Source organism: Somniosus microcephalus, chromosome 9 (genome assembly GCF_052327205.1).
Source record: "Somniosus microcephalus isolate GS21.2 chromosome 9, FLI_Smic_1.0, whole genome shotgun sequence".
Taxonomy (NCBI): domain Eukaryota; kingdom Metazoa; phylum Chordata; class Chondrichthyes; order Squaliformes; family Somniosidae; genus Somniosus; species Somniosus microcephalus.
The window spans coordinates 122,310,544-122,382,632 of NC_140995.1; the positions used below are offsets into that span (position 1 = coordinate 122,310,544).

The 72,089-nt window shown below is 43.6% G+C and overlaps 1 protein-coding gene across 2 annotated transcripts; it reads left to right on the forward strand.

The window, feature by feature from the left end:
• The first annotated feature begins 25,710 nt into the window (after positions 1-25,710).
• Positions 25,711-56,538, forward strand: LOC147112641 (tumor necrosis factor receptor superfamily member 21-like). 2 transcript variants are annotated; one of them, XM_085997108.1, is made up of 3 exons: positions 25,711-26,289; positions 51,912-52,554; positions 56,357-56,538. In XM_085997108.1, the coding sequence occupies exons 1-3, from the start codon at positions 26,206-26,208 to the stop codon at positions 56,404-56,406; spliced, it is 777 nt and encodes a 258-aa protein (XP_085853234.1). In that variant the 5' UTR covers positions 25,711-26,205; the 3' UTR covers positions 56,407-56,538. The 2 variants fall into 2 exon arrangements, with proteins under 2 accessions (XP_085853234.1, XP_085853235.1); XM_085997109.1 differs by having other exon boundaries at positions 56,363-56,538.
• The last annotated feature ends 15,551 nt before the right edge of the window (positions 56,539-72,089 follow it).

The window sequence follows — 72,089 nt, forward strand, 5'->3', positions numbered from 1 at the left end:
GGTCCGCCTTATGGGTCCTCACGTGCTTCCGCAGTAGGACGGGACCTGGAGAAGTCAGCCATGTTGGTAGCGAAATCCCCGACGTGGACTTCCTGGGGAAGGAGAACATTCTCTCGTGAGGAGTGGCATTGGTGGGTGTACAGAGCAGCGACCGAATGGAATGGAGCGCCGCAGGGAGGACCTCCTGCCAGCGGGAGGTCGGAAGGCCCTTAGATTTTAAGTTTAAAAGGACTGCCTTCCAGACTGTCGCATTCTCCCTTTCCACCTGGCCGTTACCCCGGGGGTTGTAGCTGGTGGTCCTGCTTGTAGCAATGCCTCTCGCGAGCAGGTACTGCCGAAGTTCGTCGCTCATAAAAGATGAGCCCCTGTCGCTATGGATATAGCTAGGGAAACCGAACAAGGCGAAGAGGTCATTCAGACATTTAATGACCGTGGTACTGGTCATGTCCGAGCAAGGGATGGCAAACGGGAAACGGGAGTACTCATCAATTATATTGAGGAAGTACACATTGCGGTCAGAGGAGGGGAGGGGCCCTTTAAAATCGATGCTCAGCCGCTCGAAGGGGCGCGTGGCTTTGATCAGGCTCGCTCTGTCTGGCCTATAAAAATGCGGCTTGCACTCGGCACAGATCTGGCAGTTCCTGGTCATGGTCCTGACCTCCTCGATGGAGTAGGGCAGGTTACGGGATTTGATAAAATGGAAGAACCTGGTGACCCCCGGGTGGCAGAGGTCATTGTGGAGGGTCTGTAGCCTATCAACCTGCGCGTTGGCGCACGTACCACGTGATAGGGCATCTGGGGGCTCATTGAGTTTCCCGGGCCGGTACAAGATATCGTAATTGTAGGTGGAGAGTTCGATTCTCCACCTTAAGATCTTGTCATTCTTGATTTTGCCCCGCTGCTTATTATGAAACATAAAAGCCACTGAACGCTGGTCAGTGAGCAGGGTAAATCGTTTTCCGGCCAGGTAATGCCGCCAATGTCGCACGGCTTCCACAATGGCCTGGGCCTCCTTTTCGACAGAGGAGTGTCGAATCTCGGGGCCCTGGAGGGTCCTTGAGAAAAAGGCCACGGGTCTCCCCGCCTGGTTAAGGGTTGCAGCTAGGGCAAAGTCGGATGCGTCGCTCTCCACTTGAAAAGGAAGGGACTCATCCACAGCGTGCATTGTGGCCTTCGCAATGTCTCCTTTTATGAGAGTGAAGGCTGCACAGGCCTCTGCTGTCAGGGGGAAGGAGGCGGACTTGATGAGGGGTCGGGCTTTATCCGCATAGTTGGGCACCCACTGAGCATAGTAAGAGAAAAACCCCAGGCATCTCTTCAGTGCTTTCTGGCAGTGGGGGAGGGGGAGCTCCATAAGGGGGCGCATTCTATCGGGGTCTGGGCCGATGACTCCGTTCTCCACTACGCAGCCAAGAATAGCGAGGCGCGTAGTACGAAACATACATTTGTCTTTGTTGTATGTGAGATTCAGCCGCTGGGCCGTCCGGAGGAATTTCTCTAGATTAACGTCGTGGTCCTGCTGGTCGTGGCCGCAGATGGTGACGTTGTCTAGATATGGGAAAGTGGCCTGGAGCGCGTTCTGGTCAACCATCCGGTCCATCTCCCGTTGGAAGACAGAAACTCCGTTGGTGACGCCGAAGGGAACTCTGAGAAAGTGATAGAGCCGACCGTCAGCTTCAAAAGCTGTGTACTGGCGGTCCTCAGCCCTGATGGGGAGCTGGTGGTATGCCGACTTCAGATCAATCGTCGAGAACACCCGGTATTGTGCTATCTGATTGACCATGTCAGATATGCGGGGGAGTGGGTATGCATCTAGTTGGGTGTAGCGATTGATCGTCTGGCTGTAGTCAATAACTAGGCGCTGTTTTTCGCCAGTCTTCACTACCACCACTTGTGCTCGCCATGGGCTGGTGCTACTTTCAATAATCCCTTCCTTCAGGAGTCTCGCTACCTCGGATTTAATGAAGCTCCTATCCCCAACACTGTAACGCCTGCTTTTGGTAGCGATGGGCTTACAGTCGCGGGTGAGGTTAGCGAACAAGGAGGGGGGGGGAACTTTAAGGGTGGAGAGGCTGCAAATGGTGCACGGCGGGCAATTTAAAAGCTGCTGGCTGCAGACTGTGAGTGGGGGGAGGGGTCCGTCATACGCTAATGTGACACTCTTAAGGTGGCACTGAAAATCCAACCCCAGTAGAACGGCAGCGCAGAGATGGGGCAGGACCAGAAGTTTAAAATTTTTGTATTCTGTGCCCCTTACTGAAAGGGTCACTACACAGTAGCCACCGACGTCCGCTGACTGGGCTTTGGAAGCCAAAGAGATCCGATGGCGCGTCGGCAGGACCGGGAGAGAGTAACTGCGCACCGTGTCGGGGTGGATAAAGCTCTCCGTGCTCCCGCTGTCAAAAAGGCAGGTAGTGGCGCGGCCGTTTACCGTAATATCCATCATGGACCTGGACAGTTGATGAGGGAGAGATTGGTCCAGCGTCACGGAGGCCAGCGTATGGTCGAGCGAGTCGATGTGGTCGTCAGATGAGGCGGTGGTTGAGTCCGGCTCCCCCGTGGTTGAAGTCGGAGGCGTCCAAGATGGCGGACAAAATGGCGGCGCCCACGGTCCCGATCCCCACGCGGCTGGGGGAGCCCAAGATGGCGGACAAGATGGCTGCGCCCACGGTTCGCACGCAGCGCTGCTGGCGTTAGCGGTCTTCCCTTTGCAGGCGCTAACGTAGTGACCTTTCTTCCCGCAGCCGGAGCAGGTAGCATTCTTCGCGGGGCAGCGTGCTCTAGGGTGTTTAGCTTGGCCACAAAAATAGCATTTTTGTGCCTTGGACATCGCTGCAGCAGTCGGAGGTGGCGGTCCCATGGCCCAAGATTGCGGCGTCCACGGCGCGGGGCGATGAGGGGAGAAAGCGTCCATATTTCTGTGGGCCGCGTCGAGCGAGAGCGCGAGGGACACTGCCTTTGTCAGGTCTATTTCACCCTTCTCCAGCAGCCTCTGCCGGGAGTAGTCGGACCTTAGACCCGCAACGAAAGCGTCTCGTATCAATCCCTCCGCATGTGCCGCGGCCGATACTTCCTTGCAGTCGCAGCCGCGTCCGAGTACCCGCAGTGCCCGTAGGAAGGCTTCCACCGATTCCCCGGGCTGCTGTCTGCGAGATCTTAAAAGGTGCCTGGCATAGACCGTGTTAACCGGGCGTGCATACTGCCCTTTCAGTAGGTCGATAGCCGCCGCGTAGGTCGTCGCATCTTGGATTAAAGTATAGACTTGGTGGCTCACCTTCGAGGCCAGGATTTTCAGTTTATTTTCATCAAGAGTCACGGTCGAGGCTTCCAGATACGCCTCAAAGCAACGCAGCCATTGTGCGAATTTAGTCGACAAACCCGCTTCTTGGGGGTCTAGGTCCAGGCATGTTGGTCTGAGGGCTCGCAGCAGCGCCTGCTGCTCAGCGTTTTGCGCCATCGGTTGATCAGCATCCGCAGCCAACATTTAACTTTGGTAATAAAATTGATGCACTATCAATTGCTACAAAAGACTGGAGATTGAGAAAGTAATAAACAGGCTTTTATTACCAAAGAACAGAGCATGCCTCTTGTGGTTGCCTGGTATCCAAAAGGGCTGGAGGCTTCTGAGCAGCGACCTTTATACCCAGCCATGAGGGTGGAGCCAGGGGCGGAGTCAGCTGAGGCATGCACAGACAAGTACAACAATATGCAAGAGTGAACAACAGTACTAACAGTGAACAACAATACTAACAACAGTGGTTTACCACACCCTCTCCATGGTCGTAGGCGTTACAATGTCGCAGCAGGTCTGTCCAGGCCGAGAATCAGGGCTCCAATGTGCAGGGCGTGGCTGCAAGCCAAATCGACGCTCCCCCTTTAAGAGGTGACCGGTGCCAGCGTGTCTGCCTGCAATCGCTAACTGGCCGCACCTGCGCTGCACCCGCCCTCGGTGGTAGCGCCTCGCCTCTCCAGCTTAGCGCCTTAGGATAGTCGTGCAGTGCCTGATTTAGCGCAACAACAACCTCTTGGGGCGAAGCAACTCAATTTCGCTGAAGGTGGCGATAATTTGTGTCGGGCGCTAAATTTAGCGCACGCTCGACTATAGCGCCCCAAATGTGGCGATACTGAATATCTAGGCCTATGACTCTCCAGCCAGGAGAAACAACCTCTCAGCATCTATCCTGTCAATCCCCCTTAGAATCTTATATGTTTCAACGAGATCACCTCTCATTCTTCTAAACTTCAGAGAGTCTAGTCTAGTCTACTCAATCTCTCCTCATAGGAAAATCCCCCATCCCAGGAATCAGCCTGGCGAACCTTTGCTGCACTGCTTCTAAGGCAAGTATATCCTTCCTTAGATAAGGAGACCAAAACTGTGCACAGTACTCCAGGTGTGGTCTCACCAAAGCCCTGTACAATTGTAGTAAGACTTCCTTACTCTTGTACTCCACCTGCCTTGCAATAAAGGCCAACATGCCATTTGCCTTCCTAATTGCTTGCTGTACCTGCATGCTAACTCTCTGTGATTTTTGTACTAGGACATCTAAATCTCTCTGAACACCAACATTTAATAGATTCTCACCAATTAAAAAATTTTCACCTAGAAATTTGTGAATGCCACAAAAGCTGTGCTTATTAATGGCCGCCGAAAATGGTGGCGCTGGCAGGACCGAAAAATTGGCGCTGGGGACAAATTATTAATAGCCCAGTGCTAAACTCACTGTGTAACGCTGTTCTGGTGGTGCTAATCCCGGCAGGAGGACCCAATGTAGTGTGGCTGAAGTGTCATTGCAGCTAGAACAGCCTGCTCTGAAAGCGAGGCTGTCATTTCAAAAAGTACTGTTGGTCTCTTAAAGGGACAATGCCTTCTGAAACAAAAAAATAAAAATCATGTAAAAATAGACAGTTTTTAGCCCTTACAGCTCAACTCCCATTCTGAAAAAAATTAACAATAAAAAGAATTCCCAAATAGGTGTCTTCAGCTCTTAAAGTTGAATTCCCTTCCATGCCTAAAAAAATGGGAGAAGTGTTTCTACACTAATACAACTGGCTCAGCAAACCAGGGAAGGGACACCTAAAGTCTTGCACGCAACACTCCAGCTTTGTGCAGGGGGTCAACACTGCAAGAGATGTCCTCTATCCACAGGGGCCAAGAGGCCCTCCAGAAAGAAAGACGTAGGACACATCACTGAGGCCGTCACTGCCAGCAGTATTGTCCCCACCAGCTAGCTCCAGTGCCCAAAGAAGCTTCATTTTCAGGTTGGCAGGCTGTAACTAATGGGGTACCGCAAGGATCAGTGCTTGGGCCTCAGCTATTCACAATCTACATCAATGATTTGGATGAGGGGACCAAATGTAATATATCCAAATTTGCTGATGACACAAAGCTGGGTGGGAATGTAGGTTGTGAGGAGGATGCAAGGAGACTTCAAGGGGATATAGACAGACTAAGTGAATGGGCAAGAACATGGCAAATGGAATATAATGTGGAGAATGTAGGAAAAATACAAAAGCAGAGTATTTTTTAAATGGTGAGAAATTGAGAAATGTTGGTGTTCAGAGAGACTTGGGTGTCCTTGTACACGAATCACTGAAAGTTAACATGCAGGTACAGCAAGCAATTAGGAAAGCAAATGGTATGTTGGCCTTTACTCGAAGAGGATTTGAGTATAAGAGTAAAGACATCTTACTGCAATTATATAGGGCCCTGGTGAGATCACACCTGGAGTATTATGTACAGTTTTGATCTCCCTACCTAAGGAAGGATATACTTGCCATAGAGGGAGTGCAACAAAGGTTCGCCAGACTGGTTCCTGGGATGGGGGGATTGTCCTATGAGGAAAGATTGAGTAGACTAGGCCTATATTCTCTGGAGTTTAGAAGAATGAGAGGTGATCTCATTGAAACATACAAAATTCTTACAGGACTTGACAGGGTAGATGCAGGGAGGATTTTTTCCCTGGCTGGGGAGTCTAGAACCAGGGGTCACAGTCTCAGAATAAGGGGTCAGCCATTTAGGACCGAGATGAGGAGAAATTTCTTCACTCAGAGCATGGTGAATCTTTGGAATTCTCTACCCCAGAGGGCTGTGGAGGCTCAGTCATTGAGTATATTCAAGACAGAGATCGATAGATTTTTGAATATTAAGGGAATCAAGAGATATGGGGATAGTGCAGGAAAGTGGAGATGAGGTAGAAGATCAGCCATGATCTTATTGAATGGTGGAGCAGGCTCGAATGGCCAAATGGCCAACTCCTGCTCCTATGTCTTATGTTCTTAAGCTTCATGACCTCAGACCAGTGGTGAAGGCCAGTGAATGCATTTTCAAAAGCCGTCTCCTACCAACTGCACTACGAGCTTCACACAGTTCTCATTGCATGACTACCCCTCCCCCAATCACTCACCTACCAACAATCTGCACTAAACACGAGGCACACCTTCCATTCCTAGCTTCACCTCAACCCCTTGGAGGAGACGATGCTGGCCTTTCTTTGCAGGGCATGGCTGAGCCCTTGGCCAGCAGCGGGGCTGAACAGATAAAAGATGCTGGTGTCCTCATATGTTATCCTCTTTCTCGTATGCACCCCTTGCTTTCCCGCCCTCCCCTCACCACAACTCCACTCTTGTGCCTTCCTCATTTCACGCACCTAAGTAATACACCCTGCCCAACTAGTGGTTGACCAAGAAGAAGAAGAACAAGAAGAAGATTGATTTGATACTCACAGCCACCAGCTCCTCAAGGTTGACCAGCAAGGCCATTTGCAGTGTCCCCCACTGAAAATCAGCAGCCTTCCACCAGCCATGCTGCAGCCACTGGGGTAGCACTTTATGACATCAGTAGGATAGGCAAAGGCACACACAAGACAGTCACTAAGGGAATGCACAAGTGTGATTAGTTGATTTTTTTATGTCATATTGGATGGATAGATGTATAAACTTGAATTGGAAAGTTTACTTTGTGGTGGCTTTTATTTCAACATTGTGGCCAAGAGGATGCTGTGATGGTCAATAACAGAGGGAAAGTAAGGTGTGGGACAAATGTTGAAAGGGGAATTGGGGTTGTAGTCACTGGTATCGCAGGTGAATGATTCCATCCTGGATATCCCGGCCAGAAAGGGGCTGTTTGGATTGCATCCTTCCTTCTGCTTCCTCCTCTTCTGCTTCCTCCTCTTCTGCATCTTCCTCCTTTGCATTTTCCTCTACTGCATCTTCCTCTTCTGTGTATTCTTCCCTCTGCGAGCAGATGCTGTAAATTTGAAATAAAAGCAGGAAATGCTGGAAATACTCAGCAGGTCAGGCAGTATCTCGACCTGAGACATGAACGCTGTTTCTCTCTCCACAGATGCTGCCTGACCTGCTGAGTATTTCCAGCATTTTCTGTCTTCTCAGAGGCCTTCCTTTACCATCTGAGGCCTTGCAAGCATCCAGCAGCACTCCCTGCACACTTACAAACTTTTAACATGTATTGCACCAAGCCAGTACTCTAATAAAATTTTAAAAATCCAGGCCAAAAGCTGAAATACAAACTTACCTGAAAGATGTGTGTGTCCCTTTACGAGGTGCTTACAGCATCTCTGTCAGTCTGGTGAACATTTGGTTTTCAGAGCAAGCTAAGGACCCAGCGCTGAACTCAGCTCTCATGTCGAATTTCGCTGAGGTGACGTTACGTTGGCGTGCGTCACCCTCTCTTAATTTACATCTCCAGGGCCAGCGCTGCTACTGGCAGCACTAATGTCCTCACCAAAATGACGGCCGCCAAGTCCCATGCCAGAATAGGGTGCTAGAGTCGCGGCTGCCATTTTTTGCCACGATTCCAGCGCTAATGGGTGGCGCTCAGGTAAGGAATTTCTAGGCCATTCTGTTTTCCTATTCTTCCGACCAAAGTGAATAACCTCACATTTCCTCACATTATACTCCATCTGCCACCTTATTGTCCATTCACTTAATCTGTCTATATCCCTTTGCAGGCTCTGCTCCTCACAGCTTACTTTCCCACCTAGCTTTGTATCATCAGCAAACTTGGATACATTGCACTCAGTCCCTTCATCTAAGTCATTAATATAGATTGTAAATAGCTGAGGCCCAAGCCCTGATCCTTGCGGCACCACACTACTTACAGCTTGCCAACCCGAAAATGATCCGTTTATCCCTACTCTCTGTTTTCTGTCCATTAACCAATCCTCTATCCATGCTAATACATATCTCCAACCCCATGAGTCCTTACCTTGCATAACAACCTCTTATTAACAACCTCCCACATTACAACAGTGACTCTACTTCAAAAGTACTTCGTTGGCTGTAAAGCACTTTGAGACGTCCGGCGGTCATGAAAGGCGCTATATAAATGCAAGTCTTTCTTTCTTTTATGTGGTGTTTTATGGCATGCCTTTTGGAAATCCAAATATATTACATCCACTGGTTTCCCTTTATCTACCCTGCTAGTTACATCCTCAAAAAACTCTAATAAATTGTCAAACACAATTTCCCTTACAAAATACCATGTTGACTCTGCCTAATCATATTATGATTTTCTAAGTGTCCTGTTACCCAGGTACTGGAGTTTCCAGCAGCATGGGCAGGCAGGCATCCCAGGTGCACCAGTAATGGTTCAGTTTACTGCTGGCCCCTTGGAAGTGAACTGCTTTCTCACTGACCTCATAAGCTCTGGCGAGAGCAGCAGTGGAAGGCACTAGTAGGTGCGATCACAGTGTAACTGCTGAGTTTGTGACGTTTAGATTTTAAGGGCAATTGTCTTTAGCGTCTGAGGACATGCAAAAATACAATTTAATTGCATGCTTGGTGTTGTCACAAAGGCGCGAAAACAATTGATACACAAAAACAATTGTCTCTTCCTATAATGGACTGTGATGCAATTGCACCAAAAAATGCCCAATACCATTCTTTTATAATTAGTCACACTGTCATCCAAGGCAAGTGAGTGACAAATATGTAACCATAATTCTGTACAATTTTTTTACCATGCCCAAAGATCAAGTACTGACAGAAGATGCCATGTGACAGCCATAGAATCACCAAGCAACCAGTTGAACCAGAGCTAGTACACGACCACCTGGGCCTTCTCATTGTGACCCTCTCCCTGAACCTGAACATGGGTTGCTCCGGAGTTTCTTCTGACACTTTTGGGATTCCTCCTAATTGGAACACATTTGTGTATCAAACTGAGGAACACCCCGCCCCCTCCCCCTCAAACCTGGTCACCGTGGACCAAGGCATGATAGATGATAGCCCAGTTTTAGAGAAACATATATTCCCTGAACAAGAAAAATTCTTCAAAATCTGATCCCTTTACCTGGCCCAATGCTAGCTGCTGGCATACATGACCTAAGCCAAACACCATGGGCTTGATTTTCATTGGGCCGTTGAGGCTGGTTTGGAGGCGTGTGGGGGGTTAAAATCATGAAATCGGGGGGCACGAACCCATCCCGCCCCCAACCCGCCTCCGTGCCAGTTTCAAAGGAGGCGGATACCCAACCTGTGCTGGGAGTCGCCTCCCCGAGGTGGGAAGGGGATTAGTGCCAATTAACTGCCTGTTAACAGGTAGTTAACAGGCAGTTTTTAGCCTAATCCCTATTTTTATTCCTGAAGTGTGGGATTCCCGATGGCTCCAAACCACGCCAAGTTAGCGAGGCGGACCGTCGGGCTGAAGGACTTGGAGGGTTCGAGATGTCAGTGTTCAGGTGAGTCATGAATGCAGAGGTAAGTGTGTTTGGTGTGTGTAAAGTGTTTAAATAAGTTTTACTTACCTTTACAGCCTTCCTTCCTTCAGGTCTCGGAAGTCCCTCATCTCGCCGGCACAGAAAGCAGAATGGCCGCAAGCTGTCAAAAGTTGCAGCATTCAGCTTTCTGTTCTGGAGAGATCTCTAAATCAGCCTGAGAGGAAGGAATTAACTTAGTGTACAGATTGTCAGTGTTTGACAGCTTCAAAGAGCTGTCAAATGCTGATATTTCATCTGTCAAAAGCTCTTGACAGATGAAATGTCAATCTGTGACGTCACCTGTTGCCGGGTAGCCCTTAATTGGTCTGCTGAGCCCACTGGGCGGACTCAACAAGGTCAATCAAGTGAAAATCGCGTGGGTTGGCCACAACTCGATGGAGGCGGGACTACAACCCCATAAGTTGTAGTCCCGCCTCCAACACACCTCCAGTATCAAAATCCAGCCCCATGCATCTGGAGCACCTCCATCCCACACAAACAAGCTAACTATCAAATCATTAGTGGTATATGCTATCATCATTGCCAGTATCTGGAATCTGTCCTCTCAATCATACACAACTCCAGCCCCTCAGTAGAGCTCACTAACTGCCATAATCTACCATGTTTACTATGCTAGTTACATTGAAATGAAATTACATTCCCAGTGATGAGCCAAGAGTTCATCTGCCAAGTCTGCATATCAGGAGATTGTGGTTGCAGTTCCACGATTTTCTGTCCATTAAAATTAATGGATGGCAAACTTTGGGAAGTGTGTCGCTGATTTCCTGATATGTTCCCCCCATGAATATGATTTTGTGAAATCAGCCTTTGTGTATTTTTATTATTCAATCAGGGAATGTGGACATTGCTGACAAGGCCAGCATTTATTGCCCATCCCTAATTGTCCTTGAGAAGGTGGTGGTGAGCCGCCTTCTTGAACTGCTGCAGTCCGTGTGGTAAAGGTATTCCCACAGTGCTGTTAGGTAGGGAGTTCCAGGAGTTTGAGCCAGCGACAATGAAGGAACGGCGATATACTTCTAAGTCAGGATGGTGTGTGACTTGGAGGGGAACTTGGAAGTGGTGTTGTTCCCATGCGCCGAGGTGGTTGAGGTTGCAGGTTTGTGAGGTACTGTTGAAGAAGCCTTGGCGAGTTGCTGCAGTACATCTTGTAGATAGTACACACTGCAGCCAAAGTGGTGGAGGGAGTGACTGTTTTAAGGTGGTGGATGGGATGCCAATCAAGCGGGCTGCTTTGTCCTGGATGGTGTCGAACTTCTTGAGTGTTGTTGGAGCTGCACTCATCCAGGCACGTATTCCATTGCACTCCTGACTTGTGCCTTGTAGATGGTGGAAAGGCTTTGGGGAGTTAGGAGGTAAGTCACTCTCTGAGCTGCCCTTGTAACCAAAGTATTTATGTGGCTGGTCCAGTTAAGTTTCTGTTCAATGGTGACCACCAGGATGTTGATGGTGGGGGATTCGACAATGGTAATGCCATTGAATGTCAATAATTTCTCTTGTTGGAGATGGTCATTGCCTGGCACTTCTGTGGCATTTGCCACTTATCAGCCCAAGCCTGAATGTGGTCCAGGTCTTGCTGCATGTGAACATGGACTGCTTCATTATCTGAGGAGTTGCGAATGGAACTGAACACTGTGCAATCATCAGTAAACATCCCCACCATTGGTCATCGCTGAAGCAGCTGAAGAAGGTTGGGCCTAGTACACTGTCTAGAAAGTAGGGCTCCTTTTGTAGTCACCATTTCTAGCATTTTATTTGAACTTAATATTCCCCAGCTGCCGTGGTGGGATTTGAACTTATCCAGGCCTCTAGATTACTAGTCCAGTAACATAACCACTATGCTACCATACCCCTACATTAAGAATTTATAGTTTTAATATACATCAATATAACCAAATATAATTGCAATAAAAAACATAATTTTGAAGTCATTATGGAAATAGGAGGAAATTTTCTGAGTATGTGTTAGCAGCAGGCAAAGTTGCTGGTAATACCTGGAAAATGTACCACATTGTTTGTGATAAACTTGTTTTGAAATCTCCAGTCATTCCAAAAAAGAAAGGCCAATGTCTGATGACAATAATTTCCATTTACATGGTGCCTTTAATGTAGAAAAACATACAAGGCGCTTCATAGACATGTAAAGAAAAATGGACTCCGAGCCAAGGCAAGAGAGGAGGGGTGACCAAAACTTGGTCAAAGAGCAGGTTTTAAGGAGGGTCTTAAAAGAGGAGACCAAAGTGGAAAGACTGAAGAGTTTAGGGAGGAAATTCCAGAGCATGGGACCTAGGTGGCTGAATATTAGTGGGGAGGGGAGGGGTTATAGCACCAATGCAGGTTGCAGCGATAGGGAGGGGCAAGGTCACGAAGGGATTTAAAATGAAGGCTGAGAATTTTAAATTTGAAGCACGGGGGGACTTGGAGCCAATGTAGGTCAGCTGGACAATGAAGATGAGGCATTAGGGGTGGATGGTGTGGACAACCATGTCAAAGGTTGCAGTGAGGAGGATGTGGATAATCCACATCCTGGGGGTTACCACTGATCAGAAACTGAACTGGACCAGCCATATAAATACTGTGGCTACAAGAGCAGGCCAGAGGCTGGGAATTCTGCAGCGAGTGTCTCACCTCCTGACTCCCCAAAGCCTTTCCACCATCTACAAGGCACAAGTCAGGAGTGTGATGGAATACTCTCCACTTGCCTGGATGAGTGCAGCTCCAACAACACTCAAGAAGCTCGACACCATTCAGGATAAAGCAGCCCGCTTGATTGGCACTCCATCCACCACCTTCAACATTCACTCCCTCCACCACTGGCGCACTGTGGCTGCAGTGTGTACCATCTGCAAGATGCACTGCAGCAACTCGCCAAAGCTCCTTCAACAGCACCTTCCAAACCCGCGACCTCTACCACTTAGAAGGACAAGGGCAGCAGACGCATGGGAACATCACCACCTACAAGTTCCCCTCCAAGCCACACACCATCCTGGCTTGGACCTGTATTGCCGTTCCTTCACTGTCGCTGGGCCAAAATCCTGGAACTCCCTTCCTAACAGCATTGTGGGTGTACCTACACCATATGGACTGCAGCGGTTCAAGAAGGCGGCTCACCACCATCTTCTCAAGGGCAATTAGGGATGGGCACTAAATGCAGGCCTAGCCAGCCAGTGACGCCCACATCCCATCAATGAATAAAAAATATATATATATATACCAAGGTCATAGTTGCAGAGAATGTCATTCATGATTTACAAAAAGAGGGATGCCGGTACTCAGGGTTTCAATTACACTTAGTGGATTGGCAATGTGAATTACGGTGTTCAGTAGTGAGTCATTGGCACAGTGGTTACATTACATTTAGATATACAATAGCAATAGCCTAATTTGCTCTCATGAGCTGAAGTACAGAATGTACATTATTTCCTTGAAAATGAAGGTGTTAGCTAAGCCGGTACCTGGCAAATAGAAATCATCACAAATAAAATAAGAGGAAAACAAAACATATCATGTAGTTGCAAGATGATTTGTATTTCTGTTCCAGAAATCAGAGCCTCAAACTTCTGATTTGTTAACCTTGGAACAGTGAAAGCCCAAATTAACATGCTTTTGTCTGATAGAGCTTGACAGCAGTTCAGAAAGGTAATTGACTTATTTCACAAAGTCTTTAAGGTTCCACTTGTAAAAAATCTATTTAAAGTCGTGACACTGAAAATGCATAAATTTCACTAAAAATCAGTAGATTCAAGCTCTGAAAAGCATATTGAAGACTATAATTTTATTGACTGTAAGATTCCTTAAAAGTATTTCAAGGAATGGGCAACATCTAATTTCTAAAGTGTTTTTTATTTATGCTATCATTTTGCAGCTCTAGCACTTGAGCTGTCGGAGTGGCGTGATACAAGCTTTGTTGGTTGGCCCTAATTAGAGATGTAGAGCAAGCTCCTCACTTGGATTGGCTTACCGCTGGAGATTTATCAAGCCAGGAAAGGGGGTGGAGAATAAAATATCTGACAATGCTGCAGCTCTTATAGAGTGATCCATCCTAAGTGGATAGGAAATTGCACCAGAGGCTATTAACATCCATTATCGTATTAGAGTCAAACTCTGGCACATTGTGGAATATATAACCCTTTAAGTAAAACGATAGGGCTGATTCCATGCTGCTATGGAGTGCAGGGTGGGAAATTGCAAGCACACAGCCTGTGATTTTCAATCAATTAATTTTACTGGGAAGAAAGTACCACTGGAAGTGTGGAATTGGCCCTTATAACAAGTGTATTTCTTAAACGCTGGGGCAGGGTCAAGCTTCTATTACAGAATAATAGGCCAGTTTTCCAAGTTCATGCTGCTGGCAGGGAGCCTTGCCTGATGGTCACACATATTGGGGCACCATGGGCAGTGCGTTTATCATTTCCCAATACATGCATGCAACCTGCTGGCAAGTCTCCCTGCCGACAGCACAAACTTCAAAGATGTTGTTGATGTCTCAATTTTTAATTAATATAGGAAATTACATGAGGGTATCATTAGGGCATGCAGTTTTTCCATATGCGGATGAATGAGTCTGTTTTGACTGAATTGTAAATGTAATGATTGCACCTAAATTTGTAAGATTGTTCTTTTGATTTTTCACAGATGTTTTTAAAAAATATATCTGTAATAGTTTGGCATTATTCTTGACTTGTTGCTCATCACTGTTTCTAAAATTTTAATTTTGCTTTTTTAAAACAAGTTAAACATATCTATTTTATTGATAACGATTTTATATAAAATTATGTATATGCTACAAAAATAAAAGGCTTAATTCCATGAAAAATAAGCTTTGATTTTGGGCTTGTTTTGTGTACCACAATAGCATTATTAATCTCATAATATTAACATGCTGGAAATATTGAGATCAACACTTGGAATTGTTGTGTTAGGTTTTGATTGATGCCCTGTTGAAATAAAAAGAATTCTAATGCAATTCACTTATGAATACAGACAACAACATCACTGCAGGGAAACAGCGTATCTATGAAAATGTGGATATTTCTAGATAGTTTCTGAAATTGTTTTCCTCCCATGATGCTTATCCTCATTCCTCTGCACATATACCAAGATAAATGGAAAAACAAGATTATGATGAAATAGCCCTAATCTATCTATCTATATAATTAAAAGTCTTAGGCTAAAAATTCTATTCTGGGGCGGGAGGAACTGTGTGCAAGCCTAGCAGAGGAGGGGGCGCAATTTTTATCACAACCTTGGTCTCCTGGCTTTTTTACCTATTACATCTTCCCCTCAGAGGGTTTGGGGCTTCTTAAGCCTTCTGCCCTTTAAATTGAAGGACAACTTTGGGGTGTATCTGATGCTCCTGGTCTGCCCAGTTTGGCTTCGGTCTTGTGTTTCTTTTTACAAGTTGTTTTATTGATAAATGTTTGATACTACTGATTCTTGATTGATCGTTTTCATACCTGCTTGGTTCTTGTTTATTGATTGGTTCACTATCCATTAAATTATGACTTGTGGCTTTTATATGACTGACTGATGAGTCATTAGGGTGCAAGTGTGATGTAACTTTCCATGTGTCACTCTTTCAAATGTGATGCTTTTAATGTGAACAATGCGCAATAGATACAAGAGCCTAACATTTCCACAGACCCCACTGAGGGGGCAGAGGTATGGTGGGCAGGACTTCCTGTAGGATCGCTAAGAAAGGTTCTGATAAAAATTGCTTGATGAGGTGGTGGAACTTGGACTGACACTTGGGCCTCGATTTTCATTGACCTGTGGAGTCGGGATTGGAGGCATGCGGGGGGTTAAAGTCCTGAATTCGGGGGTCCCGACACCATCCCACCCCCAACCCGCCTCCATGTAAGTTTCAAAGGAGGCGGGTACCCGCCCCGCACTGGGACCTGCCTACCCGAGGCGGGAAGGGATTAGTGCCAATTAACTGCCTGTTAACAGGAAGTTAACAGGCAGTTTTTAGCCTAATCCCTATTTTAAAGCTTGAAGTGTGGGATTCCCGATGGCTCCAAACCACGCCAGGTTAGAGGAGTCGGGCCGTCGGGTTTAAGGACTTGGAGGGGTCGAGATGTCGGTGTTCAGGTGAGTGATGGGTGCATGAGTGCAAAGGTAAGTGTGTTTGGTGTGTCTAAAGTGTGTAAAGATGTTTAAATTACCTGTACTTACCTTTTCAGCCTTCCTTCCTCTAGGTTTCGGGAGTCCATTAGCTAACTGGCACTGAAAGCAGAATGGCTGCGAACTGTCAAAAGTGACAGCCTGCAGCTTTCTGTGCTGGTGAGATTTCTAACTGAGTCTGTGTAGAAGGACTCAGGTTAGAAGTAAGACTGTCAGTGTTTGACAGCTTCAAACAGCTGTGAAACACTGATATTTCATCTGTCAAAACGTCTTAACAGATGAAATTTCAGTCTGTGACGTCACCTGTTGCCGGGTGGCCCTTAATTGGCCTGCTGAGCCTGCTGGGCAGGCTCAACAAGGTCAATCAAGTTAAAATCGCGTGGATTGGCCACATCTCGATGGAGGCGGGACTACAACCCTGAAAGTTGTAGTCCCGCCTCCTTCCCGACTTCTGAATGAAAATCACCCCCATGAAGCCTGACTGGAGACAAAGGAAGAGTAAAATAAAAAGTTCTAAATCTTCTTGACAAACCTTCTAGCCATCTCGTCAATGGTAATCAATCCCTTTGGGTTTTATTGTAGGCTGCAGGGTTTTCACTAATCCCAGAATGGGACCTACACGTGCTCTCAGCAGGCGAAAGTCCCACTGTGTCTATCAAGGTATAGGCCTTGGTCAGACCGCATCTGGAGTACTGTGCTCAATTTTAGGCACCACACCTCAGGAAAGATATGTTGGCCTTGGAAGGGGTACAGTGCAGATTCACCAGAATGATAATCGGGCTCAGTGGGTTAAATTAAGAGAACAGGTTGCAAAATCTTGGCTTGTACTCCCTTGAGTATAGAAGATTTGGGTGGTTTGATAGAGATGTTTAAAATGTTAAAGGGATTTGACAGGGTAGGAAACTATTTCCTCTGGTGGGAGAATCAAGAACGAGGAGACAAATCTTAAAATTTAGGTAGAACATTCAGGAGCAAAATCAGAAAACCTTTTTTCACACACTGGCCGAGATTTTCCTTACCTCGACGGGTCCAGGGTGGGCAATGTCAGTGGCGGGTCACGGGTCACGGGTCACGGCCCTGCTGCTGGCTCCATCCTGCTTTGGAAAATGAATTTACTTTGATGGGGCTTGTTAAGTCCGCCCAGCGCGTTTCCCGTCCCAATTAGAGGAAGTGGGTCTGGTGACGTCATACATGACGCATCATCAGCCGAGAAATTCCAGGATGATTTGGACAGGTTGGGTGATTGGGCAGAAGCATGGCAGATGCAATATAACGTGGATAAATGTGAGGTTATCCACTTTGGTGGCAAAAACAGGAAGGAAGATTATTATCTGAATTGCAATAGATTGGGAGAAGGGGAAGTGCAACAAGACCTGGGTGTCCTTGTGCACCAGTCGCTGAAGGTAAGCATGCAGGTGCAGCAGGCGGTTAAGAAGGCAAATGGTATGTTGGCCTTCGTAGCGAGAGGGTTTGATTACAGGAACAAGGATGTCTTGCTGCAGTTGTACAGGGCCTTGGTGAGACCACATCTTGAGTATTGTGTGCAGCTTTGGTCGCCTTATCTGAGGAAGGATGTTCTAGCCATGGAAGGAGTTCAGCGAAGATTCACCAGGCTGATACCTGGGATGGCAGGAATGACGTATGAGGAGCGATTGGGTCAATTGGGCTTGTACTCGCTGGAGTTTAGAAGAATGAGAGGGGATCTCATTGAAACTTATAAAATTCTGACAGGACTGGACAGACTAGATGCAGGAAGGATGTTCCCGATGGTCGGGGAGTCCAGAACCAGGGGTCACAGTCTAAGGATAAGGGGTAGGCCATTTAGGACAGAAATGAGGAAGAATTTCTTCACCCAGAGAGTGGTGAACCTGTGGAATTCTCTCCCACAGAAGGCAGTAGAGGCCAATTCGTTAAATATATTCAAGAAGGAGTTGGATATATTTCTTAAGGCTAAAGGGATCAAGAGGTATGGGGAGAAAGCAGGGACCGGGTACTGAATTTGGATGATCAGCCATGATCGCATTGAATGGCGGAGCAGGCTCGAGGGGCCAAATGGCCTACTCCTGCTCCTATCTTCTATGTTTCTATGTTTCCTTAAAGGGACCATGGCCAACTTTATTTTGACATTTGTGCTGTCAGTGTTCTACAGCATTGAAGAGCTGCAAACACTGACAATGACTGCACAGATGCACATGGCTGCACCCAGGTTCTCCCATGACTCCCTCCATATGCTTATGGAGGGAGTCAGAGCACGCAGGGAGGTTCTCTTCCCTTCCGATGGGCAGAAGAGACCTCCCCAGGAGATCAAAACTCCTGCACATCCTTACTCACACCCACTTGCCTTGCACCTCCACCCATCCCTCTCTATCTACATTATCACATCCCCATCTCACTAGCCACCCCTAACACTCACCCTCAACCTAGTGCAGCCATACCAACTAACAACACACAAGGGTAGGCACTTGGGTGGTTTAGCCAATTGTAGTGTATGTACCTTTAAGAGGAACTATGTTTTTGAAGCCCCTGTATACTGTAGTACCAGTAGTGACCACTCGGGTATATAAGCCTGTGTAGCGTCTTGTGTTGTTAGTTCACCTCCAGACTTTGTTCAATAAACACTTGTTAAATCAACTCCTGCATTCCGTGTCTCCATTAACACACGGATCTAACAGTGGCGATGAGTTAGAACCGAACTTACCAGCAATTCGGCAGCACCTCAAGGGGATCGATTCCTCAGACGAAGGTCGAAGCCAGAAGCAAGAAAAAAAAAATAACTCAAAGAAACTCGAAAATGAGGGCCAGGCTTGGTCTCCAGTCTGTGGTTTCCCCAGCTAAACGGGCTGGTGGCAGGTAGTGCACTGATCCTTCCTGGGCTGCGGCGGGCTACAGCTCGATTGGGTGGCTCTGCAACGGGGCCGGGCAGCGAGTCGGGAAGCAGAAGCAAAGAGAGAGAGAGGGTGGAGCACTCAGGGCACGGCCGGTGTTCGGACCAAGCAGAGGGAGGAGAAAGTCCCAGAGGGTCCGCTCCACGACGGGAATGGTTCTTCAATTACGGAGAGAATATTGAAGCGATATATAAAAAAAAATAGAAATACTGCGAAAAGCTGCAGGTCGCAACGGAAACCGCGGAGAACAGCATTGGCAGCAGCGGCAGCGGCGGGAAAGTGCGGGAGGTGCCATCTTAACTCGGCGGGGAAGAAAGAAAAGCGCGGAAGCGCCATTTTAGATTTTCAAGATGCCGAAGACTGGCAATATTACTGCTTTCGATAGTGATATAGAAGATTGGACCACATATGTGGAAAGAGTGGAGGTATTTTGCAAGGCGAATGAGGTAGCGGATGATAAAAAGGCATCGGTACTTCTAAATCTGATGGGCGCAAGGACATACGGGCTGTTACGAAACTTGATCACTCCAGCCAAACCGATGGACAAGAATTTTAATGAGATTGTTGATACCTTACAGGAGCACTTAAACCCAACACCGCTGCTGATAGCGGAACGATTCAAATTCTTCAGGAGGAATCAGCACAAGAATGAAAGTAACGCTGATTACCTCACCAAATTACGAAAGCTGTCAAAGCACTGCCAATTCGGGGCAGGACTGGCAGATTCTCTACGAGACAAATTCGTCTGCGGTCTCCTAAGTGAAGGAACACAGAAAAGACTACTTTCTGAGAAAGATTTGACACTGGACAAGGCTTTCAGTGTGGTTGTATCGTACGAAGCAGCAGCAAGAGGAGCTGCAGAGATACAGCAAAAGCCACAGGACTTCGGCACCCATGAAATGACACGGGGTTTCGAGAGATGTTATCGCTGCGGCAGATCCACCCATGACCAGAAGGACTGCTGGTTCAAGGATAAAGCATGCAGGCAATGCGGAAAGATGGGACACATTGCACGTGTATGCAGATCTGGAAAGAATTCCGCTGACAGTAAAAAGGCCAATAAGGAAAAGTACAGGAAGGTACAAATGATGACGGACAGTAGCTCCGAAGACCAGAAGAGCGATAGCGACTCCGGAAACAAGAGACTAAGCTGTCTCAAATTACATAATGTAATTGCCAAAGAAGATTACCAGACCATTTGGGTTACCCTCATGATAGCGGGGTCCCCAGTCAAAATGGAGCTAGATACAGGATCAGCTCTGACCGTCATGAGTCGACGGGATTACAAGCGGCTATTTCCGCATATACCTTTGAAAGACACATCCATTGTCTTGAAGACATATACGGGGCAGAAAGTATACCCCAGAGGGAAAATAAGGGTGCCTGTTGTATACAACGGCAAGGAAATACAGAAGTTGTATTTATATGTTCTGCAAGATGGTGGTCCACCGTTGTTGGGACATGAATGGATCAGAAAGATAAGTTTAGACTGGCACTCCATTCAGGCACTGACGGTGACCAGTAAGAAAAAAAACGATGATGACGTCATACCTGGACGATTAAAAGAAATCTTGGCTAATGCCAAAGAAGTGTTTCAACAGGAACTAGGAACCCTGAAAGGCGCCACCGCCTCAATAAAAGTGGAAGATGCGGCAATTCCCAAGTTTTTTAAGGCAAGGCCGGTGCCATACGCAATTCGTCCAGCCGTCGAGGCAGAGCTGGAGAATTTGGAAAAAGCAGGCATGTTATCCAAGGTAGATTGGAGCGAGTGGGCAACACCCATCGTCCCGGTCATGAAGAAAACATTGAATAATGATAAATATGAAGAACAGAGAAAAGTTCGCATCTGTGGGGACTTCAAGGTGACTGTAAACCCGGTTCTTCACACGGTACAGTATCCTCTTCCGAGGATAGAAGATATTTTCGCCTCACTATCCGGAGGGAAACGTTTCACCAAAATTGACTTAGCACAGGCATATCTACAGATGGAGGTTGAGGAGGCCTCTAAAAAGTATCTCACGATAAACACACACAAAGGCCTGTACCAGTACAATCGACTGGTTTTCGGAGTGGCATCAGCTCCGGCTATCTGGCAAAGAGCTATGGAGCAAGTCCTGCAAGGGATTCCGGGGACTCAATGCTACCTAGACGACATCCTTGTAACAGGAGAAAACGACAACGAGCACCTTGCCAACTTGGAGCAGGTGCTCACGAGGCTGAGAGAACGGGGCCTACGAGCAAATCGCCCCAAGTGCGAATTTTTCCAGAAACAAATATCATATTGTGGCCATGTCATTAACGAAGAAGGGTTGCATAAGTCACCTGAAAAAATTGAAGCGGTCGTAAAGGCCCCAGCGCCTGAAAATATCTCACAATTAAGGTCGTTCCTGGGATTAGTAAATTACTATCATAAATTTTTACCAAACTTGTCGACGGTTCTGCACCCGCTTAACGCACTGCTACAAACGGGAGTAGTTTGGAAATGGAGCGAAGACTGTAAACGTGCCTTCCATAAATGCAACGGCTTGATCACGTCCAGGGAAGTGTTGGCTCATTACAAACCATCACTGCCAATCAGACTGGCGTGCGATGCATCCCCTTACGGCGTGGGAGCGGTATTATCGCATAGATTCCCTGATGGCTCGGAGCAGCCGATAGCTTTTGCGTCACGCTCATTAAACTCAGCTGAGCGTAACTATGCCCAGATCGAAAGGGAGGCACTCAGCCTGGTGTGGGGGGTGAAGAAATTCAACCATTACCTACACGGACAAAAATTTACCTTGTTGACTGACCATCAACCCCTCGTCTCCATATTCAGCCCTAAAAAGGGCGTTCCCATTATGACAGCGCAAAGGCTACAGAGGTGGTCCCTTTTCCTAGGAGCACACCAATATGACATAGAGTACAAAGGAACAAAACAGCATGGGAATGCTGACGGGTTATCGCGCCTACCGTTGCCAATGGTGGAAGAGGTGCCTACAGTGGACCCAGTGGAGATATTCCACTCGACCATAGTGGAATGTCTACCAGTGACAAATTCTACCATTGAAAAGGAAACGCAAAATGACCCGACTCTCTCACGAGTCTACGATTTAACGGTGAAGGGATGGCCAGCACATGGCGAACCACTGTTGCCAGCATTCTTGCAAAGAAGAGAACAGCTGTCAGTGTGCTGAGGAACCTTGATGTGTGGATCCAGAGTGGTGATTCCACCCAAACTCAAGGATAGAGTGCTAAAGGAGCTTCACGAGGGGCATCTGGGCGGAGTGAAAATGAAGAGCTTAGCCAGAGCGTTTGTGTGGTGGCCAGGTATCGATGGAGACATCGAAGAAATGACCAAGAGCTGTCTAGGATGCCAGAAGGTCCAAAACGCCCCACCACAAGCCCCTCTACATCCATGGGAGTGGCCCTCATCTCCATGACAAAGGGTACATATCGACTTTGCTGGTCCATTTATGGACTCAATGTTCTTAATCGCGGTGGATGCACACTCCAAGTGGCCAGAGGTAATAAAGATGTCATCCACCACCATGGAAAAAACCATCACAGTATTAAGGACCATATTCGCCAGGAATGGGCTGCCTGAACAGATCTGTTCTGATAATGGACCGCAATTTGTGTCCGAAGAATTCAGGAAGTTCTTAAAAAACAATGGGGTTAAGCACTACACGTCCGCCCCATACCATCGCGCCACCAATGGATTGGCTGAAAGGTTTGTCCAGACCTTCAAGAAGGCCATAAAGGCCATGGGTAATGAAGACATAAATCTACAACATAAGGTCGATAACTTCTTGTTTGTGTACAGGAATGCAACACATGTGGTTACAAACCAAACCCCCGCCATGATGTTTTTCAATAGAAGACTAAGATGCCGGCTGGATTTGGTCAAGCCAAACGGCAGAAGGGACGTAGAGAACCGGCAATTTCAAAGCATGAATGAAAGGCCAACTAGAACCTTCCAGATAGGTCAACCAGTTTTGGCCCGGGACTACCGTACCGAGAAATGGCAGCCTGGAACTATTTGCACACGACTAGGACAGCTGATGTATACCGTGGACATTGGAGAAAGCATAATAAAGCGCCATGCTGACCAGATCATAGAGTCATCCGAAAAAGGACAACCTACACCACAACGCTATACGCCTAGTGATGAAGCAGAGATACCCATAGTATCTACCTCCGATCCGGTGATACTGGAACCAGATGAACCCGACACTGGCATTGAAGCCGAATCGACCTTGCCAAAAGAACCTACTACACCACCGAGGCGTTATCCGGACCGAGTCAGGAAGCCTCCAGAGAGACTGAATTTGTAATTGATTAACTTCAGCAAATGTGTATATTATTGTTCTTGTAAAAATGTTATTTAATGATTACTTAAAATGTTATGTACTATTTATCTAAAAGGGGAGGAATTGTAGTGTATGTACCCTTAAGAGGAACTATGTTTTTGAAGCCCCTGTATACTGTAGTACCAGTAGTGACCACTCGGGTATATAAGCTTGTGTAGCGTCTTGTGTTGTTAGTTCACCTCCAGACTTTGTTCAGTAAACACTTGTTAAATCAACTCCTGCATTCCGTGTCTCCATTAACACATGGATCTGACACCAATTTCCATGTGAAACATAGAAACATAGAAGATAGGAGCAGGAGTAGGCCATTCGGCCCCTCGAGCCTGTTCTGCCATTTAATGAGATCATGGCTGATCATCCAAATTCAGTACCCTGTCCCTGCTTTCTCCCCATATCCCTTGATCTCTTTAGCCTTAAGAAATATATCTAACTCCTTCTTGAATATATTTAATAAGTTGGCCTCAACTGCCTTCTGTGGTAGAGAATTCCACAGGTTCACCACTCTCTGGGTGAAGAAATTCCTCTTCATCTCAGTCCTAAATGGCTTACCCCTTATCCTTAGACTGTGACCCCTGGTTCTGGACTCCCCCGCCATCGGGAACATCCTTCCTGCATCTAGTCTGTCTGGTCCTGATAGAATTTTATAAGTTTCAATGAGATCCCCTCTCATTCTTTTAAACTCGAGCGAATATAAGCCTAATCGACTCAATCTCTCTTCATACGTCATTCCTGCCATCCCAGGTATCAGTCTGGTGAATCTTTGCTGCACTCCCTCCATGGCAAGAGCATCCTTCCTCAGATAAGGCGAACAAAATTGCACACAATACTCAAGATGTGGTCTCACCAAGGCCCTGTACAACTGCAGCAAGACACCCTTGCTCCTGTATTCGAATCCTCTCGCTATGAAAGCCAACATACCATTTGCCTTCTTAACTGCCTGCTGCACCTGCATGCTTACCTTTAGCGACTGGTGCACAAGGACACCCAGGTCTCGTTGCACTTCCCCTTTTCCCAATCTATTGCCGTTCAGATAATAACTGTCTTCCTGTTTTTGCCACCAAAGTGGATAACCTCGCATTTATCCACATTATACTGCATCTGCCATGCATCTGCCCAATCACCCAACCTGTCCAAATCATACTGGAGTTTCTGGTAATGTGCTGTCAAACATTGAAATCTTTATTTTCAACGCTTTGCATTCTTGGACAGATTTGTGTGCACCTTTGGAAGTGGCTTAGTGAGTTTCAGTGAATGGTGAGACATAACGGTACCCCCTGCAATACTGGTGATTGTGAAAGGAATGGCTTGGACAATGTCGGGATGCTGTATGGTGTTGGTGTGTGGTGGTGCCAACCTGGCGCATCTTGTGGCAGCCAGGGTGTACAGCATCAAATGAAGTAAATCTGGCCATGGTGAGGACATCCCTGGCCTCCCGGGCAACAATGTGCTCAGGTGCTGATACCGTCTGTCCTGTACAGCATCAGATGATTGTGGAGAAGGTTGGTGTTGTTGTTGGCACTGCTGGTGTTGGGGCTGCTCGTGGTCGGATTCTGAGGACTAAGGTGAGACAGTATAAAAGGCACCCATGTTGATGGAATAGATGGCAGGTAAAGTCGAGATGACAGAAGCATTCTGTCAATGGTGAGAGAGTTCTTCCAAAGAGGTAAGAGTGGATGGAGAGTGGAAAGTGGAAAGCCTGCAGAATCGGTGCTGGAAATAGACTGAGAAATAACTTGTGGCTGAAGAAACTGATGATCTATCAGGTGGGAGCTTTTAATGCACATTTGGAGCTGTCAAGTAATCAGCTGGAGCAATGGCTATTCAACTCCCGCCTCAGGTTCACAGACTTGGTCCCCGAGCAATGTGGACCCTGTGGGCGAGCAGTTAAAGTTAAAAGGTAAGGTTAAAAGCAATTATTAAGGGTCTGTCAACAACCCAATAATTGGTTCAATTGGGTCGCCCGCCTCTGTGGGTCGGATCGGAGATCACACATGCAACTGTGGGAAAGGTGCATTGTGGCGGGACCCGCTGTCAAAAAAATTTAATTTCCCACCCAACCCGCCACCGTCCACTGACCCCCTGGAAAATTCTGTCCAAAGTGTAGTAGAAATCTGGAAATATCCCCCTCAGACGGCTGTGGATTCTGGGCCAATTGGGGCTTTCAAGATTGGGATAGATTTTTGTTAGTTCAGGGTGGGTATCAAGGGATTTGGAGCAAAGGCGGGAAAATGGATTTGAGATATAGATTACCCATGATCTAATTGAATGATGGAATAGGTGTGGAATCTCTGTCCTGCCCCTGCCTTAAGGTTATACTCCTACTTTCAAAGTTGCAACCCCAAATTAAATTTCACTCCCATACGAACAGAGTAATACATTATGCAGTAGATTATAAAACTATCCCGTCCTAACTGAACAGGCTTTCAAATGTGAGCAACGCCACACGACATCGACGAGTGTAGAACAGAAACAATCTGAAATCGAATGAAACGGCACTTCCTTAGTTTCGTCTGCATATTTTAAAATCTTTCTCCTCCAGCCGGTACAAAACGGTTTCAATGTTACAGGGAAGTTCAGGCAGTGTCAGTTTGAAGCGGCTTGGGCCAGTTGTGAGCGCAGGCTGCAGCCTCTCATTGGGAGCCGAATGTTGCCCGGAAGGTTCCGAGGATGCGATGACGCGGCGCGCTCCGCCTCCTCCCCCTTCACTGCGACAGCGGAGCGCTTGTTGACTTCATCTCAGTATCAGCCGGACCCCGCCGTGCTAGTAACAAAGCAGTATCGCTGGAGCTATGGGAATAAATGCAGCCGACATTGACGACCAGTCGCTTCTTCCTTATTACTTGAAGCCTGTCGACTTGGTGAAAGTGGCCGCACGGTTTCTGCAGTGGTGGAACCGCTGGTGCCAGTAAAAAAAATCGGCGGCCGTCCGTATGGGGGGGTCGGTGCCAATTCTAGCGCAGTAGAAGTGCGTCGAGCGGGGCAGTGGCACAATGCAGAGTGGGGCGGCTCGCCACAATAACACGGTAAAATGAACCAGTGTGCGAGCAATGGACGCCTGGCAGCTCCAGCAGTGGCCACCAGCAAACTCTTTACCGCCTAGCCCTGCTAGTAATGGGAGCTTTTAGCTTGTTGTGGTGCTTTCTTCCCTCGCTGGTAGCTTGGTCCGCAGCGACGATGAATTGGAGCATTCTGACGGTAAGAGCACACGGGTGTTAGCGCTGGGTTGAAGAGAGACCGGTTGTTTACCAGAAGCCCTGTTATTGTCTGGCGATGAGAGAGACGAAGATAAATATTTCAGATTTTCAGCGTTGATTTTCTTAGATGGTAAATACAAATTGTAATAGCTTGAGGTGTTGAATGCTTCATGGTTTTCCTATTGAGTATCGGTGTTGGAATGCGTCTGGGCAGGGCATTAGGTGCATGTTAATTTTTCTTTACAAAGGATGGAACAGACATCCGTGTTGTATCTATGCACTGATACCAGTGTACTGCATAAGGTAATATTTTATATTGACAGACTTGTATTTTTGTTAATATTGGTAACTGATATTTTTGGCACCATTTTTTCTTTATTGGGGAAAAAAAACACAAATGAATGCCGATTTGAAATGTAAACCAGTATTGTAAACTTGCTGAGGGGGTAAGTCTGTAGATTAAACAAACTGTAAAAATACTCTCTTTCATATAAAGTAATATCATTAAAAATTGACCCATAAATCTATCTAGTAAGGATGCAAGTTGTTGCATCAGGTTACTGATGTTGCAAGTAACAGTATGCCCTTGTTGGTCACAATCAATATTATGTGGAATTTTGCTACTGTACATTGGACAGAATTTTGAATAATTTTATTTAAGATAATTTGAAATCTTTTTAACTCTGCTTCTGGTAGCTATTCTCTTTCAGTGTCATTTATTCAGAATGTAGAGATATATTTATTTTAAACTTCTTCAAAATACACAAACTTTGCTCTGCACAGGTTTTTCCATTCATGCTGACATGAACACTTTACAGCCAAATTTGTTAAGATTTAATGCTTTTTTTTGAACAAGACTAAACCTAGTTCATTGGGAAACCTCTAGTTTAAGCAGGAGCGCTGGGTGCACAGAATTGTGCTATATTTCAACAATGTTTTCCCCTGTTTCAACTTTTTAAAACAATATCTGGGGGCAGTAAACTAAGGCCAATTCTTTTGTTTCCTATTGTTTGGTTAAACCAACTGTTTTAAAATGGCATCACAGCAAAATTCAGGGAACCATCGGGTATCTAACAAGTTTTTATTTTTTTTGTGATTTAATTCCCTTTATTCATTTTATATTTCACACAAATTACAACACAGAAACAGGCCAATCAGTTTGTGTTGGTGTTTATTGTCCACAATCGGTCATCTTAAACGCATGTGCCTGCCCTGTTCCCGTATCACTTTATGCCCCTTTCTACCACCTATTATTTTTAACTGGTCTCTGCTTCTATCACTAACTCCAATAGTGAATTTCTCAACATCCACCTCCTGTGTAGACAATTTGTTTCCTGCTCTCTCTCCTAAGTTTCATTCTCTGTTCCTCAATCACTAGAAACAGTCTTTTTCAATCTGCCTTGTTCTATCCCTTCTTAATTTTAAACACCTCAATCAAATCATTCTGTCACCCGCTCAGTTCTAACAAAAACGCATCCAATTTTTCAAGTCTTTGTATTTGTTTTTCCTCATGCCAGGCAGCATCCTAATGATCCTGTATGCACTGCACCCTCTCTGTTGTCGTATTATCCTTCCTATAGTGGGAGGGGACAAAACTGCACACAGTGATCAAACTGGAGTCTTATTAAGGTTTTATGTAGATTCACCATTACATTTTGACTTTTATATCCTATGCCTCTTGCCATAATGCCCATTAGTGTTTTTTATGGCCTTATATACACTGGAGATGCTGCTTTTAATGCAATATGAACCTAAACCCCCAAATTTCACTTCTTTCTTATCACTCAACCGTCCCCTGTTCAAAGTAAAATTACTTTTTTTTAACCAATGGATGTACCACTTCACAATTACAGACATTGAATTCCATCTGCCATTTTCTTGCCTATTCCTCCATCTTCTCAATATCCCCCTGCAGTTTCCTTTAGCCCTCAGTAATTTACTATGTTTCCTGCTTTAGTATCATTGGCAAATTTGGACCCCACGTCCTCTAGCCCTACCGCTACCCAGTTCCAAACACTGCAAAACTGGCCTTAACTTTTTTTAGCAGGTTTTTGATCCAATTTGTTCTTTTAATTCCATGCCCCTTAATCATCATCAGTAGTCACCTGTGTGGTACCTTGTCAAAGGATTTCTGACAGTCCATGTACACTAAATCCACTGCATTTCTTCCTTTCACCATACCTGTTAAGTTTGCCAAATATGATCTTTGAATTTTCTCCTGTTCTAGATATTTAGTAACTTCATGCAGTCTAATTAACCACAATTTGAAATTAAAATATCTGTATTTTCAGTGAGTAACTTCAGGCATGGTTTATTGCAAGGGTGCCCTCGCAGTAACAATGTAAGGTATACTGAGCTTTCAACTTGTCTTCGATGGTGTCTGAGCTCCAGCTTTTCCTGGTGGGGGTGTTTATCATTTATTATTTGGGTCTTCTAGGTCAAATGATGACACATTTTTGGCCAAGGAAAAGCTCTTCCAGACACTGATCAAGTCCCTGTGCAGACACGATGGGCTGAATGGCGGCCTCCTGTGCTGTAAATTTCTATGATTCTATGAGCCACTTTGTTGGCCAGTTAGGGAAGAGACACTGATCCTGCCTGTGGATGTGTTGTGTGTTGTCTCCTGCCCCAATCCCAGACAATAGTGCTCATGAGCAAGGTAGAGTGAGAGGAAGAAAATGTACATGTGAAATTCATATTTATTTTCTCTGATCTTTAAAAAGAATCAACTGGAAATGAACAAATCACCTGTAAGATGTGAGCTTCAATATAATAACCAGTTATTCTTGGATCTGACTGTAGTTCAAAATTACAGTAATTATCTGGCTTGGTGTATATTTAAGATAAAATGCATTTACGGTTGCAGTGCCTTCAGTACTACAACAACTTGTGTATTTATATAGCGTCTTGAACATGGTAAAACGTCCCAAGGCGCTTCACAGGAGTATTTAAAGACAAAAAAAAATTTGACACCAAGCCACATACGGAGAAATTAGGGCAGGTGCCCAAAAGCTTGGTCAAAGAGGTAGGTTTTAAGGAGCGTCTTAAAGGAGAAAAGAGAGGTAGCGAGGCGGAGAGGTTTAGGCAGGAAATTCCAGAGCTACACCAAGAACATGATACAGTAAACCTTTTACAACAATGTTCAGGGGATAGCCAGATTTTGCATTATGGCTAAGATGTGTTCAATTATAGTTATTCTCTGACCAATGCTTGGTGTGTGAAACCACTAAACTCGCAGAAGTACCAATGCTATTGTCAATTATTGTGGTTTATGAGTACTGTTGATTGTTACTTTTGTTCATTAATCCTTGTGAAAGGACTCATTTGCTGTCTTTCCCACATCCACCCATATAAATTTCATAGGTTTACAAACTACTGAAATTCAATTTCTGAATTGTGTAGAAATTCTGCTGCTGTTCTCAAAAGGTTTCAGGTTCCATTTACTACATCTTGCTACTCTATCCTTGTTTCTTTATATTTGGCTAAAATCTAAACCACTGGAGTCTTTTTGTTAATTTAGGAAACTGAGATCACACCGAACAGGTGCTTTGTTTTTGTTTTAAAGTTTCACTTATTAACCAGTCCAACAAAAATTTTGAAGTATCGGTGTTGGGATTGTTCTCAGCTGAGGGCGTGTTTTTAAAGTTTGAAATTGATGGGTTTGATACTGAAATATTAGTATTAACTTTTCATCCAGTAAATATTCCAATTGTGCAGCCAAAATAGTTTCTAGCTTTTTTAACCAATATAGGTCAGAGCACCTATATTGTAATAAAGCAGTTGATATGATCCAATTTTATATCTTAATAGTAACAATAATTATGTAGTTTTCCATTTAATAAAAATTTTTTTTAAAAATCCCATTGCATTTATATAGCCTCTTTAATTTCCTCAGTATGTCCCAAAGTGCTTTGCAGCCAGTGAATTACTTTTGAAGTGTAGTCACTGCTATGTAGGCAAATGTGGCATGCAAATTTGTGCAGAGCAGGATAAGTAGATTCCACACCTCCAGTTATTAGGAGTTTACCCAAAGGGTCATAATCATGAAACCCCTTTTTATAAGAATTAGCAGGAGTAGGCCATACAGCCGTTCGTGGTTCCCCTAGAGTCCAAAAATCTATCTATCCCGGCCTTGAATGTACTCAATGACGCAGCAGCTACAGCCCTCTGGGGTAGAGAATTCCAAAGATTCACAACCCTCTGAGTGAAGAAATTCCTCCTCATCTCAGTCTTGAATGGCTGACCTCTTAGCCTGAGACCTAAATCTCTCTGAACAGCAACATTTAATAGTTTCTCACCATTTCAAAAATATTCTGTTATTCTATTCTTCCTACCAAAGTAAATAACCTCACATTTCCTCACATTATACTCCATCGCCACCTTACTGCCCACTTACTGAACCTGTCTATATCCCTTTGCAGGCTCTTTGTCCTCCTCACAGCTTACTTTCCCACCTGACCTTGTATTGTCAACAACTTTGGATGCATTGCACTCGATCCCTTTAATCCAAGTCACTATGACAACAACAACTTTTATTTATATAGCGGCTTTAACATAGTAAAACGCCCCAAGGCGCTGCATAGGAGTATTTTAAGACAAAAAATTTGACACCGAGCCACATAAGGATAAAGGGCTGGTGACCAAAAGCTAGGTCAAAGAGGTAGGTTTTAAGGAGCGTCTTAAAGGAGGAAAGCGAGGTAGCGAGGCGGAGAGGTTTAGGCCGGGAATTCCAGTGCTTGGGGCCGAGGCAACAGAAGGCATGGCCACCAAAGGTTGAGCGATTTATAATCCGGGATGCTCAAGAGGGTAGAATTAGAGGAGCTCGTATCTCGGGTGGGGGTTGCGGTGTGGGTTGTGGGGCTGAAGGAGATTAGAGATAGGAAGGGGCGAGGCCATGGAGGGATTTGAAAACAAGGATGAGAATTTTGAATGAGGCGTTGCTTAACCGGGAGCCAACGTAAGTCAGCGCGCACAGGGGAGATGGGCGAACGGGACCAATAGATTGTAAATAGCTGAGGCCTAAGCATTGATCCTTGCGGCATCCCACTAGTTACAACCTGCCAAATGGAAAATGACCCATTATCCCATCTCTGTTTTCTGTCTGTTAACCAATCCTCTCCATGCTAATATATTATCCCCAACCCTATGAACCCTTATCTTGCGTAGCAACCTTTTATGTGGCACCTTTATCGAATGCCTTTTGGAAATCCAAATATACTACATTCACTGGTTTCCCCCCCCTTTATCTACCCTGCTAGTTACATCCTCAAAAACCTCTAATAAATTTGTTAAACATGATTTCCCTTTCTTACAACCATATTGAATCTGCCTAATCATAGTTTGATTTTCTAAGTGACCTGTTACCACTTCCTTAATAAGGGATTCCAGCATTTTCCCGATGACTGATGCTAGGCTAACTGGCCTGTAGTTCCCTGTTTTCACTCTCCCTCCTTTTATGTGAACTAGAGACTGTAATCTTCCATATGCACTTTTTCCAATCTCCTGGAAGGCTGACTGATGAACTCTTCAGTGAGACAAAGCCAATAATAAAACATCCAGACTGATGCATTTTACATATACTTTAATAAACATAGTGCTCTTTGCAGTGAACTTGGCCTGTTGAACTTGATTCCTTGGATAAGCCAGAACTCCAGCTCAAAGTTACAACAGAAAATGCTGGAAAAACTCAGCAGGCCAGGCAACATCCGTGGAGAGAAATTAGAGTTGACGTTTCGGGTATAACCCTTTTTCAAAAAGAGTTATACCCGAAACGTCAACTCTAATTTCTCTCCACGGATGTTGCCTGGCCTGCTGAGTTTTTCCAGCATTTTCTGTTGTTATTTCGGATTTCCAGCATCTGCAGTATTTTGCTATCGTTCAAGCTCAAAGTTATCTTGTTGAGCATCTGTCAGGAGCTTTCTGCCTCGGGCATCCATTCCAGTGCTTGTCTGGCTGCTCTTTTGTGTTGAACCCAACAAATGTGTGATCACCATGCTCTGCTTTGAGCTTCAAACACCACATCTGCACATCACCAAAAATGCCACCATCTGCCATAATATCGCTTACCTCTACTCCAACCTCGCCCTCATCATTACAGAAACCTTTATTACTGCTAATGTCACCTCACTGCTTCATCTCTCAAATTTTTTCTTACTGACCTTTTGTCACAGTTCAGTTTGAACTTCTGAGTTTACCTCTTCTGTGCCATTTAATTGTATTGTATTGCCTCCCGCCCCTGTCACATTTCTAGGCTGAAAAATTCTCCAATCTTCAAAATTCAGCTTTCTGATGCTCGGGTACAATCTTGTGGTTCTTTGCACCTCCAGGAATTCTTTGTCTCAGTGGTCATGACTGGATATGGTGTTTTCTGATCTTTGCCTTTCAAGCATGACACCTTACAACTTGTACTCTACAGTTTTGAGTAGTTGTGTTTTTTTTTATGGCTGTTCTCAGTGATTAGATGCATTCAGCATTGAATGTATTAAAATCCACAGATCTCTCGATTTTACCCATAGCTATTTTGACACCACTCATGGAGTGCTTGTGTTGCCCATTTATTCTTTTCACAGGTGGTACTGCACTGTTTTACATTCTTAGTTGCCATTATTTCTGCCCACTTACATATTTTACCTAACTTGTTTTGTGGTCCCCAAGCTGCTTTTTTCAGATTCAACTGCCCCATGGTTATCGGTGGCCAATATCTCAACAGGTGGCCAGGACATCACTGCAGGAGTTGCTCAGAGCAGCATCCTAGGCCCAACTATCTTCAGCTGCTTCATCAATGATGTTCCCTTCAGCATAAGTGGGGACATTTGCTGATGATTGTAGTGTTCCTCTCCATTCACAATTCCTCAGATAATGAACCAGGCCATATGCAGTAAGACCTGGACAGCATCCAGGCTTGGGCTGTCAAGTGGCAGGTAACATTCGCACCACACGAGCTCGGCAATGACCAACTCCCATGACATTTTAGTGGCATTACCTTCATCGAATCCCCAGCATCAACATCCTGGGCTTGCCACTGAACAGAAACACAACTGGACCAGCCACATAAATGATGTGGCTATTAGGGCAGGTTGGAGGCTGGGTATTCTGTGGTGAGTGGCTCGCCTCATGACTCCCCAAAGCCTCTTCACCGCCTATAAGGCACAAGTCATGGGTGAGATGGAATACTCTCCACTTGGGTACATGACATTTAGGAAGGACAGGAAGGTGGGAAAAGTTGGAGGGGTGGCTCTGTTAATTAATGATGGTATTAGCACAATAGAGAAGGATGACCTAAGTTCAGGAAACCAGGATGTTGAAGCGGTTTGGGTAGAGAGGAGAAATAATAAAGGCAAGAAGTCACTTGTGGGAGTGGTGTACAGGCCCCCTAATAGTAACCACGTGGTAGGATGGAGTATAAAGGAAGAAATAATGGGAGCTTGTCAGAAGGGTATGGCAATAATCATGGGGAATTTTAATCTGCATATAGACTGGAAAAATCAGATGGGCAAAGGTAGCATAGATGAGGAGTTCATGGAATGTTTTTGAGATTGTTTCTTACAACAGCACGTTCTGGAGCCAACCAAAGAGCAGGTATTGTGCAACGAGATGGGATTAATTAATGAGCTCATAGTGAAGGCGCCCCTAGGTAGCAGCGATCATAATATGATTGAATTTTACATTCAGTTTGAGAGAGAGAAGAGTGGATCCAAGACTAGTATTTTAAACTTAAATAAGGGCAATTATGAGGGCATGAAAGCAGAGCTAGCTAAAGTAAACTGGCAAATTAGGTTAAGGGATAGGTCAATAGAGTTGTAGTGGCAGACATTTAAGGGATATTTCAAAATACACAATATATACATTCCAACAAGAAAGAAAAATTCCAAGGGGAGGACCCACCATCCGTGGTTAACTAAAAAAGTTAAAGATAGTATTAAACTTAAAGAAAAAGCATATAATTGCGCAAAGATGGGTGGCAGGTCAGAAGATTGGACAGAATATAAAAAACAGCAAAGAATTACCAAGATTAATAAGGAGAGAAAAATTAGAGTATGAGAGAAAGCTAGCTAGAAATATAAAAACAGATAGTAAGAGTTTCTATAGATATAAAAAAAAAGTTAACAAAGTGAGCGTTGGTCCTATAAAAAGTGAGTATGGGGAGTTAATAACGGAAAATAAGGAGATGGTAGTTGAATTGCACAGGTATTTTGCATCGGTCTTCACTATAGAGGATACAAATAACATCCCAGAAATAGCTGTAAATCAGGAAATGGAAGGGAGGGAGGAACTCAAAATTATAATCACCAGGGAAGTGGTACTGAGCAAGTTGTTGGAGCTGCGGGCTGACAAGTCCCCGGGTCCTGATGGACTTCACCCTAGGGTCTTAAAAGAAGTGGCTAGTGAGAAATTGATGCGAAGGTTCCACTAGATTGGAAAATAGTGAATGTAACTCCTTTATTCAAAAAGGGAGGGAGACAGAAAGCAGGAAACTACAGGCCAGTTAGCTTAACACCTGTCATAGGCAAGATGTTAGAAGCTATTATTAAAGACATTATAGCAGGGCATTTAGAAAAGTTCAAAGTTATCAGGCAGAGTCAACATGGTTTTGTGCAAGGGAAATCATGTTTAACCAATTTATTGGAATTCTTTGCGGAAGTAACGTACTGTGGATAAAGGGGAACCGGTGGATGTACTGTACTTAGATTTTCAGAAGGCATTTGATAAGGTGCTACATCAAAGGTTATTGCAGAAAATAAAAGCTCATGGTGTAGGGGGTAACATATCGGCATGGATAGAAGATTGGCTAGCTAACAGGAAACAGAGTAGGCATAAATGGGTCATTTTCTGGTTGGCAAGATGTAACGAGTGGTGTGCCACAGGGATCAGTGCTGGGGCCTCAACTTGTTACAATTTATATAAATGACTTGGATGAAGGGACCGAAGGTATGGTTGCTAAATTTTCTGGTGACACAAAGATAGGTAGGAAAGTAAGTTGTGAAGAGGACATAAGGAGGCTACAAAGGGCTATAGATAGGTTAAGTGAGTGGACAAAGATCTGGCAAATGGAGTATAATGTGGGAAAATGTGAAGTTGTCCATTTTGGCAGGAAAAATAAAAAAGAAGCATATTATCTAAATGGTGAGAGGATGCAGAGGGATCTGGGTGTCCTAGTGCATGAATTGCAAAAGGTTAGTATGCAAGTAATTAGGAAAGCTAATAGAATGTTACCGTTTATTGCGAGGGGAATTGAATACAAAAGTAGGGAGGTTATGCTTCAGTTATACAGGGCATTGGTGAGACCACATCTGGAGTACTGTGTACAATATTGGTCTCCTTATTAAAGGAAGGATGTAAATGCGTTGGAAGCAATTCAGAGAAGGTTTACTAGACTAATACCTGGAATGGGCGGGTTGTCTTATGAGGAAAGGTTGGACAGGCTAGGCTTGTATCTGCTGGAGTTTAGAAGAGTAAGAGGTGACTTGATTGAAACATATAAGATCCTGAGGGGTCTGGACAGGGTGGGTGTGGAGAGGATGTTTCCTCTTGTGGGAGAATCTAGAACTAGGGGTCACTGTTTAAAAATAAGGGGTCGCCCATTTAAGACAGACGAGGAGAAATTTTTTCTCAGAGGGTCGTGAGTCTTTGGAACTCTTCCTCAGAGGGCGGTGGAAGCAGAGTCTTTGAATATTTTTAAGGCAGAGGTAGATAGATTCTTGGTGAGCAAGGGGGTGAAAAGTTATCGGGGGTAGGCAGGAATGTGGAGTAATCGGATCAGCCATGATCTTATTGAATGGCAGAGCAAGCTCGAGTGGCCTACTCCTGCTTCTTATGTTTGTATGCTCCAATGGGTATAGCTGCAACAACGCTCAAGAAGCTTGACACTAGGACACCGCTTCCAGCACCTTAAGCATCCACTACTGATGCACATGGCTGCAGTGTACTATCTACAAGATGCACTACAGCAACTCGCCAAGGCTCCTTCAACAGCACCTCCCAAACACGCAACATCCATCTCTTTGAAGGACAAGGGCAGCAGGTGCATGGGAACGCCATTACCTCCAAGATCCCCTCTACCTTATCCAGGGCACGAGGGGATGATAAATAAATGCTGGCCTTGTTAGCGATGCCATATCCTGAGAACAAATTTTCAAAATTAGCAAATTTGACCATTTTGCATTCAGCTGTTAATGTAAATTAGTAGATCCCTCAGATTCTTTTGGCACTTGATTCCTCTTTCTTCACTCCTCCTCCAACCCCACAATTTTTATAACTACTACTTGCTGTTTTTTTTTACTCCTGTGATTTTATTTCCAAGTTTTATCTTGAATCCTGCCCCCCTCCTACTGCTTTAAGTTTAAATATTAGCCTATCCTGTGGAGCTTTGCTAAATGCATTTTAGAACCCAGTGTGCCCAAGGACAACTGAGGATTTTTCGTGGACTACTTGGGATGTCATTTACTCAATAAATAAATAAATAAATTACGGAGCTTAGTCAGACAGGGACTTCCTCTTCTGAACATACAACTTTTAATTGGTTATTGTAGAATTAATCCTCATTGTGTGTGAAAAGCATGATATAAGTTGTAAATGCAATCTCAAAAATTCAAAGCCGACCCAAATTTGTGGACGAGGAGTCATGTCATTGGAGTGATTTGAGGCTGTAACATAGCTGGCTTTTGATGCTGAGTCATTTGATCATTTTCCTCGCGATCTATGGCTTGAGGAAAGCTCTTGGGATAAGGAATCTATTTTTTCAACTGGTGTCTGGCTGCAACCACAAGAGAACTCCAGAATTCTCTGCTGTTCATAATATTAAAATGATTTTGGGAAGAGGAATTACCTGTCATGCTATGTTGGGTTACTCATGCTGTTTAATTTAATGTAAAGGACTTTGTCATGTCTTGACCTGTGAGGAGTGCTATATAAGTTTTTGTGCACAGTAACCCCATCTAACTTGATGTATTAAAACTGGTTCAGATTGATATTTTTCTGAGCCATATTTTAATTGACAGCCAACATGTTGGAAAAGATAACATTTGAAGGGGCTTAAATTTGGGTGGGCAAGTTGCCTGTTAAAAGAAGCTTAAAGTTGCCATCAACATTTGCCTACATAATAGCCACTGCATTTCAACTCTTCTGAAACATGATACAGTGCAATGTAAATTCAAGTCTTTATTTGTACTACCACTCCTTCCAGATCAGACACATGAGGATTGGGTGGCAGTTATCACCATTCTGCACTTTTCCCTAAATTTGTTTACTGTAGGCTGAGCCACTATTGTGGTGCCAGCTCCAGATAGTACAGCTGCCTTCACACTGCAAGTACACTTGCTGGGATTTGCTGTGCCTGGCAGCTGAGAAGATCCGGTGAAAGAGGACCTTTTTTGGGAGCCAACCACAGCAGCTCCTGGCGAGCATACTCTCTCTGAGGTGCAGCCAGCTGCAAATGATCTGCACATCGGGAGTTGGCACCAAGCAGGGTGTCTCACAGTTGAGCAACAGCTACTGTGAATGGTAAGTTGTGTTATCATACTTGAAAACAGCATACAGAGTTTAGACCCAACAGTTAAACTGCCCACTTGATAATTTCCTTCAAATACCTGCCAGATGAATTTCAGGTTGATTTTAATATTGAGCTGAGACATATATTAATACCAAGGATAAATTATTGGAAAATGAAGGGTATATAATGTGTTGGAAACAAGATCTTGTTATTACTGTTGACTAAACACAAGTGTTTTTGGTGTATAAACCAAATAATGGAAAGTGTTCAGAGAAGGCCCACAGATTATTCCAAGTTTTGAACTATTTTGGTTCTGAAAAGAATAGTGGACAAACAAATTCCTGTTTGGAGATTTTTTTGGGGAGGGGTGGGGTGGGGAACGAGAGGGGAGGCAGGCATGATTCAAGAATTTTCAATTTATGGGAAGCCGTGTATAGAATAGCATGTGTCTACTTGGAGGAGGTGGGGGTCTAAAGACCAGTGGTAGTATCACAACTGCTGTCCTGCCTGAGAATCAAAACTGCAACCTCGTCAGCCTGGCTTTGTGCTATGCTGGGCATTGCCTATAGCCATGAAGTAGGCTTGTTTGTTACTCTTGAGGATCATCAGACTTGCTTAATTATTGACTGGAGTACCATTGCATTTGTACTTATTACAACAATAAAATTTGGTACCATAAACTCCCCATCAAGTAAACTTAACAAACTACCACAAATCCATGTTTGCATGGAGCTGTTCAATTGTTCCTTGTGAGCATATCAAAATGTAGTTCTGGGCACCACTGGAGGGCTCAAGGTACAGTTTATAAAAAAAAAAAAAAAAATGCATGTCTTTTTGTCTGAGCATTATTTTGAGTCATAGTTTCAAGTGCATACAGAACTTCAGCAAAAGTGGTTCCAACAAGGCCAGGTTTACGTAGGAATTGGTATTTGAAACCATTCAATTTTTTAAAGTACAGGAAACTTTGTGTTATCCGGGACCGAGCTGCTGCCGCTCCCTCAAAACTGCCGTACACTCCAGAGCTAATGTTGAAACATATGGAGATTTTCATCTCCGTATGAATCAACAAACCCTGTTGCTTAGCAACAGCCTCAACAGTCAGCTAGCGTCTCTCGCTGAAGCTGTTGCTTAGCTACAGATGTTGCAGAGCTTGACTGTTCAAAAAAAGCAAAGAAAAGAAACGAAAAGAATAAAAAACGGCTCCTGATTTTTGCCGGTGGCTCGAGCTTGCCGGACGGTTCGCCTCCGGATAACACACAGTTTCCTGTACTCGGTTTAAAATAAATTGATCAACATTAGCGCCCTGTTAAAAGGGTGTCCATATGTTTTTACCTAGCAGACTGAAGCATATTGTAGTTCAATTTCATGGGTTTTAGCTACCCTTTGGTATGCTGTCCGAGTGACTATTATTCATGTTTGAGCCTAGACCGTGATTGCTAACAGATTGTTGAACTGGATTGGGGTAGTGACGCACAGTGTTACTCCAGTTGCATGTGCCCTTCCCAGCAGCCATCTAAGCGGTAATTTGAACTGATTTCCAACCCCCCACCACCCCCACCACCATTTGATCCTCGATTTTGGAATTCAGTTTTTGCACCTGTAATGTCACCCAACAGAAAACAGTTAAACTCGTACAGACATGAAATTGGATGTGGGGCATTTGGGACTCCTATGGCTCTCTCTGAAGCAAGTTTACCAGCTGAGCTATCACGAGTGAAACGGTACTTGTGCTTGAAGCAGTGTTTTGTCTGTTGACATTTGGGACCAGGTTTGGCAGTTTATTCAAGTTTGAGGAAGACTACTGATTAACTGAGGAAGTCTCTGCTTCAGCTCTGTTTTGGTTCCTTTGGGGTCCTATTCAGTGATATCTTAAGATGCATTAATGAGATCAATCCACTTTAAATATAGTTTAAAAGTCTTAAAGATCCAAACCACAATCTCAGTACAATCTCAGTACATTTACATTTTAAAAGGAATGTTGGTGCTGGCAGCCATTATTTGAATGATTGCTGAGACTGACCACTGTGAACCAAATTGGCATATTGGTTGGTATGGTGTATTCTGTTACAGAATCCATTGTATCGCCCATTCCTCCCTCATTAATGTTAAATTTAAACAGTAGAATATAGCAGCAACAGTGTAAGATCTTAACTGAGGTTAGCACCATGCAAGACACAAACTACCACCTTTAGATGATCGTAATGTGTTCTTTTTCCTACTGTAAGCAGTGAACAATTGGGTAAAAAGATATACTGTGGATTGTGTAGTGATTGGACATGCTTTTCAGATCTGTAGGGACAGTCTGCTCTTTATTAACATTAAAAACTTAATTGGTGTTGGAATGCCTATCAGCGAAGCTTTGCAGTTGTATTTAAATGTACTTGTACAAAGCTCTGCTTTGCCCACTTACTGCTGTATTCTCTAAATAGTCACCAGTCTGAAATATGAAACATGACTGCGCTAATGTTCTTATTTTGCAACACTCGTATCAATGGTATCATGAAGGCAACTTTAGAGCATTGTTGTATTGCTCCTAGTTAATCAGTCTTGGTTGTAACATTACTGATGTTTGATCTCTGCAGCGGCAACACTTTGTCAGTTACTGCAGGGTTAAAGTTAACTTCTTAACTTTCTCCCTTGGCTATCCCCCAGATCATTTTTTATGGTATTTGTTATTGTTTCACTTCAAAATCTTAACTCTTCATTTATCTTGTGTCTTTGTTTCCACATAGTTACAACATTTCATTTGGTTTGGACTTTCAAGTTTGCTTTTTGTCTGAAGTACTTACGTCCTGATTAATGGGATGTTTGTGCCATTTCATACAATTTGTTTTGGTAGGAATTGAGAAATTGGACGTGCAAAATACCCATTTTGTTAGTTGCATTTTCATTTCTTTGGGGGGTGTGTGTGCATTTTCTTTGCCCCAGTTTTTTTATCTGGTTAGAATTTGCGAGAGAAAAATCTGTTGTCGGTCACATTGCATAGTACACGGAAATCCTGAATTCTAGCATATGCTTCTTGTCATGCAATTTTGTTTTTTCCAGTTTACTAGCAAACCACCAAATGCAATCTGCAGACTTCAAATTTTGACACTAAGTGAAAGGCAAATAATGCAGTAAAAATGGGAGTTTTCATCTTCATGCTCTAGATCTACATAATTTGTATAAAATGGCAAACATCCATACTGTGGGTCAGCAAGCGTTTATGAAACTCTGCTAAATGGAATACTGAGATTAATTCTCTCATGACAATATAGACAAATTCTCTCCTGAGCTGGTTCCCCATCATATTTAAACTATGTGTGGGAAAGGAAATGTTTTCCGTAAATTCCAGATTTTACACATTTTGGTGTATAGTTGTGATGTTTCCAATGTTTTAGTATTAGACAAAAGCAGCTGCAAAAGGATGTCATCTGTTTAATGTTGGCAGAAGAAATATTTATAGTGTGAACTTTGATGCCTCTGTAAATAACTGGTTGCAGAGACCTATGATTTCTTGACTATATGCTTACAGACAACTTTACACTTCGTGAAAACACCTAGACCGCGATTTCGCCGGCCGGGGTTGGTAGCACGGTCCCAGACCGCTGCCTGCTCCAGCCTGTGCACTCTCCAAGTGATTTTGTTGATTGGGCTTGTTAAGCCTGCCCAGCGAGGTTCCCGGCCAATTAATAGGAAGCAGGTCTGATGATGTCATTTGATGACACGCCATCAGCCGGTTTCCTTAAAGGGACCGTGGCCCAATTGATTTAGACAGTTGTGTTGTCGGTGTGCTGCAAACACTGACGAGCACTGCACAAAGGTGCACGGCTGCACCCAGGCTCTCCCATGACTCAGTCGCAGCACGCAGGGAGGTTCTCTTCCCTTCCAATGGGTGGAAGAAACAAATGCAGTCTGGTTGCACATTGCACATGAGGGCACAAGCAGGGATGTCATCAGGAGGACCAGGCCGCAGTGGCACAAACCTTTCAATGATCTCGGTAGATCACAAATCGTTACTGCCAAGCCACATTCAACCTTATCCTGCTGTGCCACTCATCACATCCCCATCACTCTGCCTTCCCTATGCTACTCCTGCACATCTTTACTCACACTAACTTACCTTTCACCTCCACCCATCCCTCTCTATCTACATTATCACTTCCCCATCTCACTAGCCACCCCTCACACTCAACCTCCCCCTACTGCAAGCATATCAACTAACAGCACATAAGGGTAGGCACTTGGGTGGTTTAGCCAATGTTCATGTGAAGCTTCTGGTAATGTGCTGTCAAACATTGAAATCTTTATTTTCAACACTTTGCATTCTTGGACAGATTTGTGTGCACCCTTGGAAGTGGCTTAGTGCGTTGCAGTGAATGGTGAGACATCAGGGTACCCCCCCCCCCCCCCCCAAAACAATGGTGATGAGTGTGAAGGAATGGCTTTGGGCATTGTAGGGATGCTTTATGGTGCTGGTGTGGGGTGGTGCCAACCTGGCACATCATGTGGCAGCCAGGGTGTGCAACATTAAGTGAAGTAAATCTGGCCATGGTGAGGCCATCCCTGGCGTCCCGAGCAGCAATGTGCTCAGGTGCTGATGCCCTCTGTCCTGTGCAGCATCAGATGATTGTGGAGAAGGTTGGTGTTGCTGCTGGTGTGCCTAGTGCTGCTGGTGTTGGGGCTGCTTGTGGTCTGATTCTGAGGACCAAGATGAGATTTTTTCAAGTGCACCGATGCTGATGGAATAGATGGCAGGTGAGGTTGAGATGACAGAAGTGATCTGTCAGTGGTGAGTGAGGTTGTTGCAATGAGGTGACACTGTATAGAGAGTTTACTCCAAACACTTACTAGCTGCTTAAACTTTAATCTGTCTTCCAAATGCAGTGAGCAACAGCTTCTAACCTTAGAAAGTGAAGACTTATGGAATGGGAGCTTTTATAGACCATTTGTAGCTGTCAAATTAGTATATCCTCCCTTGCTGACACAACACCCGACCTCTCTTACCGGATGTGATCCCTGAGCAGCGAAGATGCCATTGGCGAATTCTAAAAATCTAAAAGTAAGCTTAAAATAAGACTTCATTGCCTCTTAACAATGCATTTAATGATCTAGATTGTCTTCCCCTGCCGCTTGGTGCTGATAGAACCGCCACCTGGGAGACTCGCGTGGAGGCAGCTTGACCACTGGTTCCCGACCCGCTCTCAATCTTTTCTGTTTTGCCAGGTGACCCGCCTCCGATCCCGCCTCCTCGACACTGGGTAATTATCAGCCATCGGGTCTAATTTTTGCTGGAGTGAGACATCTTGCGGCATGTCCAGTTAGTTAGAATTGCAAGAGCACGTTTAGGTTTCAAAATGTTATGTTCACAAAGTTGCTGGAAGTGCGAGCTGATAACGTGTAGCGAGGGCAACATGATATCTGGGCCCTTGGTGAACAATGGGACAAACAGTGTATCGCTTTAAGCAATGAGATTAAAGGATTGAGGGAAAAAAAGGAAGGACTGAGAAGGAGGGTGAATTCAATGTCAAATCTGGTATAAAAAGAGGGAAAGAAAAATTGTATATAGAGGGGGAAAAAAAAAAGAGACAGAAAGGTAAAGTGTGGAAAAAGAATTAAAAATTAAAAATTGACTCTCAAACAATTCACAACCTGAAGGAATGAGACTCTGCACTTGCAATGGTTAACTTTCTGGATAAGAGGTTGATTAGCAATCATTAACAATTATCATGCTATTAAAATGGTACTTATGCTGATCATTGCTAGACAACTTTCTATGGTGAGTTTAATGGGCAATAAATGTGCAAATGCAGCATCTTCATGAAAATCATGGATAGGTTAAGCACGTGATGCAGTTTTCACAAAAGTTATGTGTGGTGCAAAACGTACAGCAACTTGTGGCATTTTGCAATTCACGGGGTATCTCTTCCTCGCCACAAGTTGCTGGCTGATTTGCGCATTAATAATGGTGTGTGTTGTGCAGCCGCCATTTTTTTAGCAATATTTGGCCCATAGCGTCTATGTTGTCTTTGGTATTTAATTCTGATTTTAATGTATGTATGACCATTTCTCCAAGTTTTAAGGATAGAAGAATTTTGCTTTGTTTTGAGAGAAATTGTTTACCTTTTTTAATTTATATCCTGGAGAAAATAAAGGTAAATATTTCATATCCTGATTAAGGGAATATCTTTCACGGTGAGGCACAAGATTGTGTGCTAATCCAAGTGAGAAGTTTAATAACTTTTTTGAGGAATGGAATTTCTTTGCACCCAATATCTACATCCAGCATTCCCAGATTAGGTACAGTACAAGTTAAAATCAGGCTAACACTCCCCTCTACATTAACTGAACAATGGACCTTAATCTAAGAATAGAAGGTTCTGAGAGTTCAATAATTCACTTATTTTGCAGTTTACTTCAATCCAAATATGGGTTTGTGCAGTCAAACACCAAAAATCTTCAGTTAATGTTGGGGTGGCGGTTGGGTGGGGGGAGGAGAGTAGACCTAAAGAATGGTTAAAATATCTAGGAGCTAAAATTCTTCAGTTTCAGCATAAGCTCAGCTTTCAATAACAAACTTATAAATGTAATGGGCTATATTTCTAACAGCCTTAATTTTCACCATAGTTAAAAAGCTGATTCAAGCCAGTTACAGTGTCCCTTTTTGAAAGCAGATTGGCAAACTCACTACAATCTTGTCATGTTACTAATTTGGTCTGTTGGACAAGTCCCATTTTGTTCAGTTTCATAGTTTTGCTATCGCAATCTATCAAAGCAATGAGAGTCGGAATGTTTATGCATGTATTTGCATACTGCAATTTATAAATAGCATTGGGGACAGAACTCTTGCATGCAAACACTGCCCCATATAGTAACTGCGGGACTAATTGAATGCAGCTATTAATCAGGTTTTTTTTCTGTCCTGCAGTAGTTTTGAGTACAAAGTCTGTATCGGGCTGTTCAGTTCATAGAACCATCTACGTTTACAAGATGGAAGGAGACCATTCAGCCCACTACATCTGTGCTGGCTCTTTGCTAGAACAATCCAAAACTCTTCCCACTGCTCTGTTCTTCCTCATAGCATTTTCTTCTGCTACAAATGTTTATCTACTTTTCCTTAAAAGATGCAGTGGGCTTTGCCTCAATCACCCTATGGCAAAGCACTTTTTTCTCCCAACAACCCTTTGTTAAGGAATTTCTCCTAACCATTCTCTTTACTGTTGTGGTGGTAATTTTAAATTGATGACCCCTCATTACTGCCAACCTAAATGATGGTGGAAGTGAGAACATAGGTGGACCTAGCACTGACCTCTAAAATGACACCACTTCCAACCTTTCTCCAGTCCAAGCAGCACCCATTATCCCTGACACTTTTATTCTGTCCATCAACCAACTTTTTATCTGTTGCTATATTTCCTCTTCTATCATTTGGCTAATTTTTTTCTTTCATGCCTTTTTAATGAATCACCTCATGTAACATGTTCAGAAAGTGTTCAATCTATAGCATTCCTTGGTCAACTCTTCAAAAAAAAAAAAACAATTATTTTTTTCAAACCTGATTTGCTTTTAATAAATCTGTACTGACTGTCCTTAATTAATCCATACATTTCTAAATGCTTGTTGATTTTTGCCATGAATTATTGATTCTAAGTGTTTGGCCCCAACTGATGGGACTAACTGGTCTATAAGGGTGTTGCCTCGGTTATTCTCTGGCACCACTGTGTGACTTGTGTATTTAAGGAGAATTCAAAAATTGTGGCCAGAGCCTATACCACCTTTCTCTCTGACTTCGTTGAGCAGCCCAGGGTGCATGCCTTCAGGGCATGATGACTTATTCACCTTGCTAATTCTTTTCAGAACCAATTTCTTGCTACAGTTACCGCTCATCCTCCTCCAGTACACCCATGTTCTTGCTTCTGCTATCATTTGTAAACACTGATTAAAAAAATATTTATTTCATAAATGTTCTTCATATCTTCATCCTCCACAAGAGATACATTCTTCATCCCAGAGTGGTCAAGCCAATCTTTAATCTGTTAGCTTTTATATGCTTATAAAGCCTTCAGTACTTCCGTTCTACATTATCTGCTAATTTTTTTTCTATTCTCTTCTAGCCTTTCTAACCTTTTCACCTTCCCACTGTACCTTTTTTTTATCGTCCTCATAATTTTCTTATTGTTAGCCCTAACTTTATCATGTGCTATCCTTTAAAATGTGTTTAGTTTTAATCTCTCCCTATCCAAGAAAGGAGCTCTGCATTTTGCCTTGTAGGAATATTTATTTTGTACTATCTGCATCTCGTATTTGAAGCTTTCCCACAGCTAATCAATCTATTGACCTTTTTTGCTAACTTTTCTTTCCAGTTAATTTGGACCAGATCCTTTTTGCCTTTCCCGAGTCCAGCATCCTTGTTTTTCACTCTTCATTATCCTCTTCTGTAATTGCATTTGAACCTAACTATATTCCCAGTTGTTCTACCACATGCGCATCAGTTATTTGCCCTGCTTCATTTCCCAGAATTAAATCGAGCAATATTTCTATCCTCCTTGGATTACAAACATACAGATCTAGGAAGCAGTCCTGGATGCATTTTAAAAAATCATTCCCCACTTTGACCACACTCATTACAGAACTGATTTCTTCCTATCTTAACTTTTTTTTTCTCCTTGTTCAGTCTCTTCCCACCTACATCCGCAACTCTACCGACAACCTCCGCCACTTTAACAGTTTCCAGTTTCCTGGCCCTAACTATCCTCTTTTCACTGGACGTCCAATCCCTCGACACCTCCATCCCCTACCAGGACGGCCTGAGGGCGCTTCGCTTCTTCCTTGAACAGAGACCCAACCAGTCCCCATCCACCACCCTTGTCTGCCTGGCTGAATTTGTTCTTGCATTGAATAACTTCTCTCTTGACTCTACTCACTTCCTCCAAATAAAAGGTGTTGCTATGGAAACCTGCGTGGATCCAAGCTATGCCTGCCTTTTCATGGGATATGTGAAACATTCTTTTTTCCAGTCCTACTTGGGTCTCTTCTCTTTTTCCGGTACATTGATGACTGTATCGGTGTTGTTTCCTGCTTCCAATTTCCACACTGCCCTTCCCTCACCTTCACATGGTCCATCTGATTCTTCCCTTCCTTTCCTCGACTTCTTTGTCTCCATTTCTGGGGATAGGCTATTGACCAATATTCACTGTAAGCCCACCGACTCCTACAGCTACCTTGACTTCACTTCCTTCCACCCTGCTTCCAGTCTGTTCCATTCTCCCAGTTTCTCCGTCTCTCACATCTGTTCTGACGATGCCACCTTCCACACCAGTGCTTCCGATATGTCTTCCTTTTTCCTGAACTGAGGATTCCCCTCCGCCATGGTAGACCGGGCTCTCGACCATGTCTGTTCCATTTCCTACACTTCTGCTCTCCTCCCTTCCCCTCCCTCCCAGAATCACGATAGGTTCCCCTTGTCCTCACCTTCCACCCCATCAGTCTCCACGTTCAACGGACCAACCTCCGGCACTTCCAGCATGATCCCACCACCAAACACATTTTCCCCTCCCCTTTCAGCATTCCAAAGGAACTGTTCCTCTGCACGACACTGATCCATTCCTCAATCACTCCCAACACCCCCTCCCCTTCCCACGGCACCTTTTCCTTGCAAGCGCAGGAAATGCAACGCCTACCCTTTTACTTTCTCCTTTCCCACCGTCCAGGGCCCCAAACACTTCTTCCAGGTGAAACAGTGATTTACTTGTACTTCTTTCAAATTAGTATACTGTATTTGCTGCTCACGATATGGTCTCCACTACATTGGGGAGCCCAAATGCAGATTGGGTGACCACTTTGCGGAACACCTCTTCAGTCCGCATGCGTGACCCCGAGCTTCCGGTCGCCTGTCACTTTAATTCTCTGCTCCACTCCCACTCTGTCTTCGGCCTCCTAAACTGTTCCATTGAAGCTCCACGTAAGCTTGAGGAGCAGCACCTCGAAGATTATCATGGATTAGTTAGTTTTTAGAATACTTGTTTTCTATCTTTAGTGATATAATCATCAGTAATGGATTTATAATTGTGTTTAAGAATTAAATATAGAAGTCTGTAATCATCAATTGTATGCACTGATGACCTGAATTATATATGAAATGTAATCCTTTTGCTTATAATTAAAAGTCTGTGAGTAGACTGTAACCAGACAGCATGGGTGAGAAAGACTGTTGCCATAGTCGAATAGCGTGCAGCTCACCTGGGAAGCAAGGTCATATGTAGCTGCCACTGTGTTAGAATGCTATGATATCTGCAGTGAATTAAAAACATGGGCCTTTCGCAGCGAACAGCAAGGATCCATATCTCTACTCTGGGGATATGTTCTGTTTGTATTGCCATAACTACCCTAGATATGAGTCTTGATGGTCAAAAACAGATGATAGGGTGTCTTAGGACTAGAACCTGCGTAAACCAAGGTGCTACGGACGTGGCATCTTTATGATTGGGTTTTGGGTGTCAGCCAATGATTGGTTCAGGAGGACTTCATAGGTTTTGAATGAGAGTAAGGGTATAAGAAGGGGGCCTCAACAGCCACAAAGTGTAGAAACTTTCAGGAAGAATCCAGGAGACACCTGGGAGACCAAGAGACACGGTCCAGCTTACTCATGATTGCGGCTTCTACCCAGAGTATAAGGGGTAATATAAATCTCAATTATACTCTGTAAACTGCTGCTGGAATACTGTAATGTATTAAGTCTTGCTTGTGCTGAATAAAGTTAAATCACTGTCCCCAATATGAGTCAACCTTGAATCATTTGGAACCAGGATCCCTCTGGGATCTTGTAATTCATTTGGCACTTTACAGCCTTCTGGACTCAACATTGAGTTCAACAATTTCAGATCATAACTTCTGCCTCCATTTTTTAAAGATTGCAGCTATTGATGATTCTGCTATTCCCATTTGCACCTCTTCTAGACCCATCTTTTGTTCCTTTACTTGTCCCATTACCATCTCTTTTTGCCTCGTACCATCATCCCTTTTGTCTTTTAACCTCTCCTGCCTTTCACCCTATCACAGACATTTCCTTTAGTTCTTTCCTCCCTTCCCCAGCCTCCACCTGTTGCATCTCTAACTTTTTCCAGTTCTGACAAAAGGTCATTGACCTGAAACATTAACTCTGTTTCTCTCCCCATAGATGCTGCCTGACCGCCTGAATATTTCCAGCATTTTCTGTTTTTATTAAATTTATTCCACTCTATTGTGCGATAGTTAAAATCACCCTATATTGTTGCCTTGTTGTTCTTGAGCATGTTAAAAGATGAAGTGCATAATTTGGTGCTTTAGCTGCATGTTGGCTTTGGAGCAACTTCTCAAGGGTTCCTTTGTGAATTTAGCTTCATCAAAACCAGTACAGATGGTGTATGTCAGCTAAACTGTTTGTTTCTGTCAATGACGATGCTTCACTAAAGCTCATCTAAGTACAAAGCTGTAATGTTTTTTTCGCATTGACAGTCAACTCCTACTGCAACTTGGTGAATATTCTGTAATTTTCTATTTGAGTAGCTTTGTCAGTATTTCGAGAAGTAAAGCTGTTATTTTACTAATCCAGAACTCGAGTGTACTGGTTTATTTAAAAAAAAAAAAAAAAAATTGGAAATCTGAGATAACCAAAAATGTGTAATAGGTTCCTCAGTGTATGAATAGACCTTTAGTCAGGTATTTCTGAATACATGCAAATAATGTAACAGTTGCTTCTGTTCTCACCAAATTGTAAATTGGAGAGCTGTAGAACGTTCCATTAACTTGATCTGTGTGTCACCTGATGAAACCTGTATTGCATCAGAAAAGTGAGGAAATGCATGTGTGTCTATATATGCAGGAGACCACCTGTTTTATGAAATAACTTGGTGCTCAGAATTTTTTTTGATGCTCTCCATTGTCCCAGCCAACATTCTTTCCTCAAACACCACCACCAAATAACTGGTCATCAGTCTTGTTCTTAGGATTGTGCCCATATAAGTCAGTGTACTAAAATCAATTGTTCTGTGCAAAGCACTTTGGAACATTTGAGAGATGTGTTGTAATGCTATGGAAATCCACGTCTGTCATTGTTTGCTAATCTGGCCTATATTCGCACCCAGATTCCAGAGGTGGAAAGGGCGTTAGTCCTCTTAGGTTTTTTGAGTAATCATAAACTTCCTAAGTTCACCATCGAGACCTCCATTATCTGCCATAATGGAAAGAGTTCCCGCTCCAATTTGGTGAATAATGAAGAGTTCTATAAATTTACTCTTGCTGGTGTGGCACAATAATCCCCTGGGCACTAGAATGAAGGAAAGTACAGCGCAGATAACAGAAGTAATATCATGCAGTTTTTTTCATCAGCAAAAGATTAAGCATAAATAACCAAAGAAAGATGAGTGCCCTGTGCAATGGGATATCATCTCAAATTGTGGAGCATCATCAGGAAGGTGGATAGTTGATGTGTTCCCAATGATGTGATAGTTGAGTTTCTGTTCAGAATCACAGAAACCCCACAGTGCAGATAGAGGCCATTTCGGCCCATCGAGCCTGCACCGACACATATCCCACCCGATCCCTGTAACCCCTACACCAACACATATCCCACCCTATCCCCGTAACCCCACGTATTTAATCCCCCTAACACTAAGGGTCAATTTATCATAGCCAATCAACCTAACCCGCACATCTTTGGACTGTGGGAGGAAACCGGAGCACCCGGAGAAAACCCACGCAAACACGGGGAGAATGTGCAAACTCCACACAGTCACCTGAGGTCGGATTCGAACCCGGGTCCCTGGCGCTGTGAGGCAACAGTGCTAACCACTATGCCACCATGCTGTTGTATGAGTATTTGATGATTCAACCTTTATTTTCTTGTGCCTTAGAAATGATCTGAATGAAAATGGTAGGGCCGTCGGTGTTTATTTTTAGGGTGGAGATGAACTTAACACAGTTGGCAGCACAGCTGCTGGCAGTTGGCTGCCCGTTTCTACTTGGTGGCCACTGGAGTTAATGTTCCTGCAGTCATTATCTTTTCAGTTGAAATGGGTTGATAATGCTGCTAATTTTCCACTTTTCTACATTTCTTGTCAAGCAGGGTTAATGGCTTCAGTTTCTCAGATCAGCGCTGGTCATATTTCATGTACCCTAAACAATAGCTGTACAGGGTGGGGTAGGACTGTACCATGCAATTTTACTGTAAACTTTTCTTTCTGCTCATCAAGGTGAGGGGATGTTGGTGCTGGGGAAAGTAACACTTTAAAATTAAGACAGCAACTGTCAGCATTACATGTTCTCAGGACAGGCACAGCATAGCTAAATGTAGAATCAAGCAATGGGCTTCAGTCCCAAACTCGGAAGAACAGCCTTTTACAGGAAACTTGCGTTTAACTGGAGGTTAAATGTCCGGAAAGCTCTATCTACCGGCAAAATTCAGGAGCTGTTTCCTATAAGTTTTTTTACTTCTCGTTGCAGAGCCTGACTGGAAAAAAAAAAGCAAGGTCTAGCTGAAGCTGTTGCTTAGCTACAGAGACGCTTTTAAGCTGCGGCTGACTGTTTTGAAGCTGTTGCTAAGCAACAGGGTTTGTTGATTCACACGGAGCTCAAAAGCTCCGTATGTTTTAACATTCGCGCTGGTTTCTACAGCAGTTTTGATGGTACGGCACCAGCTCGGTCCAGTCAGTGCCGGATACCAGAAAGTTTCCTGTACTATGTTCGTGTAACACTTTTTCCCTTTCCCTCACACCAAACATCTTTAGGCCTATCTTGAGTGACGTTGCCAGTCACAACAAGTTAAGGACAGTTTTGTGCTGTATGCCTCTGCTCATGAGGGAAAAAATAGAGGCAAGCAATAAAAGATTTATGTTGCACCACCGTAACTTATCAAAACAATTCCAAGCACTTAAAATAATGAGTTACTTTGAGTACAGTGACTATTAACATAGGCAAACTCAGCATTTGTTTTACACATCCATTGAGATGTATAACCAGTTAGTTAATCTGTTCTCTTGGTGGTATTTGTTTTTGGATGAATGTTGGGCAGATCGCTTGGAAAATTTGCAATTATTTGATTTGTCTACTTAAGCAGATAGATGTCAGTAAATATGAGTGCTGCAAAATGTCTTACTGACTTTTTCTCTGCTTTGTTTCAGCTGCTGTTTGTGTTACTTGGTGACATTACAGCTCAAGTAGAACCAACTCCAAAGGCTGCTCTATCCTCTGGTAAATACCGCCACTATGATCGTGAAACAGGGAAAGAAATTGACTGTAATAAGTGCCCTGCAGGAACCCATGTGTCAAAACATTGCACATTATCATCACTGCGAGATTGCAGACCCTGTAAAAATGGCACTTTCACTAAACATGAGAATGGCATTGATCAATGTCACACCTGCAGGCCCTGTGTGGCTCCGATGATAGAGAAATTCCCCTGCACTGCCTTTTCTGACCGTGAGTGCACTTGCCCACCTGGTACTTTCCTGTCTAACAAATCATGTGTAGCGTATACAGTCTGTGCCATTGGTTGGCGTATTAGGAAGAAGGGAAGTGAGACACAAGATGTCAAGTGTAAACCATGCCCTCGTGGCACTTTCTCCAACGTGCCTTCTAGTTCGAGGTGCAAAACTCTCACCAATTGTTCAAAACAGGCTCTGGTGATCTTAGAACTAGGAAACCAAGAAAGGGATAACATCTGTGGCTCACCAAGCACAATTCGGAGTACAACTACCGACTCATCAAGCACAGAGTTCACTCACCACAACAATGGAGTTCTGCCTGATGCCTCCACTCCATCAGGTAATTATTAATGATTCAAATACACATAGGCTACTACATTGAAATTGAAGTACAGTCCTCATCACTTATAGTGGGCGAGTTGGTGCTAATGTGATTTGCCCTCTTGATGAATCGATTAATTTTGTGAGCATAGCTCTCCATTTTGATTTAAAGCAGCATAATTACTGAAATCTGACTCTCCAATCAAAGATGTATATAAATGATGGCATTGCAAACTGCATTTGAAGAAATGCAGTCAGTTCTTTCAAGACCCTTATTTGAATCTTACAACTTGCACTTTTTAAAGTTGTAGTGGATTAGAAATAAATATTTTGACTTTAGTATTGAAATGTTCGGACCAATTTATTGAAACTAAGGGGTAGATTTTCCTGGAGCCGTCAGGCGTGGTGGGGGAATCCTGATTTCGGGGGTCCCATAAGTTTCAGGGGAGGCGGGTAACCGCCCCGCACTGGGACTCGCCGACCCGAGGCGGGAAGGGATTAGTGCCAATTAACTGCTAGTTAACAGGCAGTTTTTAGCCTAATCCCTATTTTGAGGTTAGTCGTCGGGTTGAAGGACTTGGAGGGGTCGAGATGTCAGTGTCCAGGTGAGTGATGGGTGCATGAGTGCAAAGGTAAGTGTGTTTGGTGTGTAAAGAAGTTTAAATTACCGGTACCTACCTTAACAGCCTTTCCTCCTCTAGGTTTCGGGAGTCCATCACTCAGCCGGCACTGAAAGCAAAATGGCTGCGAGCTGTCAAAAGTGACAGCCTTCAGCTTTCATTGCCAGTGAGACTTCTAACTGAGTCTGTGTAGAAGGACTCGGGTTAGAAGTCAGACTGTCAGTGTTTGACAGCTTCAAACAGCTGTGGAACACTGATATTTCATCTGTCAAGAACTCTTGACAGATGAAATTTCAGCCTGTGATGTCACCTGTTGCCAGGTGGCCCTTAATTGGCCTGCTGAGCCCGCTGGGCGGGCTCAACAAGGTCAATCAAGGGAAAATCACGTGGATTGGCTGGACGTCGATGTAGGCGGGACTAAAACCCGAAAGTTGTCGTCCCGCCTCCTTCCCGACAGCTGAGGGAAAATCTACCCCTAAATGTCTGATCAGATAAATTTGATGCTAATGCTCTGCTGTGAAGTATTTGAACTCAAATTGGACACCACAGAGGTGACTAAGTACAATAGGTAATTGCACCTTTAACGAGGTGTGAATGACTTACTGAATACCTGTTTCTGCCCGAAATACCCAGGGTGCTTAACACTAAGTGGCAACTTTGTAATTGCCAATATTGGTAATGGCAAATTTTTGAACCTCTGCAATCAGTTTCCGCCTTGCCACAGATAGTACTGAAACAGTCCCTTATCAAAGTCATACAAATGGCATCCTATGTGACTGTGACTGTGGTTTACGAACTCCGTACATGCCTCCAGCCTTCGACACAGTTGATCACACCATCCTACTCCAACACTTCTCCGTTGTCCAGCTGGGTGGGACTGTCCCAGCCTGGTTCCATTCTTATCTATACAATGGCTTCTCCTCCTGCTCATGTAAAGTTATCTCTGGAATACCCTAAGGATCTATCATCTGAAAACGCAACACCAGGTTCCACGTGTATGCTGCAAACACGCAGCTCTACCTCACCACCTCCTTTCGACCCTTGCACTGCCCCTGATTTGTCACAGTGCTTGTCTGACATCCAGTATTAGATGAGCAGAACTTCCCTCCATAAATATTGGGAAGATCAAAGCCATTGTCTTTGGCCCCCGCCACAAACTCCATTCCCTCGCCACCAATTTCATCCCCCTCCCTGGCAACTGTCTGAGGCTGAAGCTGACTGTTCACAGCCTTAGCATCCTATTTGACCCTGAGCTGAGCTTCTGACCCCAAATGCTCTCCATCACAAAGACTGCCTACTTCCACTTCAGTAACCTAATCGCCCATCTCTGCTCCTGCCTCTGCCCATCTGCTCTTGAAACCCTCAATCATTCTTTTGTTACCTCCAGACTTGACTCTTCAAATACTCTCCTGGCCAGCCTCCCATTCAGCTTATACAAAATTCTGTTGCCTGTATCCTAACAAGTCTCATTCGCCCATCACCCCTGTGCTCAGTGACCTACATTAGCTCCTTGACTAGCAACGCCTCAAATTTAAATTTCCCATCCTTGTGTTACAAATCCCTCCATAGCTTCGCCCCCTCCCTATCTCTGCAACCTCCACCAGCCCTACAACCCTCTCTGAACTCTGCATTCCTCCAATTCTGGCCTCTTGTGCACCCCCAATTTACTTTGCCCCATTGTTGGCAGCCATACTTTCAGCTGCCTGGGCCTTAGGCTCTGGAATTAATTCCCTAAACATCTCTGCCTCTCTACGCCTCTCTACACCTCTCCTGTTGAGATATTCCTTAAAACCTAACTCTTTGGCTAACCTGTCCTAATTTCTCTTTTTAATGGCTCAGTGTCAAATTTTGTCTGATAACGCTCCTGTGAAGTGCCTTGGGGATTCTTTACTACATTAAAGGCACTATATAAATGCAAGATGTTTGTGCTATTTGCTTTATTTAAACTATTACCTGATTTAAACATGGATGGTTTAAGTGTTGGGGACTGTATTTTAAAAGTAAGTGTTTAATTGTTTCTTGTATCTGTTTTTGTTTGGCAAAATAGCTCAGGTCATCCTGTTAAATTGCCTGGGGAAATCTAAAATAGGCTTCTGCATGTGATGGGTCCATTGATTCTAGTGTATGCAGTGATGTGTAACATGCCCTAATGCAAATGTAATTCAATACCAAGCTACTTATTCTGTAAAGTAGGCAGTGTCCAATCATCCTGGTGGATCCTGGAATATTTGTGCCAGGTCTATGGAAGTGTACATTCTGTGTGCAAGTCCTACTGCAACAAATTCATGAAGGTGTAGGAGATGTGGGTTTGCTTCACACTTTTTCCTGATTTCAGTTATCCCCTTCTTGCAAGAAAATATCAGCAACTCTTCCAGGTGAAATAGAGAGCTTGCTACTTGGAGAAATTGAATTTCTGAACCCTATTCTCAGTAATTTGGACACACTTAGTTATAGTCTACTGCAAATTACAGCCACTATAGCCCTGCTTATTTTACAGCTGCCTCAATCTGCCTAATATAGGGTTTTGAGTTTGCTCTCCAGGTTTGAACTAATTTTTTTTTTTTAAGTCAGTTTTTAGCTGTGTTGCTAAGATCATTTACTATATCTTGAAGCAGCCTTGTTAATCTATTCACAGAAGCAAGTTATGCAGAGACCAGGTTATGCCATTGGGTTTCAACATACCCACTTACTTTCAAGTTACTTGGTTTAGTATTTATAAAATGCTCATGAGTAGCTTTTAATGTTACTAATTTTAAATTGATCGGGAGGGCCATGAGCTAATTAAAAAAATTAAAATTTGCTTGATATCAGTTAATTTTTGCTCTGGTTGACCAAGAGGAGAGATGTGGCATGAATGGGTTAGGGGTATTGTAGGCTAGCTAAACATACATTTTTGTTTTTCCTTTCCTTAATAATTTCCCTCTTCATTAGTCAAGGATGCTGAGGCCAATTGTAGCACTGCAGCAGCCATCCCGGCTGAAATCAGCTGATTCAGCCCTTTTATAAGAGCACATTCTTAAACATCCTTCAATGTTACTGGGGTGCAACATTCTGGGTATGCAGCGGAGATGCATTAAGCCTTGTGATTTAGTCCAGTTGCTGAGCTGTCACCTATGTGCTTATATAAAATATGAACCTTTTGGCATATTGTTGTTTCGTTTTTTTTGACTAATTAGGTTTTATCCTCTCTTTTTCTGAGAGGTAAAGGAAACAATTTTTTCAATATTTTGCAGGCATTCCTAATCAATTGATCACCACTGCTGCGTCTACAACCACAAATTTAATCAGTGGAGTGACCAAAGAAGCACAGCTTTGGCATTCTCCCCAGTTACACCCAAACCCTGCTCTCTTAGCTTCGATGAATTTTCAGCCAGTAATGGAAACCTCAGGAGCTGATGCTGAATCCAGACCTCCCAGGAAAGGCCCACCAAGACCAAGCGCACACAAGCACTTTGACATAAATGAACATTTACCGTGGATGATTGTTCTCTTTCTACTGTTGGTGCTGGTGGTGACAGTAGTCTGCAGTATCAAGAAAAGCTCCCATGTGCTGAAGAAAGGTCCCAAACAGGACCCCAGCAGCATTGTTGAAAAAGCTGGTCTGAAGAAGCCTATTTCTGCTACCCCAAATAAAGAAAAGTGGATTTACTATTCTAATGGACAAGGTAAGCAAACAAAGATTTAAAGCTCTAATGTAATAAACTTGTAAGATGCACTGCAGTTTAGAGATGCAATTGCAGTTATGTTCCAGTAGCCATCATTGTACCAGCATGGCAGCATTGAGATGGCACCTCCATTTGGGTCTCTGATTTTAATTTTGTTTTTAGCATCTATTCTGATGTTCGCTCTGTCACTGGTAAAGAATTGAACAGAGGCTATATGCTTGCATACCATAACCATCTGAGTCCAGCAGTTTCATGCCCATAGTCCCCCCAAGGTTTTGTCCTTGCGCCATCCTCTTCCTCACCTGCTCTTGACTGAGATGTTATAATCCATGCTGACTGTTTTCTGTTAATCATTTGATCAGTTTTTAATTACTACATTTGTCAGTTCTCTGGTTAGTATGTCATGAAAAGTGAATAGTATCAAGTGTCATAAGCATCTAAAATTGCTCTTGGAAGGGTGTCAAAAAAGTGGATGTGAAATACTGTTTCCGTAGTTCATGTAATTTAAAATTTAAAAATATTATCGCTAGAGAGTGATTTCAAGGCTGGGATTTTGAAGTTCACATAACTTAGAAATATATGAACAGGAGCAGGCCATTCAGCCCTTCAGGGGTTTCTGCCATTCAGTTAGGTCATGGATGATCTGTATCTTAACTCCCATCTACTCGCCTTGGTTCCGTAACACTTAATAGCCTTGTCTAACAAAAATCTATCGATCTCAGTTTTAACATTTTCTGTTGACCTAGCTGCAACAGTTTCTTGGGGCAGACCATTCCAGATTTCCACTACACATTGTGTGACGGTGCTTCCTGACATCACCCTTGAATGGCCTAGCTCTAATTTTAAGGTTATTTTCTTTTTGTTCAGGACTTTCCCATCAGAGCAAATAGTTTTTCTCTTGCGCTGTCCCTCTTTCTCAACTACTTTGATTATAAACACCTCAATTGGATCACTCCATAATCTTCTATATTCAAGGGATCGCAAGGGTAGTCGATGCAACCTGTCTTCATAATTTAACCCTTTTAGCCCCGTTATCGCTCTATTGAATCTGCCCTGCACCATCTCTAAGGCCAATGGCCCAGATTTTGCAGTATTAATGATGGCAAAACGGTCACCGTTTGCCGTCATAACCCTCCTGAAACTGACAACTTCAGGATTTAGCGCAGGCACAGATAAACATGGAAATCCTGAAGTTGCGGTCAGTCATTCCCTGCTCCGCCACAGGCTGCGCTGTGGAACTCTCCATAGCTGGCAATCGGTGAAATCAGTTGACCTGACACAAACTTAAGCTTCTCCGGTTTAATATTGCTGTTAAACACCCCATAAAAAGTTGAGTCTTGATGTAATTGGGGTTTAACAGTGTATTAACTGCTGAACAACCATCCTGGCCCTGAAAAACTAATTTTATATTTGTGGAATGTCAAATTTTTCTATTTAAAAATTACTAGATTTCTAAAATAAAAAATATTCAAAGTTTGTTTGACATTTCAGCTTCTACTTTAATCCTATGTATATGTCCCAACCTTTGCTGTCTGTAAAATTTATAATAAGTGAATTCATAATCAGTGTTTCTTATTTCCTGGTTTGCTGTATGTGAGAATGTTGAGCTGCTTGGACAGCTTGATGACATCACTGCTGCAGTACACTGCAGATCCCCTTTAGACAGTGCTACAATTAAAATTAAGGCCGAGAAAGCTCAAGTTTTCATAAGAGATCGCAAGATCTTTGTGGGCAGCTTTCTTCAAGGTCAGCAGCGATCGCTATCGCTTCAGCATGAACTGCAAATTCCAGACCAATGTATCCTTCCTGAGGTGTGGTGCCCAGAACGGAGTTCAATACTCCAGATGGGGTCTAACCAGAGTGCTGTACAGCTGTAGTATCACTTTTTTTAAAAATTTGTTCATGATATATGGGGGTCGCTAGCAAGGCCAGCATTTATTGCCCATCCCTAGTTGCCCTTCAGAAGGCGGTGGTGAGCCACCTTCTTTAACCGCTGCAGTCCATGTGGTGAAGGTACTCCCACAGTGCTGTTAGGGAGGGAGTTCCAGGATTTTGACCCAGCGACGATGAAGGAATGGCGATATACTTCCAAGTCAGGGTGGTGTGTGACTTGGAGGGGAACTTGGAGGTGGTGGTGTTCCCATGTGCCTGCTGCTCTTGTCCTTCTAGGTGGAAGTGGTCGCGGGTTTGGGAGGTGTTACCGAAGAAGCCTTGGCAAGTTGCTGCAGTGCATCTTGTGGATGGTACATGCTGCAGCCACGGTACGCCGGTGGTGGAGGGAGTGAATGTTTAAGGTGGTGGATCGGGTGCCAATCAAGCGGACTGCTTTGTCCTGGATGGTGTCGAGCTTCTTGTGTTGTTGGAGCTGCACTCATCCAGGCAAGTGGAGAGTATTCCATCACACGCCTGACTTGTGCCTTGTTGATGGTGGAAAGGCTTTGGGGAGTCAGGAGGTGAGACACTCGCCGCAGAATACCCAGCCTCTGACCTGCTCTTGTTGCCACAGTATTTGTGGCTGGTCCAGTTAAGTTTCTGGTCAATGGTGACCCCCCCCCCCCCCCCCCCCCCCAGGATATTGATGGTGGGGGATTCGGTGATGGTAATGCTGTTGAATGTCAAGGGGCGGTGGTTAGAGACTCTCTTGTTGGAGATAGTCATTGCCTGGCACTTGTGTGGCAAGAATGTTACCTGCCACTTGTCAGCTCAAGCCTGAATGTCGTCCAGGTCTTGTTGCATGCGGGTATGGACTGCTTTATTAGCTGAGGAGTTGTGAATGGTACTGAACACTATGCAGTCATCAGCAAACATCCCCACTTCTAACCTTATGATGGAGGGAAGATCATTGATGAAGCAGCTGAAGATGGTTGGGCCTAGAACACTTCCCTGAGGAACTCCTGCAGCGATGTCCTGGGGCTGTGATGATTGAACTTCAATCACCACAACCATCTTCCTTTGTGCTAGGTATGACTCCAGCCAGTGGAGAGTTTTTCCCCTGATTCCCATTGACTTTAGTTTTACTAGGGCTCCTTGATGCCACACTCAGTCAAATGCTGCCTTGATGTCAAGGGCAGTCACTCTCGCCTCATCTCTGGTTCAGCTCTTTTGACCATGTTTGGACCAAGGCTGTAATGAGGTCAGGCGTCGAGTGGTCCTGGCCAAACCCAAACTGGACACCAGTGAGCAGGTTATTGGTGAGTAAGTGCTGTTTGATGGCACTATCGATGACACCTTCCATCACTTTGTATTCCAGCCCTCTTGAGATAAAGGCCAACATGCCATTAGTCCTTTTAATTGTATTTTTATACCTGCCCACTAGCTCTGTGATTTCTGTACTTGGACCCCAAACTTCCCTGTTCATCCACAGTTCCTAGCTTCTTGCTATTTAAGTCCAAAGTAGATGATCTCACACTTTCCTACATTGAACCCCGTCTGCAACAGTTTTGCCCACTCACTTAATCTATTAATGCCCCTTTGCAAATTTCTGCTTCCATCTACACTATTTACTGTGCCACTTAACTTAATGTTGTCAGCAGACTTTAGATGTACAGCTCTCTATTCCTTCATCCAAGCCATTTATAAATATAGTGGAAAGCTTAGGCCCAATTACAGATCCCAGGGGGACACCACAAGTCACATCCTGCCAATTTGAGTACAAACCCATTATCCCTACTCGCTGTCTCCAACCTCCTAACCGATACCCTATCCAAGCTAGTAGGTTGCCTCCAATTCCATGCGCTCTCATTTTTGTTAATGGTCTCTTATGTGGAACCTCATTTAAATGCCTTCTGGAAGCCCATATAAATAACATCCATAGACACTCCCTTCTCAACCACGCTTGTTGCCACCTCAAATAATTCAGCTAGGTTCATTTGACATGACTTGCCTTTAACAAATCCATGCTGGCTCTCTGGCCAGCTCATATTTGTCCAAGTGCTTAGCTAACTGTTGTAAATCACTTACATTTCACTCTGAATGTTAATTTCAGAAGTTTGAGATGAGGTGATTGCTTTTTGATCACCCAAGTGGGCATTCTTCAGCATTCATTATTCGACACATCGTTTTCTGTAAACCATTTATTTTAAACTTCAAAAAAGGCTGTTTGTCTCCCATGTGAGTGCCTTTTCAAAACTTCCTTTCATACATCAGATCTGTTCAACACAAACACCCTACAGCTTGAGACCACAGGAAGTGTTGACGGCACTCAGTAGAGCTAACTTGCAGCTGCTACATCTTTTTCTTAACCATGATGGTTTCCTGATGTTAGCTGTATCTGTTTGTTCATTTTGTTTACATTTCTTCAGTTCTGCTGCTGTCATTGTTCAGGTACCATCCCTTTCTCATGTAAAACTGATGGAGACCAGCAACCAGAAAACCCCTATTGCCTTGACATTCTGGAAGCAGGATAATTCCTTTTCTGTACTGGTGTCCTACAATGTTGCCAAGATTAGTAGGGCAGAGGATTAGGAAATTTTTAGAAACCAGCAAAGGACGACTAATAAAATAATAGAGGGAGAAGATAGATTATTATTAAAGTAAAGGAGCAAAAACAGACAGTAATATATAGTAAATGTTGGTCCCTTAGAGGATAAGACTGGGGAATTAATAATGGGAACCAGGGAAATGGCTGAGACTTTGAACAAATATTTTGTATCGGTCTTCATGGTAGACACTAAAAGCATCCCAATAATAATTGATAATCAAGGGGCTATAGGGAGGGAGGAACTTAAAACAACGACTATCACTAGAGCAAACGTACTAGGCAAACTAATGGGACTAAAGGCCGATAAGATGGCCTACATCCTAGGGTCTTTAAAAGAAGTGGCTGCAGAGATGGTGGTTGGTTGTAATCTACCAAAATTCCCTGGATTCTGGAGGTCCCAGTGGATTGGAAAACTGCAAATGTAACGCCCCTATTCAAGAAAGGAGGGAAGTGGGAAACTATAGGCCAGTTAGCCTAACATCTGTCATTGGGGAAAATGCTGGAATCCATTATTAAGGAAGTAATATCAGGACATTTAGAAAATCATAATACAATCAAGCAGAGTCAACATGGTTTTATGAAAGGGGAATTGTGTTTGACAAATTTACAAGAGTTCTTTGAGGATGCAACGAGCAGGGTGGATAAAGGGGAACCAGTAGATGTAGTGTATTTGGATTTCCAGAAGGCATTCGATAAGGTACCACATAAAAGATTACTGCACGAAGAGCTCACGAAGTTGGGGGTAATATATTAGCATGGATAGAGGATTGGCTAATTAACAGAAAACAAAGAGTTGGGATAAATGGGTCATTTTCAGGTTGGCAAACTGTAACTAGTGGGGTGCCACAGGGATCAGTACTGGGGCCTCAACTATTTACAATCTATATTAATGACTTGGATGAATGGACCATGTGTACTGTAGCCAAATTTGCTGATGATACAAAGATAGATGGGAAAGCAAGTTGTGAGGAGGACAGAGTCTGCAAAGGGATATATAGATATGTTAAGTGAGTGGGCAAAAAATTGGTAGATGGAGTATAATGTGGGAAAATGTGAGGTTATCCACTTTAGTAGGGAAAATAAAAAAGCAAATTATTATTTAAATGGAGGGAGACTACAAAATGCTGTGGTACAGAGGGATCTGGGGGTCCTTGTACATGAAACAAAAGGTTAGCATGTAGGTACAGCGAGTAACTAGAAAGGCAAATGGAATGTTGGCCTTTATTGCAAGGGTGATGGATTATAAAAGTAGGGAAGTCTTGCTACAACTGCACAGGGCACTGGCGAGACCACACCTGGAGTACTGTGTGCAGTTTTGGTCTCCTTATATAAAGAGGGATATACTTGCATTGGAGGCAGTTCAGTGAAGGCTCGTCTAGGTTAATTCCTGAGATGAAGGGGTTGTCTTATTAAGGAAGGTTGAGCAGGTTGGGCCTATACTCATTGGAGTTGAGAAGAATGAGGGGTGATCTTATTGAAACTTATAAAATTCCAAGGGAGCTTGACAGGGTAGATGCAGGGAGGATGTTTCCCCTCATGGGGGAGTCTAGAACTAGGGGGCATAGTTTCAGGATAAGGGGTCGCCCATTTAAAACAGATGAGGAGGAATTTCTTCTGAGGGTCGTGTATCTTTGGAATTCTCTACCCCAGAGAGCTGTGGAGGAGGAGTCACTGAATATATTCAAGGCGGAGATGGACATATATTTGAGCTAAAGGGGAGTCGAGGGTTACGGGGAGCGGGCGGGAAAGTGGATTTGAGGCCAAGATCAGATCAGTCATGTTCTAATTGAATGTCGGGGCAGGCTCGAGGGGCCGAATGGCCTACTCCTGCTCCTATTTCTTATGTTCTTCTGTTCCCAGGACCCCGTTTCTCTAGTTGGCAGGATTCGGGGGAAAGCTACTGTGAAATGCTTCACTGGGGAGCTGTGCTCTGAGTGTTTCACCAGGAAATGGAGGTGGGAGGTCAGAACACTCTCCACTAGCTGGTGAAATCTGCCATTCTTGCATAGAAACATCTCTCACTGTTCTTGCTAAGAAAGTTGCACTCTAAAATGTTTCCCACCATATATACAAGTGTTTCCTATACAAACTACTTCATTGAATAGCAGGTTTCATCTCTCTACCTATAGATAGAAACACTTCACTTGATTTCATTAATTTTACACTGCATCTGAAGGTTGTGCCTTGATCTTTTGGATATTAAACCCATATTCAATTAAATATTATTATAAACTGAATGTCATTGCTGCTGTTGATGAGCTAGCTAGATAGTGGCGTGTTGCACTTATCCTGTTAAATGGAAATCGGCCACAAATTTGTCTTGATCAACTTCATACTAGATTACATAGCCTATAGTCTGTGAAGTAACAACCCAGTGTAACTGTTTTGATTCTGAACTGCCAGCAAAGTGGCTGGGATGGGAGTCAACCTGTCATTTAAGGAGTTATTTTTGAACCTCCCGCTTCTGAAAGTGGTTATGGGGCAGAGTAATGGAGCATATTTTGTTTGAGAGTTTCGATGTCAAAGATCTTTGGTCAGAGGGTGGGGGTGCTACCACTTGGAGGAAGATGCAGGTGAGTAAAAGTTGTACTCAGTTTTTAAAAGCAACCTAGGTAATACTAATCCCAGTTTCCCTGGAAAAGCCAATCTGGGTACCTAGCATTCTAAAGGAGAAGTAGCCAGCTGTAGTCTGAGGAAGCTGTCAGCACTTATGTTTCCATCACTTAATGCACTAAACTTGATCTTGCTGAAAATGCTCTGAAGCAGTTTGAGGATTAAAACTTCCATAAAAGGTGAAGAAGCCAATTGAGCCACTGCAGTCAAAGTGAAAGATGAACTCGGTTCAAAAATAAACTTTTGAGAGACATTCCCTGGATTCTTTTACTTGCACTGAATCAACTACTGTGCTCATGCAGACACATTCTTTGGTATTCCATCTAATCAGCCATTGCACATGTACTGCTGATGTAGAATTAGCAGCTTGGAATTTCATAACTGTCTGAAATACTGCTTTCTGTTTTGACAGTTCTCCCTGTCTGGTGCTCTGTTTAATGGTGCTTTTGTTTTTAATAGTTCAGTTGTCTACCGTACCAAACTAATACAGTGGAAAATATATTCATCAATGTAATTTTATCATTCCTTCTTTCCAGTTTTTCCCTACTTGTCTCCTATTGCCCTCTGGTACAGGCCTAAATCTCCATTCTTTATGTTCAAGCTCTGAATGATTGGTGCTGGGCTATTTTCTCAATGTCTGCACTTTTCAGTGCAGGTCACAGGAGAGTAATCAGGAGTGGGAACCTTTCTAACTTCAGGTCAGAGCAGGAATACCTGGGACCTTCCTGGTACAATCCTGGGTAGTGCATTTACCAACTTGCTACACTTTGAATATTACAGAACTTTACCTAGGAATGTGGTGGGACCAGCCAGATGGAATGTATATATTTTTTTCCTGACCTGTACTTTCTTATATTCCTGTGTACAATTCTTGGCCTTGCATAGAGCAATTCCAGGTCTTGTTTAAACTCATAATTATGTGAGCCTTTGCACATTGCCAAGATTCAGTCACCTAAAATTATTGAAGGTACTTGTGCATTGCTTTCAGATGATCAAATAATTGCCCACATCAAATATTAGTTCAAAAATGATGTATCCTATGCCCCTTTCCACTTGGATTTATTTCTAAACTGCTTGGTGCTGGGACAGATGCATAATTTTTGCTTTCCAGGGCTGTTTCATTGAACGTTACAATCTGCAATTGCCTGGATTCTGTTATTCTGTTTCAATTGCAGTGAGCTGACTTACTATTTTATTAAATCAGACTGAATCTGAGCAACAAATCAATGTTCTGCAAACAAGTTTAGGAATTACCAAGAATAAAGCAAACTTCTAACAAATTGAAGTCCGCACTGCTACCAATTTAATTTTTGCAACAGTATTGCACGAAGAACAAGGATGAAGTTATCTTTAGTTTAGCCAGATTTCATTTGGTTCTATTTGAACACAAGATATTTCAGTTATCTGCAAGTGTAGGTAACAAACATTATCTGAGAATTAACATTCAGTCTTGACATTGGATCCATTCTTTCATCTTAAGATTGAGGTTGTAAAGTAATTGCTGACGGAGGAACTAATAAATGCGCACATCACACTCTGTACTGTAGAGGTTACCAGAACACACACTGCCCAACAAAATGTTTCCAATAGGTGTGTCACACACATCTGCCATTAATTAAAAACTGAACGATTGATTCACCTTGTGTAATGAAGAAGTAAATCTAGGTGGCCTTGGCATTTAAACCTTTAACAACCTGCCAAATTTTGTGTAGAGAATTTTGGCAAGATACAAAATGTAAACCGCAAAGATTAAAAAAAAAAAAAAAAATCAACACGAAGGTTGGAAATATGCAGCAGGTGCAACAGTAGTTGATAAAGTTTTATAATCGGCCGATATTTGTTTCCATATGAAACGATCACACTTCTTTTACAAATAACCTGTTGTCTATTCCAGCATTTGCATTTTCATTGTTTCCTCTCTGCCAGGATCTCTCTTCGTGCTGTTCATTTGTAAACAGCAAAAAGTGAGAATGTTTAAAGCATTTGCTGGAGCAGACTAGCGATGGCTACAAAAACGGCTACTGTGGATTTAAATGGAATTTACACTGATTGCAATAGAGGGTCGCTTCATTTGCCTGTGCAAAGAAATCCCCACCCCACCCCTACCAAATAAGGGAGAAAACTGCCCATCATAGGTGAATAACCGCTGTTTAAAATCTCTGTAGACAACAGGTAAAGTATGTTGGAGTATATGCAGCATACAGCAGTAGTGGCTTAATTACTGCAAATTGTGTGTCATTAATTGCAATACACAAGCACAATTAATTAATTGGAAATCCACTTACCTTTTATAATGGTAATTCATAAGATTGTTTAAAGATTCATGCTGTTTAATATATTTTAATTTGGCTTTTGTACTTTTGACTGAATTTAAACAAGTTGTATTTCTCCTCCAGTAGTTTCTGTGGTAAACAATAATCCTTCAAATAATTGAAATGTTAAATAAAAATTATTAATTTTAGTTTTTTAAAAGCTTCAGAATTTTTTGTTACAGTACCTTTTCCCAAGCCCTTTGTATCGATCCAAGCTATTAAATGGATCTCTGGATAGTCATTGCCCTTTCCTGAAACAAATTATATATATTTTAAATACTACAGTAAAAACCGTACCAAGTTATTTAGATGTCAAGGGGATGTGACATTAATTGAAACCAAATTTCTTCAGTTGCTGAGAAGTGCCAGTTCTGTGATGTAGCATGTAAATAGTTTTCTCCTTGAATAGTATGGCAACAAGAGCGTTATGCAACCTGGCTGACTTGAAGCTTGAACAGCTACTGTCTTTTGAAATTCAAAGAAGCCAAACTTTCCACTTGCCATCTAGTAAAATTCAGAGCAGCTGCTGTGATTGGATGGTTTAGAAAAAAAAATGGAATGTGACTGATTACTTAATCGGCCAATGCTGCTCAGTCTCTCTGCCGCAGCTGTGTGTGTCTAGCTGCTGGGCAGTAGTGCCTGTAAATGAATGACAATATGAAGATGCTATTAAACCATTTTAAAAATCAAAATTAATAATTTTTTGTCTGGATTTTAACATTTGATGTAAACATTTAATTGTACCAAGTGATCCCTGATGCTTGTTTTGTGGTATAGGATCCTCTCTGCACAAATATGTAGAGATGAGGTTGATTAACTATTAGAAGTCTTAAAACTGAGACTGATGCATAAAATGTATCCAGGAACTTACGGACCTGGTTTCCTCAAATTGTTTTTGAAGGGCAATTTGTCCATGAGGCCCACCTCCTGCTCCCTCACCCTATTCCTGCCAAACTGATGACCACCCAACTTCCCTTCCTAGCCTGAGTTAGCTGTTATTGTTAACCGTTTCCTCTCCTCAGGTACTGTCCCCCTCTCGTTCAAATCTGCTGTCGTCATCCCCTTCCTCAAAAAAAACTCCACCCTTGATCCCTCTGTCCTTGCAAACTACTGCCCTATCTCCAACCTCCTTTTCCTCTCAAATACTTAAAAGTGTTGCCTCCTAAATCTATGCCCATCTTTCCAGCAACCCTATGTTTGAAACCCACCAATCAATTTTCCACCCCAGCCACAGCATTAAAACGTCCCTTATCAAAGTCACAAATTACATCCTATATGAATGTGACCATGGTAAACTATCGCTCCTTATCCTTCTCGACCGGTCTGCAGCCTTTGACATGGTTGACCACACCATCCTGCTCCAACACCTCTCCTCTGTTGTCCAGCTGGGTGGGAATACACTCACCAGGTTCCATTCCTATCAATCCAGTCGTCGCTATAGAATCACCTGCTCCTCTTCCAGCTCCAGCACCATTACGTCTGGAGTCCCCCAGGATCTATCCATGGGCCCCCTCCTATTTCTCATCTATATGCTGCCCCTCCTCAACATCATCTGAAAACATAACATCAGGTTCCACATGTACGCAAATAACACCCAGCTTTACCTCGCCACCACCTCTTGTCTACTCTCTTGCCTCTGATTTGTCACACTGCTTGTCCAACTGGACGAGCAGAAATGTCCTTCAACTAATGTTTGGAAGACCAAAGCCATTGTCTTTGGTCCCTGCCACAAACGGTCCCTGCCACAAACGGTCCCTGCCCACCAACTCCATCCCTCTCCCTGAACCAGACTGTTGGCAACCTTGGTGTTGTATTTGACTCCCAGATGAGCTTCCAACCCCATAATTGCTCCATTACTAAGACTGCCTATTTCCACCTCTAACATCTCCTGTCTTCGCCCCTGCCTCAGCTCATCTGCTGCTGAAACTTGTATCCATGCTTTTGTTACCTCTAGACTTGACTATTCCGGTGCTCTCCTGGCCGGCACTTTCCATAAACTTGAGCTCATCCATATCTCGGCTGCCCGTATCGTAACTTGTACCACGTCCCGTTCACCCATCTCCCCTGTGCTCGCTAGCAACCTACGTTGGCTCCCTATCCAGCAATGCCTTGATTTTAAAAATTCTCATCCTTGTTTTCAAATCCCTTCATGGCCTCAGCCCTCCCAATCTCTGAAGCCCTACAACCCTTTGAGGTCTCTGCACTCCTCCAATTCTGGTCTCTTGCGCATCCCCGATTTTAATTGTTCTACTATTAGCGGCCGTGCCTTCAGCTGCCTCGGCCCTAAGCTCTGGAATGGCCTTCCTAAACCCCTCTGCCTCTCTACCCCTCTCTCCTTTTTAAGATGCTCCTTGAAACCTACCTCTTTGAATAGGCGTCAACTTTTCTAATATCTCATGTGGCTCAGGGTCAAATTTAGTTTGATAATGCTCCTGTGAAGTGCCTTGGGATCTTTTACTACATTAAAGGTGATATATAAATAGAAGCTGTAGTTGTTGTTTATAAATGGTTATATGTCCTTTTTTGGAAAAAATTAGGTGTCTTTTATCCAGAGTGCTTCTGCTGAGTTTAAGCTTATTTTGTGACCAGCATTTGGTTACACAGCACTATTCATTTGTTTTATGGGGATAAAGCATTACAGATGTTCTTTTAAAATGGTTGCAAAATAACATAGGTCTCAAACACCCACCAAAATAAATAAATAAATATCTTTTTAAAAGTTAAAGTTCAATAGCTGTAGCAAAGAAGAAGCTGGTCACTACCCTACCCTCTCCTTTCACTTAGTGACTAATAAATCTATTGCAAATTCATCAGGAGTGTTGGGGACATGTCTTGGCATGAATCCGTTCCTCCACTGTAATTGTCTGTCATCTGTTGCTTCTCGGTTATAAATATGCTGTGCCACATAAACAACAATTTGCATTTATTTTGTGCCTTTAACTTGGAAAAGTGTGAGGCGTAATCAGAAATAAATGGACAGCGAGTCAGAGAGAAAGATGTTCGGGGTGAGGAGGTGGGTTTTAAAAAGGGACTTAAAGGAGGAAAGGGAGCTAGCGAAGCAGAGGGGTTTAAGGAATTCTAAAGTATGCAACCTAGGTGACTGAAGTCAGGCATGCCAATGATGGAGCACAGTTAAATGAGGTTTTTCATGTAATGTACATGTGCAAAATCCAGGAACAAACTGAGATGGATTTGTGACAAAAAGGGATAACATCTGCAGGATGGGATTGCTCACCTTGTTGCTTAATACCTTGGCGGGAAGCTGATCTCAAAGCAGCGTGTTACTTTGCCAAAGCCCCTCTGTTCGGAATGTAGATTAGTCTGATACATAGCAGTGGACTTGGAGATCTATAAAGATTAGTGTCGCATCACAAGCTGTCCAGTATATGTCCTTCCACCATGTTGAAGGCAAATCTTAACTATATAGCTGATAGGGAAGCTGAGTCTTGGCATTGTAGCTGGGTATGAGCCCACGAGCTTGTACATCCAGGGTTTGGTGCTGACTATGATTAAGCTGAAGAGAAGCACCTCCAACTGATGGAACTACTGTTTATTGGAGTACTGTGAGGAGGATGGTGGCAATGAACTTGTACTTTTGTGGTGAGTGGTGCTGATCACCGTTCTGTTCATGAAGAGTTCTTGGTCTCTATGCCCATGAGAGCTCAAATTAAAACTTGGCTGTTTATTTATCAATGACCATCCTCCTGGTGGAAGTGGAGGATGAAAAGAGGTAATTACATAGGATATACAGCACAGAAACAGGCCATTCGGCCCAACCAGTCCATGCCGGTGTTTATGCTCCACACGAGCCTCCTCCCGGCTTTCCTCATCTAAATCTATCAGCATAACCCACTATTCCCTTCTCCCTCACATGCTTGCCTAGCCTTCCCTTAAATGCATCTATACTACTTGCTTCAACCACTCCCTGTGGTAGCAAGTTCCACATCCTCACCACTCTTTGGGTAAAGAAGTTTCTTCTGAATTCCCTATTGGATTTCTTGGTGACTATCTTATATTGATGGTCTCTAGTTATGCTCTTCCCCACAGAGTGGACAGAGAGAATGTTTCCACTTATCAAAATTTTTCATAATTTTAAAGACTAGGTTAAAGATTAGGTCACCCCTCAGTCTTTTTTCAAGAGAAAAGAGACCCAGCCTGTTCATCCTTTCCTGATAGGTATACCCTTGCATTTCTGGTACCATCCTTGTGAATCTTCTCTGCACCCTCTCCAGTGCCTCTATATCCTTTTTATAATATGGCGACCAGAACTGTACGCAGTACTCGAAGTGTGGTCTAACCAAGGTATTCGATACAGGTTTAGCATAACTTCCCTACTTTTCAATTCTATCCCTCTAGAAATAAACCCTAGTGCTTGCTTTGCCTTTTTTATGGCCTTGCTAACCTGTGTCACAACTTTTAATAATTTGTATATTTGTACCCTGAGATCCCTTTGTTCCTCTACCACAACTAGACTCGCACCCTCCAAGTAATAAGTGACTTCCCTATTCTTCCTACCAAAATGTAATGCCTGTAAAATCTGTGTTAAACTTCATTTGCCAATTAAATGCTCATTCTGCAAGTTGTTGCAGTCCTCCTCAGTATTGACTATTCTTCCCCCCCCCCCCCCCCCCCCTGCCATTTGGTGTCTTCTGCAAATTTAGAAGTTGTATTTTTGATCCTAAGTCTAAATCATTAATATAAATTGTGAACAGCAGTGGTCCCAGCACTGATCCTTGTGGACCACCACTACCCAGCTCCTGCCACTGTGAATAGCTACCCTTTTACTCCCACTCTCTGCTTTCTGTCCTGAAGCCAGCTAGCAATCCATTCTGCGACTTGTCCCCTGACCGCATTCCCTGACCTTGTTCATCAGTCTATTATGGGGTATCTTACCGAAGGCCTTTTAAAAAATCCAGATAAACTACATCTACTGCATTAGGTCCTCTTTGGGCTGAAATAGCTCCAAGATGATACACATGGCACTGGAAAAATTGAAAAGTCAACCCTTTATGGCAGATTGAATAATCTGATAACCAGGCAGCTCTGCAGTACTCCTCGGCACTTGATGTTTAATCGCTCAGCCTGGCTCATTAATAGGACTGGGGGATAGTAGACCTGTCATTGGGGTTGGAATTCATCCCACTTGCTCTAGATAATCCTGTAAGTAGTATTGTCATAGCTGGATAGTTGGTGTTCTATGCTAGTAAATTGCATGGATTTAGCTGGTTACATTCCAGTAGTACCGTATGCACACTTGTGGGACTTGACTTTGTCAACCTGCATTTAAGCTTTCTGGAGTTGAGCTTTATCTCTACAGTGACAGAGAGTGTGCACTTCATATCGAGCAAACTAAAACTACTTGTATGGATTTCTCAACCGCTTGCTTTGGAAACTCATTAAGTCGATGGGTTTCTACACAGTCGAACATTTAGCTTACTGGAAAGAGGTTTGTGTGACTGCTGAAGTTTGTTTATTGCCTGTTCGGGTTTAAACTTATTTGCAGGTTATGAAAGAATTGTCAAATGCATCAATAACAGCACATTGAACTAATTAGAAGCTATTACTAACCAGTTTATATTCCTTAAATTAGGTGTCGACATTCTGAAACTTGTGGCAGCTCAGATTGGTAGCCAATGGAAGGACATATATCAGTTTCTTGCCAATGCTACTGAACGGGAAGTAGCAGCTTTCTCTAATGGGTATTCAGCAGATCACGAACGAGCATATGCAGCCTTACAACACTGGACCATTCGAGATCCTGAAGCCAACCTGGCAAAACTCATTAGTGCTCTTCGTCGCTACAAGCGCAATGATGTGGTGGAAAACATCCGCGGACTGATGGAGGATACCTCCCAGGTTTGTGC

Bases quoted from the DNA above. Each gene is read 5' to 3' on its own strand.
- LOC147112641 (XM_085997108.1), top strand. From the start codon at position 26,206: ATGGGAGCTTTTAGCTTGTTGTGGTGCTTTCTTCCCTCGCTGGTAGCT. The intron at 26,290-51,911 runs GTAAGAGCACAC...GCTTTGTTTCAG, and splicing joins TGAATTGGAGCATTCTGACG to CTGCTGTTTGTGTTACTTGG. The intron at 52,555-56,356 runs GTAATTATTAAT...TTTTTCTGAGAG, and splicing joins TGATGCCTCCACTCCATCAG to GTAAAGGAAACAATTTTTTC.